The 71,123-nt window shown below is 42.2% G+C and overlaps 5 protein-coding genes and 1 non-coding gene across 8 annotated transcripts; 3 read left to right on the top strand and 3 right to left on the bottom strand.

The window, feature by feature from the left end:
* The first annotated feature begins 14,110 nt into the window (after positions 1-14,110).
* LOC130139446 (uncharacterized) lies at positions 14,111-28,645 on the top strand. The gene is made up of 7 exons (XM_056316402.1): positions 14,111-14,540; positions 14,628-14,697; positions 14,784-15,082; positions 15,548-15,571; positions 27,941-27,945; positions 28,024-28,156; positions 28,271-28,645. The coding sequence occupies exons 1-7, from the start codon at positions 14,298-14,300 to the stop codon at positions 28,643-28,645; spliced, it is 1,149 nt and encodes a 382-aa protein (XP_056172377.1). The 5' UTR covers positions 14,111-14,297.
* Positions 28,646-29,418: 773 nt separating this feature from the next.
* Positions 29,419-30,050, top strand: LOC130139445 (uncharacterized). Its single transcript, XM_056316401.1, has 2 exons — positions 29,419-29,608; positions 29,650-30,050. The coding sequence occupies exons 1-2, from the start codon at positions 29,419-29,421 to the stop codon at positions 30,048-30,050; spliced, it is 591 nt and encodes a 196-aa protein (XP_056172376.1).
* A 4,258-nt stretch (positions 30,051-34,308) lies between these two features.
* Positions 34,309-38,886, top strand: LOC115662292 (transcription factor TFIIIB component B''-like). Of its 3 annotated transcripts, none has more exons than XM_056316293.1 (7): positions 34,309-34,669; positions 34,754-34,854; positions 34,961-35,004; positions 35,710-35,902; positions 36,261-36,405; positions 37,666-37,796; positions 38,547-38,886. In XM_056316293.1, the coding sequence occupies exons 1-7, from the start codon at positions 34,309-34,311 to the stop codon at positions 38,694-38,696; spliced, it is 1,125 nt and encodes a 374-aa protein (XP_056172268.1). In that variant the 3' UTR covers positions 38,697-38,886. The 3 variants fall into 3 exon arrangements, with proteins under 3 accessions (XP_056172268.1, XP_056172267.1, XP_056172269.1); XM_056316292.1 differs by having other exon boundaries at positions 34,309-34,672; XM_056316294.1 differs by lacking the exons at positions 37,666-37,796; positions 38,547-38,886 and adding an exon at positions 37,522-37,656 and having other exon boundaries at positions 34,309-34,672.
* Positions 38,887-50,233: 11,347 nt separating this feature from the next.
* Positions 50,234-50,337, bottom strand: LOC115666132 (small nucleolar RNA R71). Its single transcript, XR_004003848.1, has one exon. It is a non-coding gene; the product is annotated as a small nucleolar RNA R71 (small nucleolar RNA).
* An 8,650-nt stretch (positions 50,338-58,987) lies between these two features.
* LOC115667351 (uncharacterized) lies at positions 58,988-59,770 on the bottom strand. The gene is made up of 2 exons (XM_056316400.1): positions 59,542-59,770; positions 58,988-59,361 (listed from the first exon to the last, which is right to left on the bottom strand). The coding sequence occupies exons 1-2, from the start codon at positions 59,768-59,770 to the stop codon at positions 58,988-58,990; spliced, it is 603 nt and encodes a 200-aa protein (XP_056172375.1).
* A 4,421-nt stretch (positions 59,771-64,191) lies between these two features.
* Positions 64,192-67,030, bottom strand: LOC115666401 (alpha carbonic anhydrase 7-like). The gene is made up of 5 exons (XM_056316399.1): positions 66,916-67,030; positions 66,236-66,453; positions 65,177-65,286; positions 64,844-64,958; positions 64,192-64,263 (listed from the first exon to the last, which is right to left on the bottom strand). The coding sequence occupies exons 1-5, from the start codon at positions 67,013-67,015 to the stop codon at positions 64,192-64,194; spliced, it is 615 nt and encodes a 204-aa protein (XP_056172374.1). The 5' UTR covers positions 67,016-67,030.
* Between the last annotated feature and the right edge of the window lie 4,093 nt (positions 67,031-71,123).

Below are 71,123 nucleotides of genomic sequence, written 5' to 3'. Positions count from 1 at the left end.
CATGGAGACACACTAAGACGAACGAAACCTTTATCCAACAATTCCTGCATCTGGTGTTCAGTTCTTTCAATTCTGACAATGATATCCGATATGGTGCTTTTGAAATCGGTTCTGTGCCCGGTGCCAATTCTATTACAAACTCCACTTCTCGCTCTGGTGGCAAACCAGGCAATTCCTGAGGAAAGACCTTGGGAAAATTGCATACTACCAGAATCTCTCCCAACTTAGGTTCTGCCACAGTCGGATCAATCACATTTACAAAATATCCTTCACAACCTTCGTCCAACAACTTCGTTGTCTCAAGCGAGGAGATCCAAGGGATCGAGGTTCCTCCTCGGTTTCCCTGAAATTCAAATCTAGGATGACCAATCGGATTAAACTGGATCACCCTATTGCTGCAATCCACTACAGCTTTATGCTTAACCAGCCAATCCATCCCGACGATCACATCAAAATCGAACGTGACCAACACTGCCAAGTCGATGCTTTCTTCTCTACCCCCAATCACTACTTTACAGCAAGGGCACCCCAATGTCACTAACACTTTATCATTCAATGGGGTTGTCACACAAAGCATGATCTCAAGCAAAACAGGTTCAATTCCTATCAATCTAACAAACTGCTCTGAAATAAATGAATGGGTCGCCCCCAGATCAAACAACACATATGCAGCATGATCACATAGAGAAATCGTACCTGTGACCACGCCCAGCGTATCCTCCACCTCTCTACGCGCCATTGCATAAACTCGTCCTTGTGCTGGCGGCCTACCCTGATTAACCGGAGGGGGATTCCCGGCTTGATTCCCTATTCGGGGTTGCTGCGGTTGCCCTGGGGGTCCTGAAGGGCGCTGCTGGGGACAGCTTTTAATTTGATGCTCAAAACTCCCACATCTAAAACATGCCCCAACTCGATTCGGTGGAGGGTTTGGCTTTCCATTATTCCTTCTGGCGGGTAGGACGAAGCGCCTATTTCCTATCATCGGTCTCTTTCCAAAGCGGCGATTGTCCCTATTCTGAGTAAACCGCGATCCAGATACGGCTGCCTTGTCGACCTGGTCCTGCTCAAGAGCCTGAGCTCTATCATAAATGTCCTCATAGGTTCTCAAATTTGCCGGTATCAACTGGGTACGAAAGTCAGCCTTCAACCCTTCCAGGAACCTTCGTGCCTTATCCTCGGGATGTTCTACCATCCTTGGCGCAAACTTGGACAATCTAGCGAATTCCACCTCATACTTATCTACAGTCATTTGACCTTGGCGGAGTCGCATAAATTCTGCTATCTTCCTTTCCCTAGCACTTTCCGAGAAGTATTTCTCATAAAAATTCTCAGGGAACCCTGCCCAAGTCTGGGCGACACCTTCCGAAAACACTCTCTGGTGGCCTTCCACCATTCATTCGCATTTTCCTGCAACTGGTACATTGTCAGAGTTACCTTCTCCTGCTCGGTACACCCCAACACCTCAAACGCCTTTTCTAGTTCCTCTATCCACCTCGGTGCAGCTTCGGGGTCACCTTTCTCGGTAAACTTAGGCGGCTTTAACTTTAAAAACTGCTCTACTAGCTGATGCATCTGTCTGTTTACCGCCATTTGAGCCTGTCCCTGATTGGCATTATTCTCATTTACAGCAGCGGCGGCTGTAGCCTCAGCAGCCTGAGCCATGGCGGCGGCTCTTTCCTGAGCTTGCCTACCCATAATGTTCCCTATCTCGTGCAAAGTTTGAATCACATCCTCCATTCTAGGATCTCTGGCCTCTTGGGCTCCTGCACTAGATTGCCCCCGGGGTTCCTTTCCTCGACGCCTCATGGTACCGAACTCACTACCCGCCTACCTGCTATAATTTCACTTGGAATCAGAGACCTAAACCAACTAAACCGGTCTAAGGTCCTAGGTAGGTAGCTAGCACAACAATAATTAATCACTCAGCATGCGGCTAAGCACAAACAACACAGGACCACAAATAAGGAGGTATACATACTCACCTCAGGTCCTGCCGCACCTGCATTTCATGCGTCAATTCCCACAACCAATCAAAACACAGACAGTCAGGAGGTACACTTAGCACACAAGGTCACCCTACTGGCTACCCAAGGTCATCGCTCCTTATCACTTCAGGTTTCGACCTGATTGGACCGAGCTGACCTTGCTCTGATATCAATTCGGACGGGGATGTCACGCCCCGTACCGCACTAAGCGCTACATCCCACACAAAGGTCAAATTGATGCGACGTCCCAGGACACGTTGCCGACCTAACGCCCAACGCGCACAGAGAATCATTACACAAGCGGAAGCAACGTATATAAATAGATATATACACCCGAACAATTCGCAAGATAACCAAGGATAGCACGACCACGGGAATTCATATTACTACAAACATACTTTTGCATTACCAAGGGAATATACACAACATCCATCTACAAGGAGTACAACAAGAAACTAAAAACAAGTCAGCGGCCACTATGATAAATAAGGGACAGTGGCCTGCGAGGTTAGGGATACTAGACTAAGGCAGGGCTTTAATAAAAAAGGTGCGGCCCGACCTAACTCAGTTGAGGCTAACTTAGGGGACCCAGTCCGGGTCAGAACTAGAAGACTCTGAGGATGAAGAACTATCAGGCAACTCCTCCTCTGAATCTAATGAGTCCAACTTGGACTCAGCCTCCTCGTCCTTCTCATCCTCGTCCATAGGCTCTACTACGCCCTCCAGCTCCATGGGATCAGGTTCCTCCTCTGCTTCTATCGGCTCCACGTCATCGACCTCCCAAGCGTAAGGTTCGGCTCCCGAATTCGAACTCCCATCAGACGAGGCATCAGGGCTAACCACTTCTCCATCGGGACACTGCGGGTCTACTCCACCCTGCCCGTTAACTGGAACATCGAAGATGCGAAGAGGTCCATGATCCCCAAATTGATCTCTAAGAATCCAAGCTACGTACTCATGGTGCTGGGGGTAAGGCTCTCCCACGTCTACCAGTAACATAGAATGATACCTAATATACACACTTCCATCCTCTAAAGGGTACTGAGTAGCTGTCCGCCCTAACTGGCGCGGAATCCCAAAATGCACTGGAGCATCCGGCTTCATCAGGTCCGGGGGTCTGAAAAGTTTGGGTTTATACAACAATGAGACGAATCTCAGCGAGTAAAAATCCCTAAACCTAAACTAGGCTAACATGCACCTCCTAACAGGCGACCAACCACAATCAACCAGTACACAACCAGTAATAATAACATTTGACCTAGGCCCTCGGGCCCAGATCACCTACCTCATTGACCCTGCAGATTAGGCATTTTATATAAATCACGGCGCATACGCCACACTCTGGTCACACGTACGCCATACGCATGCTCATGCTCAATAGTGCCTGTCTCATACATAGATCACCGGTACGCACAATGGCCACATACTCTGGCACACATTTGCTATGCTCATGATTTAGCTTAAACGATGCACTCTGGCACACGACTCATTTTACAATTGATAAATCGACCCGAAGGCCAACAGTTATAAACCGACCCGAAGGCCACGACCCGAAGGCCAACAACACTTCACGGCCCGCGCCGAAGCACATGTGGCCCGGTGTCTCTAGCCTGCGTAAACGCATCAGGCGCAACACCGATCTCCTTAATCCTTTGGACAAATCGGTCATCGTCCCGCGTAAACGCAACGGACGGAATCGACCCGAAGGCCACGACCCGAAGGCCCTTAAGTGATCACACGGCACATTGCCAATTTTATCTGAACCCCGCGTAAGCGCATCAGGGCATTTAGGGTGATCACACATTGCCATTTCAGGCACGCAAAACCGCACAATTTCGTTTCATGCCCATTCTCAGCATATGGAATGCGTGGCCATGCAATATGAGCATTCAATTACAATCACGAGCATACGATTCAAATAAGCCACAACATGCTCTATAGGTGCCATAATATGCTCACTAGCCATGACATGCCACAATTATGCCATAATACATTCAATTCGCACCTCATCAGCATATCCAATAATTCAATTGATATACAACTCGGCACGGCACCAAATTCACATAATTAATGCGACATAAAACCACATATTCGAGGCCCGACTTTCAATCTCATTTTTGGCCATTAAACAAATACACGTGGCATCACACAATTGAACTCAATCAAGTATCAATTTGCCATTGAATTGCTTAATTCGGACAATCACGGCATTAATCCAATTAATCTCAATTTAGTCAATTTTAATCAAATTCGGATCCAATGGGGACAGCCACAAAACAGCCAACATTAGGAAACTAATCCTCTTCTTAATTAACTTATTATCTCTCAAATATTCCATATAATCAGCCGATGGTCATCAGCCCATAAATAAGCCTAATACCCATATAATTAACCCCTAAAATCCACATAATCCTATCTAGAAATGCATTATAGTCCTAGTTAAGATTTAGGAGTTAATTACTCACACTAACTAAGCTCAAAGCTCAACTAAACGACGGGGGAACGAGCGACCAATCGCCGACGTGCGGCGAAATCGGCGGCGTCATCCCGGTGGCGTCTACGGCGGTGGCGCTTAGGCGGCGGTCCGGCGGACCTTGGCCGAATCGAACGGCAGCGAAACAGGGGAGGTGAGGCTAGTGGTCGCAAGGGAGGAGAGAGAATTCAGGTTGGGTGGTGACGGGTAGTGGCGAACGGCGGCGGCTGGACGGCGTGCGGCGGTGCGGCGTGCTCTGGCGGTCGGCGTCGCTCCCGGCAAGAGGGAGAGAAAGAGAGAGATTTTCGGGAGAGGGGGAAAGGAAAGAGAATTGGCCGGATGAGTGAGGGAGTAATGGGGGAAAAACAAATTTATTAATGGGTCAAAGGGATTTGACCAACATTTCCAAAAATTCCAAAAATGCCCTTGAATGCTTGGCCCACATTAAACCTTATCCAAATAATGGAGGGGCACTTTGGTAATTCTTTAGCTGAATTATTGGGTTGATACAAGGCCTAATTAACCCGTAAATTAATCCCCAAATATCTCCAAAAATTCGGAATACCCAAATTAAGCCTAGGGGCAAAATGGTCATTTTTCGGTTTCGGCCCGAATTTCCATTTTTCGACCGTACCAACCCCAAATACATGTGGCCACACTAAAATGACGTCGTCCTCGCGAAATAGTCGTTCACAATCCCGAAATCCGATGTCCAAGTACGGATCCAATTCCGTGATCAAAATTGCTCAATTTAAAATTTTAGGGTCTCTTACTAACGGGCTGCTGTTTAGGGGTTACGCGTATTGACCTAGGGTTATTCGAGTCATGATGGTCTCGATTACTGGGAGAACGTGAGGAATTATCGCTTGTTCCAGAGGTCGTGAACGTTCAGTTTAAGTTCGGGATTTGTTCGCCACGCGTACTCTCGGTCGTGCGGAATCACCCGCAATCCGATCTACGTCATTGGCTAAATTAAATCCGTCACCCTCCTGGGATCGGCCCACGTTGGACCAAAATATTTCCTCTTCGTTTCTCTGAATCGGTGCCCGATTCGCGATCGGGTCCCTGGTCTACATACCGTTTCCTAATTAGCCATTCCTTATCGGTTAGTATCCCGAGAGAGCTCTATTTCGGGCGAGACTTACTAAAATTAAATAAGGAATAATATCAATATTATTGATCCTGAAAATGAATCGAAATTCAGGATGTTACAACTCTTCCCCCCTTAGAAAAATTTCGTCCTCGAAATTTGGAATTTACATTAAACTATCCAAACAAATGGGGGTACTGACGTCGCATGGCCTCTTCACTTTCCCAAGTGGCACCTTCGGTTCCGTGGTACTCCCATACGACCTTGACCATCGGAATTGTCTTATTCCTCAGCACACGATCTTTCCTGTTTTCGATCCTTACTAGTCTCTCCACCTACGACACCCTGTCGTCCACGTCTATCTCCTCGTACCTTAGAACGTGGGTCGAATCTAGTTCATACTTTCTCAACATTGTCATGTGGAATACATTGTGCACTTGAGACAAATTGGGCAGCAGTGCAAGTCGATAAGCCATATCGCCAATCTTTTCTAGAATTTCAAACGGTCCGACAAACCTTGGACTTAACTTTCATTTCTTGCCGAATCTGGATAATCCCTTCATTGGTGATACCTTGAGAAAAACATGATCTCCCACTTGGAACTCCAAGGGTCGTCGTCTCCGATCGGCATAACTTTTCTGGCGGCTCTGCGCGGTCTTTAATCTATCCCGAATAATCTCAGCTACTTCGATCGACTACTGAACCAATTCTGGGCCTGTGATACTCCTTTCGCCAACTTCATCCCAGCATACTGGCGTCCTGCACGCCCTGCCATACAAAGCTTCGAATGGTGCCATCTGAATACTTTGCTGATAGCTATTATTATATGCGAACTCTACCAGGTGTAGCTGTTCTTCCCATTTGCCCTGGAAGTCCAAAACACAAGCACGCAACATATCTTCCAAAGTTTGAATCGTCCTTTCAGATTGGCCATCCTTCTGCGGATGATAGGTCGTACTGAACTGTAACTTCGTTCCCAAGGCCGATTGTAAACTTTTCCAAAAATTGGCCGTGAACCTCGGATCTCGGTCCCACGTGATCGATACTGGTACTCCGTGCAATCTGACGATCTGCCGAACATACAATTCCGCGTACCTTTCCAATTCAAAATCCTTTCGCACTGCCAGGAAGTGCGCTGACTTTGTTAGTCGATCCACTATTACCCAAATAGAATCGTGCCCTCGCTGGCTTCTTGGCAATCCCGTTACAAAATCCATTGTGATATGTTCCCATTTCCATTCAGGGATCTCTAACGGTCTCAACAATCCTCCAGGCTTATAGTGCTGTGCCTTCACCTGCTGGCACGTCAAGCACTTGGCCACATGCTTGGCTACATCTTTCTTCCGTCCATTCCACCAATAATGTTGCCGCAAATTCTGGTACATCTTTGTACTGCCAGGGTGGATACTGTAATTACTGTGATGTGCCTCACTTAAAATTTCCTCTTTGAGCTCTAAATCATCAGGCACACACAATCGTCCTCGGAACTTCAAAATTCCGTCCTCATTCATTTGGAATTCCGATTTCCTTGTAGCGGTATCCAATCTAACAATCTTTTGTATTTCTTGATTCGTAGTCTGGAGTGCCTTAATCCTTGCCTGGATCTCCGGTTCAATTCTCAATGCATCCATCAGGCTAGACATCTGGCTCACCTCAAATTTAAACTCTGAGTCTCTGAGTATTTCCAACAAATTCCACTCTTTGACTATCACAAGCGCCGTACTTGACTTGCGACTTAGCGCATCCACTACTCTATTCACCTTTCCTGGGTGATACATGATATCGCAGTCGTAGTCTTTCAGAAGTTCCATCCATCGGCGTTGCCTCATATTTAATTCCTTCTGAGAAAACAGATACTTAAGGCTTTGATGATCCGTATAAATCTGGAACCGTTCTCCGCATAAATAATGTCTCCAGATCTTAAGAGCAGAAACAATTGCTGCCAGCTCTAGATCATGCGTCGGATAGTTCATTTCATGCGATCTCAACTGACGTGACGCATACGCAACTACCTTTCCGTGCTGCATCAGGACACAACCAAGTCCCCTTAACGAAGCATCACTAGAAACCTCGAATCCTCCCGGCCCAGACGGAATAGTCAACACTGGGGCCGTTGTAAGCCTATGCTTCAACTCCTGAAAACTTTCCTCGCACTTATCGTCCCATTCGAACTTAGATTCCTTCTTAAGCAGTCGCGTCAATGGCATGGCTATCGACGAGAATCCTTCTACAAAACGTCGATAATAGCCAGCCAATCCCATGAAACTTCGGATCTCCGTTACTGAGGCGGTCTTGGCCACTTCATTACTGCCTCAATCTTCGTCGGATCCACGGAGATTCCATCTCCAGAAACTATATGTCCAAGAAACGCCACTCTACTTAACCTAAACTCACACTTACTGAACTTAGCAAAGAGTGCGTGTTCTCTCAAAGTTTGTAGCACCTCCGTCAAATGTTCCTCATGCTCTTCCGGGCTTTTCGAATACACCAATATGTCGTCGATGAACACTATGACGAATCTGTCCAAGAACTCCTTGAACACTCTGTTCATTAGGTCCATGAAAGCTGCAGCGGCATCGGTCAATCCGAAGGGCATCACTGTAAACTCGTAGTGCCCGTACCGCGTCCTGAAAGCGGTCTTAGGAATATCCTCCTTCCGGATTCTCAGCTAATGGTATCCCGTCCGCAAATCAATCTTAGAAAACACAGACGCCCCTTGCAACTGGTCAAATAGGTCATCAATCCTCGGCAGTGGATACTTATTCTTAATCGTTACTTGATTCAACTGCCGGTAATCAATGCACAACCTCAATGTCCCGTCCTTCTTCCTTACAAACAGGACCGGTGCTCCCCATGGAGACACACTAGGACGAATGAAACCTTTATCCAGCAATTCCTACATCTGGACTTTCAGTTCTTTCAATTCTGACAAGGACATCCGTTATGGTGCTTTTGAAATCGGTTCTGTGCCCGGTGCCAATTCTATTACAAACTCTACTTCTCGCTCTGGTGGCAAACCAGGCAATTCCTTAGGAAAGACCTCGGGAAAATTACATACTATCATAATCTCTCCCAACTTAGGTTCTTCCACGGTCGGATCAATCACATTTACCGAATATCCTTCACAACCTTCGTCCAACAACTTCGTTGTCTCAATCGAGGAGATCCAAGGGATCGAGGTTCCTCCTCGGTTTCCCTGAAATTCAAATCTAGGATGACCAATCGGATTAAACTGGATCACCCTATTGCTGCAATCCACTACAGCTTTCTGCTTAACTAGCCAATCCATCCCGACGATCACATCAAAATCGAACATGGCCAACACTGCCAAATCGATGCTTTCTTCTCTACCCCCAATCACTACTTTACAGCTAGGACACCCCAATGTCACTAACACTTTATCATTCAATAGGGTTGTCACACAAAGCATGATCTCAAGCAAAACAGGTTCAATTCCAATCAATCTAACAAACTGCTCTGAAATAAATGAATGGATAGCCCCCGGATCAAACAACGCATATGCAGCATGATCACATAGAGAAATCGTACCTGTGACCACGCCCGGCGTATCCTCCGCCTTTCTACGCGCCATTGCATAAACTCGTCCTTGTGCTGGCGGCCTGCCCTGATTAGCCGATGGGGGATTCCCGGCTTGATTCCATATTCGGGGTTGCTGCGGTTGCTCTGGGGTCCTGAAGGGCGCTGCTGGGGACAACTTTTAATTTGACGCTCCAAACTCCCACGTCTAAAACATGCCCCAACTCGATTCGGTGGAGGGTTTGGCTTTCCAATATTCCTTCTGGCGGGTGGGATGAAGCGCCTATTTCCTATCATCGGTCTCTTTCCAAAGCGGCGGTTGTCCCTAATCTGAGTAAACCGCGATCCAGATACGACTGCCCTGTCAACCTGGTCCCGCTCAAGAGCCTGAGCTCTATCATAAATGTCCTCATAGGTTCTCAAATTTGCAGGTATCAACTGGGTACGAAAGTCAGCCTTCAACCCTTCCCGGAACCTTCGTGCCTTATCCTCGGGATATTCTACCATCCTTGGCGCAAACTTGGACAATCTAGCGAATTCTGCCTCATACTGATCTACAGTCATTTGACCTTAGCGGAGTCGTATAAATTCTGCTATCTTCCTTTCCCTAGCACTTTCCAAGAAGTATTTCCAATAAAAATTCTTAGTGAACCCTGCCCAAGTCTGGGCGACAACTTCCGGAAACACTCGACCTCTGGTAGCCTTCCACCAATCATTCGCATTTTCCTACAACCGGTACACTGCCAGAGTTACCTTCTCCTGCTTGGTACACCCCAACACCTCAAACGCCTTTTCTAGTTCCTCTATCCACCTCGGTGCAGCTTCGGGGTCACCTTTCCCGGTAAACTTAGGCGGCCTTAACTTTAAAAACTGCTCTACTAGCTGATGCATCTATCTGTTTACCGCCATTTGAGCCTGTCCCGGATTGGCATTATTCTCATTCACAGCAGCGGCGGCTGCAGCCTCAGCAGCCTGGGCTATGACGGCGGCTCTTTCCTGAGCTTGCATACCCATAATGTTCCCTATCTCGTGCAAAGTCTGAATCACATCCTCCATTCTAGGATTCGGGGCCTCTTAGGCTCCTGCACTAGATTGCCCCTAGGGTTCCTTTCCTCGACGCCTCATGGTACCGATCTCATTACCCGCCTACTTGCTATAATTCCACTAGGAATCAGAGACCTAAACCAACTAAACCGGTCTAAGGTCCTAGACAGGTAGCTAGCACAACAACAATTAATCACTCAGCATGCGGCTAAGGACAAACAACACAGGACCACAAACAAGGAGGTACACATACTCACCTCAGGTCCTGCCGCACCTGCACTTCGTGAGTCAATTCCCACAACCAATCAAAACACAGACAGTCAGGAGGTACACTCAGTACACAAGGTCACCCTACTGGCTACCCAAGGTCATCGCTCTATATCACTCCAAGTTTCGACCTGATTGGACCGAGCTGACCTTATTCTGATACCAATTCGGACGGGGATGTCACGCCCCATACCGCACGAAGCGCTACATCCCACACAAAGGTCGAATTGATGCGACGTCCCAGGACGCGTCGCCGACCCAACGCCCAACGCGCACAGAGAATCATTACACAAGTGGAAGCAACGTATATAAATAGATATATACACCCGAACAATTCGTAAGATAACCAAGGATAGCGCGACAACGGGAATTCATATTATTACAAACATACTTTTGCATTACCAAGGGAATATACACAACATCCATCTACAAGGAGTACAACAAGAAACCAAAAACAAGTCAGCGGCCACTATGATAAAAAAGGGACAGTGGCCTGGGAGGTTAGGGATACTAGACTAAGGCGGGGCTCTAATCAAAAAGGTGCGGCCCGACCTAGCTCAGCTGAGGCTAACTTAAGGGACCTAGTCCGGGTCAGAACCAAAAGACTCTGAAGATGAAGAACTATCAGGCAACTTCTCCTCTGAATCTAATGAGTCCAACACGGACTCAGCCTCCTCGTCCTCCTCATCCTCGTTCATAGGCTCTGCCACACCCTCCAGCTCCATGGGTTCAGGTCCTTCTCTGCTTCCATCGGCTCCACGTCATCGACCTCCCAAGCGTAAGGTTCGGCTCCCGAATTTGAACTCCCATTAGACGAGGCATCAGGGCTAACCACTTCTCCATCGGGACACTGCGGGTCTACTCCACCCTGCCCGTTAACTAGAACATCGAAGATGCGAAGAGGTTCATGATCCTCAAATTGATCTCTAAGAATCCAAGCTACGTACTCATGGTGCTGGGGATAAGGCTCTCCCACGTCTACCAGTAACATAGAATGATACCTAATATACACACTTCCATCCTCTAAAGGGTACCGAGTAGCAGTCGCCCTAACTGGCGCGGAATCCCAAAACGCACCGGGAGCATCCGGCTTCATCAGTCCGGGGTTCTGAAAAGTTTGGATTTATACAACAATGAGACGAATCTCAGCGAGTAAAAACCCCTAAACCTAAACTAGGCTAACATGCACCTCCTGACAGGCGACCAACCACAATCAACCAGTACACAACCAGTAATAATAACAATAGACCTAGGCCCTCGGGCCCAGATCACCTACCTCGTTGACCCTGCAGATTAGGCATTTTATATAAATCACGGCACATACGCGACACACTGGTCACACGTACGCCATACGCATGCTCATGCTCAATAGTGCCTGTCTCATACATAGATCACTGGTACGCACAATGGCCACATACTCTGGCACACATTTGCCATGCTCATGATTTAGCTTAAACGATGCACACTGGCACACGACTCATTTTACAATTTATAAACCGACCCGAAGGCCAACAACACTTCACGGCCCGCGCCAAAGCACATGTGGCCCGGTGTCTCTAGCCCGCGTAAACGCATCAGGCGCAACACCGATCTCCTTAATCTTCCGGACAAACCGGGCATCATCCCGCGTAAACGCAACGGACGGAATCGACCCGAAGGCCACGACCCGAAAGCCCTTAAGTGATCACACGGCACATTGTCAATTTTATCTGAACCCCGCGTAAGCTCATCAAGGCATTTAGGGTGATCACACATGCTCATGTCAGGCACGCAAAACCGCACAATTTCGTCTCATGCCCATTCTCAGCATACGGAATGCGTGGCCATGCAATATGAGCATTCAATTACAATCACGAGCATACGATTCAAATAAGCCACAACATGCTCTATAGGTGCCATAATATGCTCACTAGCCATGACATGCCACAATTATGTCATAATACATTCAATTCGCACCTCATCAGCATATCCAATAATTCAATTGATATACAACTCGACACGGCACCAAATTCACATAATTAATGCGACATAAAACCACATATTCGAGGTCCAATTTTCAATCTCATTTTCGGCCATTAAACAAATACACGTGGCATCACACAATTGAACTCAATCAAGTATCAATTAGCCATTGAATTGCTTAATTCGGACAATCACGGCATTAATCCAATTAATCTCAATTTAGTCAATTTAATCAAATTCGGATCCAATGGGGACAGCCACAAAACAGCCAACATTAGGGCACTAATCCTCCTCTTAATTAACTTATTAACTCTCAAATATTCCATATAATCAGCCGATGGTCATCAGCCCATAAATAAGCCTAATACCCATCTAATTGACCCCTAAAATCCACATAATCCTATCTAGAAATGCATTATAGTCCTAGTTAAGATTTAGGAGTTAATTACTCACACTAACTAATCTCCAAGCTCAACTAAACGACGGGGGAACGAGCGGCCAATCGCCGACATGCGGCGGAATCGGCGGCGGCGTCTTGGTGGCGTCTACGGCGGCGGAGCTTAGGCGGCGGTCCGGCGGACCTTGGCCGAACCGAACGACGGCGAAACAGGGGAGGTGAGGCTGGTGGTCGCAAGGGAGGAGAGAGAAGTCAAGTTGGGTGGTGACGGGTGGTGGCAAACGGCGTGCGGCGGCGCGGCGTGCTCCGGCGGTCGGCGTTGCTCATGGCAAGAGGGAGAGAAAGAGAGAGATTTTCGGGAGAGGGGGAGAGGAAAGAGAATTGGCCGGATGAGTGAGGGAGTAATGGGGGAAAAACAAATTTATTAATGGGTCAAAGGGATTTGACTAACATTTCCAAAAATTCCAAAAAAGCCATTGAAAGCTTGGCCCACATTAAACCTTATCCAAATAATGGAGGGGCACTTTGGTAATTCTTTGGCTTAATTATTGGGCTGATACAAGGCCTAATTAACCCTTAAATTAATCCCCAAATATCTCCAAAAATTCGGAATACCCAAATTAAGCCTAGGGGCAAAATGGTCATTTTCCGGTTTCGGGCCGAATTTCCATTTTTCGATCGTACCAACCCCAAATACATGTGGCCACACTAAAATGACGTCGTCCTCGCGAAATAGTCGTTCACGATCCCAAAATCCGACGTACAAGTCCGGATCCAATTCCGTGATCAAAATTGCTCAATTTAAAATTTTAGGGTCTCTCACTAACGGGCGGCTGTTTAGGGGTTACACGTATCGACCTAGGGTTATTCGAGTTATGATGGTCTCGATTACCGGGAGAACGTGAGGAATTATCGCTAATTTCAGAGGTCGCGATCGTTCGATTTAAGTTCGGGATTTGTTCGCCACGCGTACTCTCGGTCGTGCAGAATCACCCGCGATCCGATCATACGTCATTGGCTAAATTAAATCCGTCACCCTCCTAGGATCGGCCCACGTTGGACCAAAAAATTTCCTCGTCGTTTTTCGGAATCGGTGCCCGATTCGCGATCGGGTCACTGGTCCATGTACCGTTTCCTAATTAGCCATTCCCTATCGGTTAGTATCCTGAGAGAGCTCAATTTCGGGCGAGACTTACTAAAATTAAATGAGGAATAATATCAATATTATTGATCCTGGAAATGACTTAATGTTTTACAAATGTTCATGTCTTAGCTAAGTTTTGGGTTTGTTTTTATGAGGCCGTATTTTCTTGACTAGTACTACTAATATCTGCAGATAGAAACTTGTTGTCATGATGAGCATCACCATGAACTCTATTGTAGGACACATTTGCCCTGTGGTTTGCTGAATATTGGTGATCATATCACTTGTTTTCATTCACTGACCGCAAGGCTATTGAGTCCCACAATAAAGTTGATACTGATGCTCATCATGGAAACTAGTTTCTGTCTGCAGATACTGGTGATACTAGTCAGGAGGATATGACCATGTTGTCAGAAAACACATCCATTCTTCCTTCAAGGGACATAAACGGAACAAGAGATTCAGATCTTCCAGCTTCTAATTACCTTGAATCAATCGAAGCTAGCATAAGTGATGTTGCACAACCTCACATTCATTCTAGTTTCTGTGAAAAGGAGACCCAAGACATGGCAATGGATGGGCGAGATGCTGCCTCTGTTTATGGGGATTGTTGTATTGACAAGGACAGGTCAGAAACAGAGGTGACTACCTGTACATGTTTGCAGATTTCTCTCTTTAACTTGGAATAATTGACCTTAATTTAGTGAATAAATGTTGGTTCTATGCAGGAAGCGGAGACTTTTCCTGATGTGCAAACTACAGACGGTTCACGTGAGAGAATCACTGCATCAGGCGTCGGTATTGACTTTGCTTATTGAGTGCAGTTCACTTGCCACTTATTTGCTGCATCTGCTGTCTAATTTTTTCAAAATTGGTAATTCTAGGAAGGCCCAAGAGAAAAGATCTATTGGAGACCGAATTACAAAGTGGAGTAGGGAAACCTACTTTTTCCATCACTAATTCAGAAGTTGAGCCTAGTGATATGCCCCGAGATCTGGTTCTGTGTGAAACCCATCTTGATCAAGGCTCAGCTCCTACCTCCATACCTAAAGATATATTTGATTACTCACCCATAAGGCTCGAAGATAGTACTTTCGAAAATCTAGCCTTTCATGAACCATCACACTCAGATACACTGATCTCGGCAAATACGATGGATGTTTCTGATGTGCCTGGTGATTTGGTAATCATTTGACTGAAGTGCTGGCTTTCAATTGTATTAAGGCAGCAATGAAGCACATTGGCATGTAGACATTTAGTGATGCTATACAGGAGTCTTGTTCTTTTTAAACTATTTGTCTGAGTTTGACATGAGCATACGTCTCTAGAAAGCGTGAGTGCACAATGTTTATAAGCTGGCTTATAAAGGCGTGGCTTGATAGTTACATGCTGTTAAACTTCCCTTCACGTGTAAGCCGGAATTTGGTCAAGATTAAGCCATTGAAATTGATTATAAATTGGAGGCAATTCAGTTTTGAAGTGAACACAACCTCCTGATCTGGTACAATGTAAAAATTGATATAATACGTGCAATTTAGGAGAAAGTTTAAGCTATTTGATGAAAATGTAGTTTAATGTTAAAATGCTTTAACATGCATATCTGATTTTATCTTCTGAGCCTATTTAATGTTTTAATTGGCTTGTGTAGAATCACCATCATAAAGAAACTTGGGTTGCATCGGATGTTCATTTTGTTGAGAAAAATCCCTAATTAGTTTCGAAGAATAACAAAACAATCTTTTACTGACCATAATTACACTTAAGTTATTTGATGCAAGTAAATGCTGAATCATCAGACTTAGTCAATGAAAGGACTTTGTTATCAGACTCAAAATTACTCGTCAGATTCAATAAGTGTTATTTTTGGCAAGTTTATGCAGGACAATCAAATTAATATTTTGATATATTCTAATTGGCAATCACAAGATCGTTCCTTAAACACGAAGAACTACACTTATGGAAACCTTGATTTGATTGTATGAGTGATCAAATCTTCCAGAGATAATGGTTCTTCTTCTAACAGCTATGCATTTTCTTTTTGGGAAGTTTCTCCAACGGGTTGATTTGGAGATCAATTCTCTGAAGACTGTCCAACGGATAGATTGGAAGTAGAGGAGTATAAAAGGAGTGTAAACATCATACAAGAAGAAAAACCAGAATCGAGAATTCCAAAGTCTGAATAGAGCTTCAATCTTGCACACTTGTGATTACTGTATTCCACGTTGTGATTTTAGAAAGAAAATTACTTGAGTGAAGAGTGTATGTGATAGTACAGTCTATCATCTGAGAGGCACTGCTCTTGTAATCTCTTTGTGATTCAATAGTGAAACACAGCCAACATGCTGCCAGCGTGGAGAGTGGACGTAGGCTTGATAAGCCGAACCACTATAAAGATTTGTGTGCAGTATGTTCTATCCCTAAACTTTCATTTATTATTACTAACATTATACTGTATACATATCTATCAAATAAGCTCGTTAAAACATCATCTTAGTCATCAGACGCAATCATCTGACGACAATTTACATTTAAGTTTATCATACGCATCCATCTGATATTGATCATACGAGTTGTTGACCTAGACTATATTCATTCCGCACGTGTAAATCATTCAATTTGATAAAATCACCTATTCACCCCCTCTAGGTGATAGCACTAGCCGTAACAATTGGTTTCAGAGCCTAGTGCTCATTTTTTGAAGTGTTATTTTACTTCTGAGCTAACGATTCTTGATGGCTAGTAATGCTGAGTCAGGTCACAACAACAGACTACCTTATTTCAATGGAACTAAGTACAGTGTCTGGGAAAACAAGATGAAGACATTCATCTTGGGAATAGATCAAGATATATGGGACATCGTTGAACACGAAATCATTCCAAATGTTTCAACCGAAACAAAATCCCCAGAAACTTCAAAAGGGCAAAATGAGACTCCTTCTTCCGAAGGAATAAGAGAGCAAATCAGACCTCAAGCTCTACCTCTCTCGGCCAAGGAAATTTCCAAAAGGATCCATCTGGATGCAAAGATCAGAACGGTCATATACAATGATCTAGCGAGTGTTGAATATAAATGAATTGTAAATCTCAAAACTACAAAAGAAATTTGGGATCGTCTCAAGCTTGTTCATGAAGGAACAGAGAGAGTCAAGGAGACAAACCTCAACATTCGCCTTGGGCAGTACGAGTCCTTCACTCAAAAACCAAACGAAACAATTTCCGAGATGCAGAGCAGATTCACTGAGATTGTAAATGGGCTTGAATTTCAAAATAATCCCATCTCAAAACCTATGAAGGTGAACAAATTGCTGAGAGCTCTTTCAAAAGAGTGGAACAACATCAAAGTCTCTATTCGAGAAACTCAGGGGATCATACCACTCACGGTGGACGAACTTATAGGAACTCTTCAATCCTATGAAATAGAAAATTTCTTAGAAACTGAAGAATCCAAAGGTAAAAAGTCCATTGCTTTAAAAACTAACATTGATTCTAATGACACAGATATAGATTCAGATGAAGACGAAGATGAAGAGTTGGCTCTAATGGTAAAAAAACTGAGAAAGATGGCAAATAAAGTGAAAATGAATAAGTCAAAGAAGCAATTCAAGAATTCTGAGTCATCAAAGGCCAAGAAGCTAAACTTTCAGAAGAAATCAAGTGCCGAAGATGAGGAAAACAAGGACATGATATGTTTCCACTGCAAAAAGAACAGACACATAAAGCCCAAATGTCCTCTTCTCAAAAAGAACAAAGGAAAGTATGAACGATATAAGAAGGCTTTCAAAGCTTAAACATGGAGTGATTCAGAAGATGATGAAAGCGAACAAGAGTTTGCCAATATATGTTTGATATCAAATTCAGACTCAGAATCAAGTTCTGATGAAGAAGACGAGGTAAGTAATTTCAATATTCCTGAAGTAATTGCAAATTATATTGATGAGTTAGTCTCTGTTAATAAAAATGCCTTTAAAAGATTTATGTATTGAAGAATGAGATTTTAACTTTAAAAAGTGTGACTTAAAATAAGGAAATTAATGAGTCAATTGCATATGAAAATGATTTTAAAAAAAAGGAAAACAATCTTTTAAAATAGCAAGATATTTCGCAAAAGGATAAGATTTATTTTTTGCAAAAAGAGTTTAATCTTATCAAGAAGAATAAAGATTTTCTTGAAAAGGAAAATGATTTACTGAAAATGGAAATTTCTGATCTGAAAAATATTTCTACGGAAAGTTTTGATCGCATCTCTAATGAAAAAGAACTTCTGAAAAATGAAATTTCTAATATAACCAAAAAATTTTCAATGGGTTCGAAAAATCTTAAACATATTTTATCAATTCAAATTCCTTATTATAATAAATCAGGTTTGGATTTTGAGAAAAATATTGAATTAAAAAATACTTTTTCCAATGTCAAAGATAGACTAAAGAAAAGACCTTCCAAATTTATGTATCAAAATCACTTTCAAAAACAGTTTGTGAAATTCAATGGTCAAACTTCCTATAAGTGTTCAAATTGTGGTGATTCAAATCACTTTAAGAGTGATTGTCCTAAGGTTTGGAGACCTCTTTAGAGAGATATTCTAAGAATGATTGATCCTAACCAAAATGGACCCAAGAAAATATGGGTACCAAAGAAAAAGTGAGTTACTTATCTTTTGTAGATACTAAAGAAAAGAAAGAACAAGTGGTATACTGACAGTGGTTGCTCAAGACACATGATCGGAGATCCTCTGAAATTTATCCAGTTAGAAAGAATTAAAGGAGGAAGTGTATCCTTTGGAAGCAACAACAAAGGAAAAATAATTGGCAAAGGAACTGTCAGAATCGAAAATCTCATCATCAACGAAGTCTCACTAGTTGAAGGTTTGAACTTCAATTTAATTAGCATTAGTCAATTATGTGATATTTGTTACAGAATTATTTTTCAAGAAGACAAATGTTCTGGGATAAGTAAAGACAATAAGCAATTATTTACGGGTCGAAGACATGGAAATATTTATCTACTAGACACGAAGTCTAACGACTTGCAATGTCTAGTTTCCATAAAAGAAGAATCTAATCAGTGGCACAGGAAGCTTGGACACATAAGTGTCAAGTTAATTTCCAAAATAGCCTCAAAGAAACTCGTCAAAGGACTGCCAGAACGAAAATTCAAGAACACTGAATTATGTTCAACTTGCTCTAAAGGTAAACAAGTAAGAAGTTCATTTAAATCAATAAACTATATCAGTACTAACCGAGCTTTGCAGTTGCTTCATATGGATATTTTTGGACCTACTCAAACTCTAAGTCTTGGAGGTAAGAAATACTGTTTAGGTATTGTAGATGATTATTCAAGATTTACTTGGGTATTCTTTTTGGCTCATAAAAGTGAAACATTTGAATATTTCTCAAAATTTACCAAAAAGGTACAAAATGGAAAAGGTTATACTATTTCGAGCATTAGATCAGATTATGGAAAAGAATTTGAAAATCAAAATTTTTCTAATTTATGTGATGAAAATGGTATTCAACATACTTTTTCCTCACCCTATACTCTTGAACAAAATGGAGTAGTTGAAAGAAAGAATATAACTTTGCAAGAAATGGCTAGAACTCTTATATTTGAAAACAAAACTCCAGCAAATTTTTGGGCTGAAGCTGTATCAACAGCCTGTTATATTTCAAATAGAATTTTTCCAAGACAAATTCTTGAAAAGACTCCTTATGAATTGTTCAAAGGTAAAATTCCTAATGTCTCGTACTTTCGAATATTTGGATGTAAATGTTTTATTCTTAAAAATCCTAATGATCGTGTTGGTAAGTTTGATGAAAAGTCAGATGAAGGAATCTTTCTTGGATACTCAACAACAAGCAAGGCTTACAGAGTATACAATAAAAATACTTAAAAAGTAGAAGAATCATTAAATGTCAAGTTTGAAGATTCAATTCAGACTCAACAAGATGATTCTGACACTGAAAATCTAGCATCTGAAGAATCTGACATAGCATATGATGAATTGACGGCAAGTGAAAATGATCAGAATCAAAGATCTGATGAAGCTCAGGAATCATCAAACCAATAAGACAATGAAGAATCATCAAATCTTAATGATGAAAACGATGAAAGATTCAACAGAAACTGGAAGCCAAAATCCAGTCATCCCAAAGACCTCATCATTGAAAATTTAAATGAAGGGATCAAAACCAAAGCAAAGGCAAAATAAGTCATAAATACGCTGGCTCTCATTTCTGAAGTTGAACCAAAGAATGTCAAAGATGCCTTGAAAGATTAAAGCTGGATTGAAGCTATGCAAGAGGAACTTTTACAATTTAAGATCAATCAAGTATGGGAACTCATTCCTAGACCCAAAAATCACTTAGTTATTGGAACAAAATGGGTATTTCGAAATAAACTGGATGATCAAGGAAAATTCATCAGAAATAAAGCAAGACTTGTGGCCAAATGATATTTATAAGAGGAAGGAATAGATTACGATGAAACGTATGCTCCGGTGGCCAGGTTAGAAGCAATAAGAATTTTACTAGCTTATGCTTGTTTCTGTGATTTTAAACTATTTCAGATGGACGTCAAAAGCGCATTCTTGAATGGCTACATCAAAGAAGAAGTACATGTAGAACAACCATCCAGGTTTTGAAGATCCTCACAAGCCTGATCAGGTATATAAACTCAAGAAAGCACTATACGGTCTCAAACAAGCACCACGTGCTTGGTACGAAAGACTGAGTAACTTTCTGGAACAAAATGAATTCACAAAAGGTAATGTAGACACTACCCTATTCATCAAAAGAAAAGGTAAAGATATTTTAATTGTTCAAATCTATGTAGATGATATTATTTTTGGTTCTACAGATGAAAAACTGTGTAATAATTTTTCTAAATGATGCAAAGTGAATTCGAAATGAGCATGATGGGTGAATTAACTTTCTTTCTTGGATTACAGGTTAAACAAACCAAAAATGGCATCTTTCTTTGTCAAGAAAAGTATGCCAGGGAAATTACGAAAAAGTTTGGTATGATGAATTGTAAAAAGACAGAAACTCCAATGTCATATTCCATTAAACTAGACAAGGATGAAAAAGGAAAACTAGTAGACAAAAAATTATATAGAAGTATGATTGACTCACTTTTATATTTAACTGCTTCAAGACCAGATATTCTGTTTAGTGTTTGTTTGTGTACAAGATTTCAGTCAGAACCAAAAGAATCTCATCTTACTACAGTCAAACGAATTATCAAATATGTTGGCACCAATCCTACACTTGGGTTGTGGTATCCTAAGGGATCAAATTTACTCTCATTGGATATTCTGATGCTGATTATGCTAGTTGCAAGATGTTGACACCTAATTTTTAGCCGACGCGTCATTAAAAACAGAAAATTCGAGATTATGGTTTCCGATCGCGACGGAACCCGTTTCTTGAACAAAAAGTGTCGTTTTTTAATTCTATTTGTTGGTCAAGCTTCTATAAATAATTTTCTATTCATTTCATGCAAAAACTCGAAAAGTCAAACGGTTGACTTTTGCTTTGACTTTTTGGTCAACCCTTTGACCAAAAGTCAACCCCAGGTCAAATTGGGGCTTTTCACATAAAAAGATTCCTTTCAAGTCCAATTTCACTTTAGAAGTGGAAATTCTAGAGAAATTCAAAGATTTGATCATAAAATCAAGCTCCTAGTGAAAAGTCAACTAGGGTTTGACTTTTGGTAAACCTTTGACCAAAAAAATTGAAAGATACAAAAATCCAAAAATCATCTTATTTTACATTCAATTTGCTTTTGGCATTTGAAATTTTACAAAAATCAATTTAGAATCAACTTTTTCCCAATTTGCGGAATTTGGTTCAAATTGGCCAAAAATGAAATTACTTCATTTCTAGTCATTTTTTAGGTTAGTTTCCTTCATGACATTTGATCTAGAGGTCATCTTATATTCAATTTTGGAACAAATTTTGTAATTCCAAGCCAAACACAAAAACCCCCAATTTTGGCCATAATCAGTGATTTGGATCGATTCTTCATGATTTGCACAATTGAGGCACGAATGAGCCTAATTTCTTATATGAAATCCAAATTCAAAATCAATTTTGGAAGATTCAAATGAATTTGAGTCAATTTGATCAATTTAGTGATCCAATGATTAAGAAGTCTAAGGGTAATTGGTCTAATCAGTGCAATTCAACTTGACCCACTCTAGACTAATATTCAATTTGATGAATTGAGACTCAATTTGGTTAATTGGATTTTCAATTAAATTTGTTAGTCTAGCTTGGCCATGCAATTACCCAAATTCAAGAGCAATTGAGACAAACAAGTTAAATTGGATCAATTTGTGCATCGGTTCAATCCAATTTGATTGAATTTGATATTGATGGGGTCAATTAATCATGATAGAGATCAAATTGTACCAAATTGGAACAAATGGAATCAAGAATTGAACTAGTTCAATCAGGCCAAATTCGGGGCTAACCGGCTCAACCCGGTTTGATTCAAATTGAATCGGTCCGATCAGACTGGCCATTTTCCGGTCGAAAATCCGGCGATCGACGGTCCATTCCGACTAGCCAAGGCCGGCCACATCCTTTTGAGCCAAAAAATGACAAAAATGCCCTTAATTGAAAATTACGAAAATGCCCCTAAGCAAATTAATTAGGGGATAAGCAAATCAATCATGGCCATTCATTTAGAATTGATCATGTCCATCCATGATGCCATGTCACCAATCCTTAGCCCTTAAAGAATATTCTTAATCATTAAGGATGCATTTTAGGCCATTGGATCAATCTAAGGGCTAAAATTCAAAGTTGAGGGGAGTATATAGTGTTTTTTCCCTCCAAAATTTGGGGGGGACACTCATTTTCAGATCTGGATTCTCTCTCCTCTCTCTCTCTCTAAACTCACGTTCTCTCTCTCTTTCTCAAACTCACGTTCTCTCTCTCTCTCTCTCTCTCTCTCTCTCTCTCTCTCTCTCTCTCTCTCTCTCTCTCTCTCTCTCTCTCGTTCTCTCCCGGTCACCGGCCATCCCTCCTCATCGCCGGTCATTTTCCGGCGGATCACCGCCTCACCGTCGTCCCCCACGGTGTCACGAGGTTGGCCGAGCTTTCCGAGACTTCTCCGTGCTGTTCTTGATCTGAATACGGAGGCCGGATTGCTCGATTGTGCGTCGGGGCATCGTTAAACGAGGTAAGTTCACTTGAATGTGGTTCTGTGAATTCGTATCCAGGAAGACCTGCATGTTTGAGATGCTGATTTGAGCTCGTTAATGTCGAAATCTGGCAAAGTGACAAACTAAAGAATCGTAAAACACGTCTCAAGCTTCGATTTGATATATCGCATGCCTCAATCGGACATAATTTTCTATGTCAAAACACTTTCGGAAGTTAGGATCAGAATCTGGTTTGTGATGTTCAAGTCTGTTCTGATGATTTCCTGATTGACGTTGTGCTGTTTGATGATTTTTTCTGATTTTCTACGATCATTTTTTGAAAAAACCTTCTTCATGAAAGTTGTAAAACACATCTTAATCTGTTCATCATAAAATTTTCGTAAAATTCCAAGTATGTTAGCCTGGTACGATCTGCAACGTCATTTATGCATGATTCGGGTGACAGACTGGTTTCTGATTGACCTTCGTGTGTTCTTCGATTTTTATAAATTCGTGTGTTCAAAATATGGAAAAGTTTTCTTCACAAAAGTTCACACTGAGATCGAGATATTTCTATTGATACTATTTTCATCAAAATCGGAATTCATTCAAATTTTCAAAAGGAATTTTCATTATCTAATCAGTATCTGTGTTCAGATCTGATTTTCATTCCTTTGGAATCCAAAAGATGTTTTTCCGAATTTGATAAAGTTAGAGTCCTCTTTTGCAAAAAATCAAAATTACAAAGTCGTTCATTGGGGTCTCATTATGTTGACTGAAAATTTTGAGGGCCTAATAGCCATTTTTAGAGGGTCAATTTGTTTAAAATTTCATAAAAGGTCTTCTCGGGTTAAAATTTGATTTGCAATTGAGTCCTTTGTAAAAACCGAATTTTATAAAAATTTGGAGGACTTTTTAGCAAAAACTCAAAATTTTCACATGGTTTTGATAAGGTTTGTTATTTTTCCCGCCATTATTTTGAAATCCATAACAGAATCGGGTCCAGCCTGTCACCGAGAGTGAATTTGTCATTTTCGTGAAAATCGATGAGGATTTAGAAAAAAATGGTTTTCTTGACTTTTGATCCTCATGTCATAAGCTTTCTAATGACACCTTAATCGCTTCATTTGAACGTCATTAGGGTAGTTAATCACATCTGAACAGAAGCAATCCGAATTAGATAATAACTGAATAAGTGGTCTCTTTATGAAGCCCACTTCTCATTGTTTGATTGGCTTCGAAATAAGGCCCATGGGCCTGAATGCATGCTTATTTCATTGCTATGCATGTGTTTGTTAGATGAATGTTAGGCCCGGTGCATGTTTGGCGGGTAGCCCATTGTGATCATTTAGAACCCGACTTTAGGGGTTAATTTATATGAGTCGCCGTTTTGTGAATGCAAATGGTAGCCCATTATCGTTAACTATTAATCAAATAATGTTAGATGATTAGGTGGGTGGTGAATGGAAACGCATGAAAAACAATGGCCGACCCCGAGGCCCGTGCTTGATTAGTGAATTGTTTGCACCATTGTTTTTCTTTGGTTATTCTTTTGGACATTGTTTGTCGTGAATATATGTTGTGAATGTAAACGCCGACACCCGAGAGACGGTCCATGGGAAGATAATCCAAAATTGAAAAAGACCAAGGCGATTGACCGATGTCCAATCCGGTCTCAATTTGTGTTCATTTGATGGTGGCGATAAACCGATGTCCGATCCGGTTTCAATTCATATTCAATTCATTCCCGATCATGTCTCGGGTTTTCAATTTGTGTTGTAATAAACACCCGACGAGTTGCGGGTTTGTACTTTTTTCGCACTTAGAACTAGCTTGTCTTTTCAATACTTCGAGTGTTTACTTTACGTAATGCCTTTCAATACAATCGCTTCTTTCTTTCTTTTCTAGACTAAGATAGGATTAGTTTAGAATCTTAAATGAAAACAAAAAAACAAGATGCATGATCACATTGTGGACTAAAACTTTGACATGAAAATGGTAAAGAACAAATGCATGACAACTTAGATAACAACCATGTTAAGTTTAGCGGTACCGAAAGGGCGTTAATAGAAATATTAACGTAAGCTAGTCCCCGAACCTTTGATCTCTGGTTTCCGTAGAAACCAATACGAAATTCCCACGTATTGCTTAGGTATTCTAGCCGACCTCCGACCTAGGCTAGTGGCGACTCCTTAAAAGATAAAATTGATCCTCTGTCACGCGAGGTATGAATTAGGGAAGATTCACGTTCATGAATAATGGACTGTATGGATGAACCATCTTTTATGATGTACCGTATAGACCGTTTCATGAACACTTACCTCTAAACCCGCCTCATCGAGATCGGCCCTCGAGAGGTAGGTCGCGACACAAGATAGACAGGAAGAGCACTTCTGGAACATGTCAATTGCTAGGACACATGCTGTAACAGCCTGAATTTCGACGTAATTCCGGGATCAATAAAATTTTACATTATTTCGCATTTCATTTTAGTAAGTCTCGCGTAGAGCTGATCACTCTTGGGATACTAACCAATGGGGTATGGCTAACTAGGAGAACGGTACGTGGATCAGGGACCCGATAGCAAATCGGACCCCGATCTCGAGAAATGATGAGGGAATATTTTAGGCTGACACGGGCCGATCTTAGGAAAAGTGACGGATTTGGTTTGGCCAAGGCCAACGATGTACAATCAGATCGCAGGTGATTCTGCACGACCGAAAGTGCACGTGGCCAACCAGTCCCGAACTTAACCCGAACGATCATGACCTCTGGAACTGGTGATAATTCTTCTCCCTCTCTATGATTGGAACCGTCATGACCCGGATAACCCTAGGTCGATACGCGTAACCCCTAATCAGCCGCCCGTTAGTGAGAGACCTTGAAATTTGAAATTGAACGAGTTTTGGTCACGAAATTGGACCCGGACTTCGGTGTCGATTTTCGAAGACTGAAGAGACTATTTTTGAGAATCCGACGTCATATTATGTTGACCACACACATTTGGGGTTGGTACAGTCGAAAAATGGAATTTCGACCCGGGGCCGGAAAAATGACCGTTTTGCCCCTAAGCCTAATTTTGGGTTCCGAATTTTGGGAAATTATTGGATTAATTAAAATAGAATTTCAGCTCAATTATTGGGGCTGAAGACCATCTTGCCCCTCAATTATTGGATAAGATGTGATTAGGGCCATTAGATTAGGGGTATTTTGGTCAACGGGCTTGGATTTGTGACACTTGGCATCCACTAAACCCCCATATTTGACCCCCTTTGACCCATTCTCTCTCCTCATTTTCCCTCTCCCTCCATTCGGCCGACCCTCCCTCTCTCTCTCCCGCTAAGCTCTCCTTCTCGGCCGTGAGACCGCCGTAGACGCCGGAGCCGCTCGCCGCCGGAACACTGCCATGCCGTTGCTCCGCCGTGCCGTCGCCGTCCACGCCTCATCATCACCATCCCGTCCGTTTCCCCTCTCTCTCGTTCTCTCTCCCTCCCTGTCAAGGACCGCCGGAGCCGCTGGCCGCCAAGAGCCGATCACCGCCGAGGCCACCGCCGTTGGAACGCCGCCGCCGATTCAGCCGTTCATCGGCAATTGGCCGCCCGTTCTCGTCGTCCTAGTTTGGATTTGAGTGAGTATATTTCCCTAAACCCGGACTAGATTGATGTACGTCTTTAGACGGGCCCGGTTTAGTAATATTGCTCGACTTAAGGAGATTTTGGTACCGTTGGCTCGAGGTTGTTGTCGTGATAAATTTGGTGGATCATTGGGTTGATTTGAATGAGGAATTGAGACCGGGAATAGGCCGAGTAATGGCTGTCCATATAGTGGATTGTTGGGTTAAAATGGACCATTTGAGTATTATATGTCTGAATTGCCGGGTATGCCCGGGTTGACTGATTTATTGATTGTTGTGCTCAATTATGGTAAATCGAGTAATGCCCTGTCGTGTGTTTGTGTGGCCAAATGGTGCGGAGTATAATTGGTTCTTTGATGGCCTAAATTGAGTGCCAATTGGTGAATTGTGTTAGGCCGCACGGTATTAATTGGCCAAGTGAACACGTTGCGTGTGAATTGGGCACAGTGTGGTGATGTTGGCTTGATTGGATGCCTGTGTTACAGTGATGCTCATGATGCATTGTACTGCATTGCATGGCCACGCATTACGTATGCCAAGAATAAGGCGTGTGATGAAATTGTGCGAGAATGCGTGCCTGCCATGAGCATGTGATCACCTAATCGCCCTAATGCGTGTTACGCGGGGTTCAGATAATAACTGGCTGTGTGTATGTGTGCTCACATTTCGCCCTGATGCGTGTTACGCGGGGTGTGCCGTCCTCATGCACTTTGTAGCAGGACGATGCTCGGTTTGTCCGGAAGACGACCAACCTGATGCGTTTTACGCGGGCTCTGATTCGTGAGGAGATCGGTGTTGCGCCTCATGCATTTTGTAGCAGGCTAGAGACACTGAGCCAGGGGCGTTTTTACACTGGCCACGGAGTGTTGTGATGAGATCAGTGTTGCGCCTCATGCACTTTGTAGCAGGCTATAGACACTGGACCTGATGCGTTTGACGCGGGTCGTAATAAATTAATAATTGAGCATTGAGCCAGTGTGCAGTGTGAGCCAGAATGAAGCATGGCGTGATGATGACATTTGCATGCATAAGAATGCATGAACCAGTGTGCGAGCGTGTGAGACTCGGTGAATGGCATGCGAAATGAACACTATTAAGCATGAGCATGCGTATGGCGTACGTATGGATAGTGTGTTCGCGTACGTGACTTGATTATTATATTGAAATGCCTAACCTGCAGGGTTAGCGAGGTGAGTGATCTGGGCCTGAGGGCCTAGGTCGATTGTTGTGATTCGACTCTTGAGTGTTTTACTGCTTGTCAGGAGATGTATGTTAGCCTAGCCTAGGTTTAGGGGTTGTTACTCGCTGAGCTTGTCTCATTGTTGTATAAACTCACTCTTTTCAGAACCCCAGACTTGAAGATGCCTGATGCTCCAGTACATTTTGGTGTCCCGCGCCAGCTAGGGCGGACGACGACCGATCATCCCATAGGGAATGGGGATGTGTATGTTAGATTTCAGACCTTGATTTTGGTGGATGTGGGAGAAGCGTACCCCGAACACCATGAGTATATAGCTTGGTATCTTAGGAGTCCAATTGGTTTGCTCGGACCTCTTCGTACTTTTGATCTCCCGATTAATGGGCAAGGATAGGTCGAACCACAATGTCCTGATGGAGAAGTGGTTAGTCCCGAGGCGTCGTCTAATGGGAGTTCGAGTGCTGGAGCTGAACCAGTTGTCTGGGAGATGGATGATATGGAAGCCGGCAATGAACCTGAGTTTATGGAGCAGGACGTCAACCAGATGGGTGAAGCTGAACCGAAGGCCATGGTCCTGGATAGAGAGGAGGATGGGGAAGTTGCAGAGTTAGGCTCGGATGAGGAGATAGGTCTATACCTTGACCTGGAGTTAGAACCGGACTCAGAGGATGAGAGGACTGCAGCAGAAGACATGGATTCTGAGGAATCTGAGTCTCAGGAGAGTTCTTCAGAGGAGTCCTCAGAGTCTGATCCGGATTGGGAGCCCTAGTATAGGTCCTAGCCCTTAGTCGGGAAGCTCGTACCTTTTTGACTGTGACCTTCCCTGTAGATGGCCTAACCTTCTCCCAGCCATTTGTCCCTTTTTGATCTGATGGCTGCTGTATGTTGGTTTTGTTCTTATCTTTTGTGTTGTATAAAAAGTACTTTGTAAAAAAAAAGGTTTCCTAGTGTAATGAAAATGTATATTTTTCCAGTCTTATGGATTTTAACTGTAGTGCTATCCTTGGTTATCCGATTTATTGTACGGGTGTATATATATTTATATACGTCGCTTCCGCATGTGCAATGATCTGTGTGTTTTGGGCATTGGGTCGGCGACGCGTCCTGGGAGCGTTGTATCAAATTCGACCAGTGGCGGGATGCTCGCGCTTCGTGGGGTACGGGGCGTGACATCCTCATTTGATTTGGTATGAGAGCAAGGTTAGCTCGGTCCATTTCGGTCGAAATTTGGAGTGATAAGGAGCGATGAGACCATGGGTAGCCCATAGGGTGACCTCGTATGCTAAGTACATCTCCTGACAGTTTGTGCTTTGAGTGATTGCTTGATTGCGTGACCCGTAACAATGCAGGTGCGGCAGGACCCGAGGTAAAGTATGCTAATCTCCTTGGGTGAAGTTTTGTGTTCGTTGTGTTGGAACGCATGCTGAGTGCTAGCTTATGGTGCTAGATACCTGCCTAGGACTTAGACTGGGTTAGATTGGTTTAAGTCTTTAATTCCTTAGTGGAATTATAGCAGGTAGTTGAGTAGCCGAGTTCGTAAGGATGAGTAGGAGAAAAGAAAAAGAGCCGCAAGGTCAGTCAAGCGAGGGAGTTCGTGAGGCTAGAGATCCAAGGTTCGACGATGTGATGGATACCCTGTGGGAAATAGGACATATAATGGGAATGCAAGCGCAGGAAAAGGCCGCAGCTTATGCGCAGGCTGCTGAGGCCGCCCCAATTGCTGGTAACAAAGGTAATCAGGCCTAGCAAGGGTTAGGCAGATGCCCCAATTAGTGGAAGAATTTATAAAGTTGAAGCCGCCTAAGTTTCACGGTCGTGGTGACCCCGAGACTGCCTCGAGATGGGTGGAAGAACTGGAGAAAACTTTTAAGGTTTTGGGGTGCACCGATGAAGAGAAGGTAACGTTGGCGATTTATCAGTTGCAGGATAGTGCCAATGATTGGTGGAATGCCACAGAAGGTAGAGTATTTCCAGAAGGAACGGCCTCGACTTGGGCGGTATTTGTTGAGAATTTCTATGAAAAGTATTTCTCGGAGAACGCCCAGGAAAAGAAGTTAATGGAATTTATGCGATTGCGCCAAGGTCAGATGACCGTTGACCAGTATGAAGCGGAATTTGCAAGGTTGGCGAAGTTTGGCCCGACAATGGTAGAGAATCCAAGAGATAGGGCTTGAAGATTCCGGGACGGATTGAAGCCGGATCTTCGGAGCCAAATTTTGTCGCATGACATCAAGGACTATGGGGAGATGTATAAACGAGCTCAGATTATTGAGCGAGATCAGTAGGAAAGGGCAGCCGCTTCGGGATCGCGGTTTGCCCAGAGTAGAGACAATCGCCGTCTGGGGAAGAGACCTATGGCAGGAAATAGACGGTTTGTCCCACCCGTTAGACGGTATATAGGGAAACCGAGCCCCCAGCCGAGTAGATTTGGGGCATGTTTCAAGTGTGGGAGTTTGGAGCACCAGATTCGGAGTTGCCCGCAGCAGCAACCCTTAGGACCGCCCAAGTTGCCGCCTCCGCGAGTTGGAAATCAAGCCGGACCTCCCCCACTGGCCAATCAAGGACGACCACCGGCACAAGGAAGAGTTTATGTCATGGCGCGCAGAGAAGCTGAGGACGCGCCGGGCGTGGTCACAGGTACCATTTCTCCTTGCGATCATGCTGCTTATGCGTTGTTTGATCCGGGGGCGACCCACTCTTTTGTTTCGGAGCAATTTGTTAAGTTAGTTGGTTTGGAACCGGTGTTGCTTGAGACTATGCTTAGTGTGTCGACGCCTATGAATGATAAAATGTTAGTCTCTTTTGGATGTCCCAGCTGTAAGATTGTGATTGGGGGTAGAGAAGAAAGTATCGACTTAGCAATGTTGGCCATGTTCGATTTCGATGTGATAGTTGGGATGGACTGGCTAGTGAGCCAGAAGGCCGTCATGGATTGCGGTAATAGGATGATTCAATTTAATCCAATTGGACGTCCTAGGTTTGAATTTCAGGGAAATCGAGGAGGAACCTCGATCCCTTGGATTTCTTCGCTCGAAGTGACGAAATTGTTGGATGATGGATGTAAAAGATATTTGGTGAATGTTGTGGATCCAACAATGGCGGAATCTAAGTTGGAAGAGATACCCGTAGTATGCAATTTCCCCGAGGTCTTTCCTGAGGAATTGCCGGGTTTACCGCCCGAGCGAGAAGTGGAATTCGTCATAGAGTTGGCACCAGGAACTGAGCCGATTTCAAAGGCACCATATCGGATGTCCTTGTCAGAATTGAAAGAGTTGAAAGTCCAGATACAGGAATTATTGGACAAAGGTTTCATTCGTCCTAGTGTGTCTCCATGGGGAGCACTAGTCCTGTTTGTGAGGAAGAAAGACGGGACATTGAGGTTGTGTATTGATTACCGGCAGTTGAATCAGGTGACGATTAAGAACAAGTATCCACTGCCGAGGATTGATGATCTATTTGATCAGTTGCAAGGAGCATCCGTATTTTCTAAGATTGATTTGCGGACCGGATACCATCAGCTGAGAATCCGAAAGGAGGACATACCTAAGACCGCTTTTAGGACGCGGTATAGGCACTATGAGTTTACAGTGATGCCCTTCGGATTGACCAATGCCCCTGCTGCTTTTATGGATCTGATGAACAGGGTGTTCAAGGAATTTCTGGATAGATTCGTCATAGTGTTCATCGACGACATTTTGGTGTATTCGAAAAGCCCGAAAGAGCATGAGATGCATTTGACTGAGGTTCTACGGACTCTGAGAGAACATGCGCTCTTCGCCAAGTTTAGTATGTGTGAGTTTTGGTTAAGTAGAGTAGCGTTTCTTGGTCATATAGTCTCAGGGGATGGAATCTCTGTAGACCCGACTAAGATTGAGGCAGTAATGAAGTGGCCTAGACCGACCTCAGTAACAGAAATCCGAAGTTTCTTAGGATTAGCTGGCTATTATCGATGCTTTGTAGAAGGGTTCTCGTCGATAGCCATGCCGTTGATGCGATTGTTGAAAAAGGAATCTAAGTTTGAATGGAATGATAAGTGCGAGAAAAGTTTCCAGGAGTTGAAACATAGGCTTACCATTGCCCCAGTGTTGACCATTCCGTCTGGGCCAAGTGGATTCAAGGTTTATAGTGATGCTTCGTTAAGAGGACTTGGTTATGTCCTGATGCAGCATGGAAAGGTAGTTGCGTATGCGTCGCGTCAGTTGAGGTCACATGAAATGAACTATCCGACGCACGATTTGGAGTTGGCAGCAATAGTCTTTGCCCTTAAGATCTGGAGGCACTATTTGTGCGAAGAAAAGTTTCAGATTTATACGGATCATTAGAGCCTCAAGTACTTGTTTTCACAGAAGGAGTTGACTATGAGGCAGCGCAGATGGATGGAACTTCTGAAAGACTATGATTGCGACATCATGTACCACCCAGGGAAAGCAAATCGAGTAGCGGATGCGCTAAGTCGTAAATCAAGTATGGCGCATATGATGGTCAGAGAGTGGACCTTGCTGGAAAGACTCAGGGATTCGGAATTTAAATTTGAGGTGAGTCAGATGTCGAGCCTGATGGCTGCATTGAGAATTGAACCGGAAATCCAGGCAAGGATTAAGGCACTCCAATCTACGAACCAAGAAATACGAAAGATTGTCGGATTGGATGCCGCTGCAAGGAAACCGGAATTTCAAGTGAATGAGGACGGAATTTTGAAGTTCCAAGGACGATTGTGTGTGCCTGATGATTTGGAGCTTAAGGAGGAAATTCTAAGTGAGGCACATCGCAGTAAGTACAGTATCCACCCAGGTAATACAAAGATGTATCAGAATTTGCGGCAGCATTATTGGTGGAATGGACTAAAGAAAGACGTGGCCAAGCATGTGGCCAAGTGCCTGACGTGCCAACAAGTTAAGGCACAACACTGTAAGCCTGGAGGGCTGTTAAGACCGTTAGAGATCCCTGAATGGAAATGAGAGCATATCACTATGGATTTTGTCTCAGGACTACCGAGAAGCCAGAGAGGGCATGATTCCATTTGGGTGATAGTGGATAGATTGACAAAGTCAGCGCACTTCCTGGCAGTGCGAAAAGATTTCGAATTGGAAAGGTACACAGAATTGTATGTTCGACAGATTGTTAGATTGCATGGAGTACCAGTATCGATCACGTCGGACCGTGATCCGAGGTTTACGGCCAATTTTTGGAAAAGTTTGCAATCGGCCTTAGGAACGAAGTTGCAGCTTAGTACTGCCTATCATCCGCAGACGAATGGCCAGTCTGAGAGAACGATTCAGACTTTGGAGGATATGTTGCGTGCCTGTGTTTTGGACTTCCAGGGTAAATGGGAAGAACAGCTGCACTTGGTAGAGTTCGCATATAATAATAGCTATCAGCAAAGCATTCAGATGGCACCGTTTGAGGCCTTGTATGGCAGGGCGTGCAGGACACCAGTATGCTGGGATGAAGTCGGGGAAAGGAATATCACAGAGCCCGAATTGGTTCAGCAGTCAGTCGAAGCAGTTGAGGTTGTTATTAAGGAAAGATTAAGGACTACGCAAAGTCGCCAGAAAAATTACGCCGATCGGAGAGGCGACCTTTGGAGTTCCAAGTGGGAGATCATGTGTTTCTCAAGGTGTCGCCTATGAAAGGATTGTCCCGATTTGGTAAGAAAGGAAAGCTCAGTCCAAGGTACGTCGGTCCATTTGAGATTTTAGAGAAGATTGATGATATGGCTTACCGACTTGCCTTGCCGCCCAATTTATCCCAAGTGCACAATGTTTTCCACATGTCAATGCTGAGAAAGTATGAACCAGATCCGACCCACGTTCTAAGGTATGAGGAGATAGACGTGGACGACAGGGTGTCGTACGTGGAGAGACCAGTAAGGATAGATGACAGAAAAGATCGTGTATTGAGGAATAAGACGATCCCGATGGTCAAGGTTGTATGGGAGCACCACGGAACTGAAGGTGCCACGTGGGAAAGTGAAGAGGCCATGAGACGTCAGCACCCCCATTTATTTGAGTGATTAAGTGAGTTTGCAAATTTCGAGGACGAAATTTTTGTAAAGGGGAAGGATTGTAACAGCTTGAATTTCGATGTAATTTCGGGATCAATAAAATTTACATTATTTCGCATTTCATTTTAGTAAGTCTCGCCCAGAGCTGATCACTCTTGGGATACTAACCAATGGGGTATAGCTAACTAGGAGAACGGTACGTGGACCAGGGACCCGATAGCGAATCGGACCCCGATCTCGAGAAACGATGAGTGAAGTTTATCATCTGATGACAATTTACATTTAAGTTTATCATACGCATCCATCTGATATTGATCATACAAGTTGTTGACTTAGACTATATTCATTCCACACGTGTAAATCATTCAATTTGATAAAATCACCTATTCACCCCCTTCTAGGTGATAGCACTAGCCGTAAGACATTTGATGCAAGACAAATCCTGTATGTCTAATACCATGAGTGAAGTTAACAAATCATCAAGGCAGTTGAGAAAGTGTCCTACTCCACGCCAACTTGTTGACGGGTCTGATGGGGAGGCTAACTCTGATGGCAACAACTCAGCTGAAGTTCATACTCATAGTCCCTCCAATGGAGATGAACTATATGATGGTGATGAATATAGGACACGGAATTCCTCACAGAAGAGAAGTACTCCAAGAAAGTCAGAAAGACCATTGGCTAAGAAACATAAAGAAGAAAGGAAGAAAGAAGCCAATAAAGCCTCTGAAAAAAGTACTGGAGAACCTTGCAAGAAGTTCTCTCACTCTACTCAGCATGGCAAAAGATGTGATAATAACATCTATGGGTGTTTGAGAATTCCCTATTTGATCTCTCTCTCTCACCATAGGCATATTGTTTCCTCTTATGTAGTGGATAAGGTTCTGCTTCAAACCCCAGAGGATGAAATTGACTATCGAAAGTTGCGCATTAAGGATCTAATTCTTCTTGCAGAATATAAGGAGCGTTTAACGGTACACAATACGATTCTTTAGTTTTTTCATGGTTTTTTGGAATTCTGATCCAGAAACTTGTTGCTATTCTTCATTATGGTGCTTATACGTGTGTGTTGTTTTGCAGGTCAAAAAGGCAAAACCATCAAAAGCTAATTCAAATAATTACAGGTATCTGAATCCACTGTGATATTTGCCTCTGCTATTTTATTTGACAATGCAAATAGTTATTGCCAAAGTTTGTTCATAATTGGTTTAGCTGATTGTTTTAATAAATAGTTTCTTGGAAGCTCTTATTGGATGAACTCCGGCCTTTTCTTTTCCCAATAACAGATTTTGAGAGACAAAATTTGTGGTGGCTTGTGTTACATTACCCTATGGCACTGGGTTGTCTGCTTCGAACATGATACATCATGCCCTCATGATGCATAATATCATTGCGGGCCTTCTGAGATCTTGGGAGAAGTCAAAAGCTGCTTATACTTTTTCTAATTTCTAATGTAGGCAATGGTCTGTTGATGCATTTTCCGAGCAGGATATTGTCTAATAATGATAACATCTGGTTTGGGTTTTAACCAATTTGTCTGACAAAATGCCAAGTAAATGGAAGAAAAATCAAAAGTTGATTAACCTGGCCATTTCTTTGTTGAAAGTAGAAATTTTGGAGTCTGTTTAGATTCTGCAGTAGTTTAATTGTGTTTTGTGCCTGGACTGACAGTCAGAAAAACTAAAGCTGCGACTTGATTGTATTGCATATGCTAGACGGCCGAAATAGAGATAATAGAAACCTAGTACATGGCTTTTGCATTGATTATGCGCTTAGTGAAATTATGCTGAGTACATTGCTGTTAGGAGTTTAATTGCATATCAATGCAGTGCTGACAAATCAACTCAAGGAGATGCTTCTCATAAGGAAGGTGACAGTTTTCCTTCTGACCAAGGAAAAGACTCCACTAACGAAGCCAGCAGTAGTGCTCAACCAGCTCCTCTTTTGTTCAATTGCCAGTCTTTCATGGAGAAAACACCTCGCACTAGGTGGTCAAAGCAAGACACTGAACTATTTTATGAGGTGCGTGGAATCAGATTTTAACTCAAATCTATTTGCTTTGTATATCTTAATCTTCTGTAGAGAATTAGTTGCAGATGAACTGCCTGGTAATTTTTTTTTTCTGATTCCCCTCTTTGCTTGAGCATTTGAGTATCGGCCTACCAAGGAAGACTATTCTATCTTTATTGAAATTATTTCTGGTTTTTTTTTTCTTTCTTGCTTTTGGCTTGAGATTGAGAATTGGTACATTATTTTCTTCAGAAAAATGGTCAGTTTTGATTAGGGGTTTAGAGTTCCTTTCTATCTGAGACATAAATGCAGCACATTACTGGACCACCAGTTCAATACTTAGTTCGGCATGCCTCGCAACATGTTCCAGGGTATAAGGCAATTTGGAACGGATCTCTCAATGATTAAAGAACTCTTCCCCAAATTGACACGCCAGCAAATAAAGTTGAAATTTAAGAAAGAAGAACGTCAAAATCGGTTAAGGTTTTCTGAAGCTTTGGACAGCCGTGCAAAAGGTGAGACAACTCCAACTTCTTTATCTATTTTCTTTTCCTTTTCCCTGTTGATAGCTATAAGAGAAAAATTATAGAACTGACGTGGGATTAATGAAGACAAGATAATGGATGGTCGCAAACTATTTTTTATCTTTACACCTTCGTCTTTGTGTCGAAAATGATATCTCTGTCTTTATCAGAAAAACCAAAAAACCCGATATTACCAGGAAACTTTATTTTGTCAAAAACCAAATGGAATATATGAAGTAAATTCGTTAGATCATCAATAGAGAGATCCTTAGAACTTTAAATTATAAAATCACTGACCTATATAGGAAGTAACCCTTTAATCAAATCTAAACAAACTTAACTATGTGTACTATTTATACCTTGTGAACGAACTGTACCTGACACATATAATTTTCCAATTTCCAGTAGTTAAGGTACCTAAAAATGGACAAACCACAAAAACTATGCACGCTCCGTAGTATATTATTCAACTAAAATCCTCACAGTGATGATTATGGCAATGCATGCATGACAACTTCTATCTTGTTTGCATATAAGCCACGTCAGTTCTATCATTTTTACATCTTCATTTTCGGACATAATATTCTTCTATAACAGAGCCATTATCAATGGTTGCTCATTTTTTCAAGTAATTCCTTTGACCTCCCTGTTTTGGAGCAGAATCTCTTGTTATTTTCACACCACACCACTCCACTTGTATTTATTTAGTTTTAGCGTGGATTTTGTTGGGTTTGGGAGGTTGATGTGGATAGTTGGGGGGATTATTTGTTTAACATTACTGTCAGTAGTTGTACTTGGAACTGCAATTATAGATCTTTGCTCACGAATCTTTATGTATGATCTTATTCATGCATAAGGTCATTACTGGAGCAATTTCTTTGTGCATTAGCATTGCTCCACATTGAAATGGTTTCACACTGCTCTTTTCCCCTGGTTTTAGTCATTCTTTCATGGGCTGCAACGGATATACCAGATTCAGAACTTTTCATCGACAGTCATTACTGAAAAATAGTTGTCTGTCTCTATCGTATTTGAATTGTGCTTATCTAAAAACGTCATGGGTTCCCTGGCATAAGCAATGTTGTAGAGTCTTCTTTGGCATGTCAGGTGTTGACTTGTCAATATGCGATATTCCCCTACGGACACCGCAGTCAAATTGTTCAGTTAGATCTTTGGTATACTTTTTCTTATCCTAGCGGGAAATCGGATGTTATGTAAGTGAATGTCCATTATATTGTGTTATTTCTGCAGATCATTCTCATTTTGAATTGGTGATTGAGCGTCTCCAAGCTGCTGCTCAGGCAGGGAAAGAATCAAGTAAAGATGTTTCAGCAAGCATGACGGCTGAGGAAGAGGATGGGGAGTCATCACCTGAAACCAATGTAGGTATAAAGGAAACAAGTTATAAACTAAAGTGTGCATGACTGTCTAACTGGATCTGTGGACTATTTGGTCTAGTGATTGTTTGAATTGACAGTTCAACCAGTCCTAGTGGTTTATCCACCATTTGAGCAGTTGTTGATGTCTTGATGAAAACAGTTATGATAAATGGTATACCTGTATGAAATGTTGCCACAAAATCACGTTGGTCAGATGCCGAGTGTGCACATTTAAAAGTTGAGGGCTAAGGTTCGTGCTTCGCGCTGTAGAAGTATTGTATTTTAGGTAACAATCTTGTTGATACAGTAAATGATGAATCAATCTTTCGTACAAATAGAATGGTGGGTGAGTGGCATAGTGTTATTGTTGCATTGTATTGAGGGATTGATTCCCCTGGCTCATCGCTGACTCGTACATTTTCCATGATCAAGGATCAGAGAATCAGTTTAATAAGGATGACCATTTACTTTCACTGGATGAACAGGTGGACACCGAGTCAGTCTGCTTTTTGACCTGCGACATGTCATTTAATCAATCTGAATAAACTACTGCACAATCCTAGTTGGGTTGTAATTCTAGGAAAATCGTTGAATGTCAACATTAAAAGTAAAGTAACATACATCTTAATTGGTAGCACCCGTAACAATTGGTTGTTGAACGCACAGAGCTGGAGTTCAAATATTGATGTCATAAAGGCTGCGGTTTTATCTTGGTAAATCTGGCTGTTTATTGATGTGTTTCTTGGGTTGCAGGAGGAAGCAGAAAAGCCTGCAGAAAAGCCTGAGAAAGATGAGGAAGTAGGAGATGAAGATGGTAAAGGTGATGCTGAAGTTCGTGATAAGTCTGATGAAAGTGATGATGACCTTTTCAATTGCTTGGGTTCGTACAAAAGGGAATTCTAAATATTTTGGTTGTTTCTAACCATAATTGTTGGCGAACTTTGCTCGATACACGGAGCGGCTCATTTTTGTCCGTAACTTGTCATAGTTTCAAAAATTATTTTGATTTGATAAGAGGGAATCTTATAATTGCCGTTATTTAGAGTATGTGATCTAACCTTGCTAATGTAGAATTGATACTTTGGTCTAGCAATCTTCTCACGGTCCTGAAGGGCATGGCTACCTAATTTCATCTCTGATGGTATTTCATTTCATGGTTTTGGCTAATGACAGCTTTATGTAACCGTGTCGAATGCAATGAGAGTTTCCTAGTCGCTTGAGTTGTGCCTGTCCTGGATACAGCTCACATTCCTATTGTGTTTCGACTAGGTTTGCGAATCCATGTTGTCTATTATGGTTACCAAGAGAAGCCGTAACCTGTCATTGTTCAAGTGTGTTGACAGTGAGATACTGGTTTCTGTCAACAGCTTCGATCAAATCAGAGGGCGTTAGCATTTTCATCGATTCTCTTTGATTAACTCATCGGCTCATACCTGGTCGAGAAGCTCGGATTGTTGCGATATTTTTGTTAGACTCGCATTTCGTATTTTTCATTCGACTTGCTAAAACCATTTTGATTGCATTGACGAGATTCTGAAGCCGTGTTCCAGTAGTCAGCTGGCAGAGTCGTTCATCTGAAATTTCTATAAGAATATGTAGCACATGTGGGATTATTTTTTTTGGTTCAAAAGAAATGAATGTTTATGATTTTGGGTCGAAAGAAAATTTTATTCATTGCATCATCCTACACTTTAAGATAAACTAACTGAGAATAAACACTGAAAAGAGAAGCAAAATCTCACGTTTTCCTTCTTTTAGTGTTTACGCTCTATAAATAAATAATGCATAAATGAGGGAGGTCATTTGTGAGGCCCTTACTCTATCAAAGGAATGGATTTGAAGTTGCGTCTCAGCCGGACAGGTTGTATGGTTAAAAGTATATACACCTTAGCTCATGCAATATAAAATTGGATCAGCTTGCAATTGAAGTGGCCAGATAAAGTTTGCATTATGGTAATTAGGCTTTGTTGGTTCCGGGGAAAATTTATTATCATAAGATATTTTCTCATTTTCTAGCATTTAGATCGCTTAGAAAAATAACCCATCGTAAGATCTTTCATAATGGAATTAAATTTAGAAAATTACTTTTTCTTTTAAAAATCGGGAATCATTTTTCAAAATATGATTGGATATTGATGCCCAAACTTGATCCCCAACAGCCGAGCTAGGTACGTAGCTCCCGATACGCTCATGCTTGGGTCCTAGATGGTCGTGCCTAAGTCCTTAGTGGCGGTGCTTGGGTCCCAGCTCCCGCTTTGGGGACCCTTGCGTTTAGGCTCGGCCTTGACGCCAAATCAGGTCCCCCACTTTTAAAAAGTTCATGACCCAATTTTTTGATAATGTGGCTTGATTTTCAAGAAAAAATTTGGGATCAGTACATTCCAAGTATCGGGTCAAGCGAACAACCATGGTAAATAGCTATGATAAGTTTTTTGTTAAAAATCCTAGTCACCATAATTATTACAGCATCAATAAGTTTATGAGTTGATCAACAAGGTGGAATTAATTGATTGGATTAAATCATACAATTCCTGACACCTCATGATTGGATGGTCGTGGTTAAAAGATGTGGTATTTTAAGATTCGGTCGTCCGATGTGGGCAAATAGGGTATTGTTGCAAAACTCTTGATGGGCAAGCCCCCGTGGTACCCTTCAATAGAACTTTTAACTAAGTAATATTTTCGGTCAACTTGGGTCAAATCTCATGTCAAAATTTAGGTGCCTATACACAGTACATAGCACTACGAGTTTATGTCAATATTTGTAAAGGAATCACTTATCTATTTAGAATGTACACATCTTTAAAAAAATGGTATAGGATAACCGGTATCTTTTTGTTGGATACCTTATACCGGGTAGATAGAGCGTAAATATGGATATCAAAGAAACAAAGTGACATTCGACAATAGCGTAGAGACAAGGATCCTCTGTCCCATGTCCTCTTTCATCTCTATGTTCCACCACTAAATGAACAGCACATGTGAGCATTCTAATACATGTTTCACCAAATTTAATGAGAAAACTCACCGTCACCTCCAAATAAGATGCAGATGTGTCTGAATGTAACAAAATACTACCTAATATCAATTATCTGACTCTTACAAAACAGATCCGGTTCTCGGGTAGAACTAGAAACTAGCCTTTGGTTACGGTTCGATTCTAATGCAATCAATTCAGTTCCTCGATCTAATTTTGGGAATCGAGATTTATAGGTTACGTTCCATGTTCCGGTTTTGGAAGTTTCCCACCCTGAAACCAATCACTCTTGATTTCACACACCTTTGTACTTCACCCATTATTTAAAAACCTATTTTGTGTGGAAGTTTGATCACTATATGGTCAAGTTTGAATCAAAGTACAACCTTTTTGTTTTCACAATCGCTATTTGTCAAATTTGCCTTAGATCGATTTAGATCCAACAATACCATAACCGGTATCCTCCATCTTAGTAACCAGTTAAGTCTCATCCTTGACATTTCTTGTATGAATATCATCAATCATTTAATTTTCTTTAATATACCGAATGTTTTTGTAAATAGTTTCCAAAAAAAGATGTAATTTCTTAGGATTCTGGTTGAACCTACTTACAATTGTATTTTATAAGTGTAATTAGACCATTTCCTTTCTTCGATATACTTCCTTAGGCTCCGTTTGTTTTACGGAAAATGAATGATTTGAAAAATATTTTCCTGAAAATGATCGTTTGTATCATTTAAAATAATTAGCCAAAGAAAATGTTTTTCATTATCGACAACAATTTATATCTAAATATTTTCGTGGACGATGAAAATATTTTCCTTTTGTTTATTTTTATAAGCCATACAAGCGATCATTTTTAGGAAATTATTTTCAAATTATTCATTTTTCGCGAAATAAACGGAGTATGAGAAATGCTTGACTTCTCAACTTTTTCACTAAACATCGAACAAAAAAGATTTTTTCACTAAACTTGGTAATTCGCCATATCATACTCTAGGCAAGATAGACACATCCTAAGGTAAATACTCAACATAAATAGAAAATTACTCTATATATAATCGTGTCAAAGTGACATTATTTTTTGAGGGGTACAAGCCCATTATACAAGATTCATACATTAATTATGAGGCAGGGTGAATTTAAGAAACCCTAATGCCAATAAAGAACATAGATGATTTCGAAAAATGGTTAATTTGGTGTTGCTCCTTCTTTTGGTTTGTAGAGGTTGATCTCTCTTTGATTGAGCAGTTGCACAGGCCTTGCATTCTCTTCCGCATACTGCAATTTGAATTCTTCATCAGATGTCGATACATTTTTGCATAGGACAATATCTTCCTCCAATCACGTCTCTGACTAGTGAGTTCCAAGCTATGGATATCATCTATGGGTAAACTTAATTAGAATTAAATGTGGGCGATCTCCACTTTTTGGGCATTGGTTGGAGGACAACATGACCCTTTCACACAAATCATGTCACGCCCCGAACCCCAACGAGATCGCGACATTCCTCTTTGGTCGAATGATGCGATATCCCAGGGTATCGCCGACCCCACTTATAATCATCAGAGATTTAATTCAACAGCGGAAACAACAATTCACCCTGACAATCATCTCTGGGGAGAGTAGGGAGAATACACATATTCTTTTCTCATTCAAACTTATACCATAATATTCACAATTTTACAAACCATCATATACATGTGCACACCGTACTATGAAACATCGATATCAAAAAGAACCGATGACCTGGTCATTCTATTCTAAAAAATGGAACACCCCCAAAAGTATAAAATCCACCCCTAAGCTAGCCCTTACGCCCTTTACTCAGCGTCCATTCTGAATCCGACTCATCGTCCTCTGAATCTGGGTCTCCTTGAACAGTCTCATCTTCTGAGGATTCCGGCTCAGCCTCAATCTCGATTGGGTTATTGATGTCACCAGATTCTGCTGGAATCTCATTTTGCCCTTCCGAGTCGGACTCCCTGTTGATCCTATACTCTGGTACGAATTCGGGGTCAGCCCACTGCTCAAACGGGAGAATATAATCAGGTTCTCCTTCTGACTCGTCCTCAGGTTCGACAGGCTCGTCCTCGGGTTCGGCTTCAGGCTCTACATCCTCTGGTTCTTCCTCGAGAACTGGCTCAAGATCTACGTCCATTGGGTCAAATTCTGCTTGCGATCCTTCGGGCTCAGGTTCGTGATCAGCCCCTGAAGGTCCTTGTGCTGCCGGCGCTGGATGCAATCCAGACTAAGCCATACTGGTCTCCGCATTAGTCAATTCGCCGTTAGGAGGGGGTACAGCAGTCGGGTCCCAGTCCCCAACTAAATCAAAAAGGACGTCAAAATCACGGACGGGTCCAAATTCGTCTACCCCGTCCCTGAAGAACCAGGCGGTATATTTATGCTCTTCCCATAGGGGTACACCTACGTATACAAAAACTGTAGTGGTATACTTAATCCAGGTCATATTGTCAGCCATGGGAAACTCTAAAACTTCCAGTTCGGTGTGCACTGGTACTCCAAAACGCTCAGGTGGCGGCGGGGGATTCATTAATTCTGCAGGGGTTCTGAAATGTTGGGTTGAAATAATCGTGAGACTACATCTCAGTAAGAACACCCCTAAACCCCACCTAGACTATCACATACCTCCAGATAATCACCAAACACAATCACACACACATTCATCATATAACAGGCACATCAATTATTTTTACCTGGGCCTATCCTGCTTGTACCCTGCACGTTAGTCGCAACTAAATATATGCAATCACATGCATGCTTAATTCTTATTCTTGCTCATTCGTCCCGGTCTAATCACATCTTTTCCACACTCTCGCCAGTGGCCCGCGTTACAGTACACGCCTCAGGCCATGTTTCTTGCCCACGTTGAAGTACACGCCTCAGGCTCAACATCTACCACCTACTGCACAACCCACGTTGAAGTACACGCCTCAGGCTGGCAGTCTTCCGGTAATACCGGGCATCGTCCCGCGTTGAAGTACACGCCTCAGGACGGCACAATTTTCACAGTCGCACATGCCACCCCACATTCGTTTTCTTGCTGATGTGCATACTCAACAGTTACTTGCCACTCAATCGGCCAGTCACACTCGACCCGTGCACGCATCAATTCACACACAATTCATGCTCACTAAGTATTCGGCATGGCCAATTTAACAATTAATTCAGTCTGGCCGAAGCGTGCACCCAATATGCATATTTCTACCAATTAATTACACAACCACGCACCCAATTTTATCACCACAATTCAGCCATAGTACAAACACACCATTAACATACAAATTAGCATTTTTCCAAGTCCAAACTACGCCAAATCAGTTCCGGCTCTTCACGACATTTTCACACCATTAATCGCCGGTTCTAATTACCCAATTTGCATACCGAACCAAACATCACAGCCCACAAATCCGCAAATTCCAGCCAACAATCGACCTCTAAAAATCCACTGAACTCTTCCAATTTTAATCCTAAGGCCCGCCAAATATTTCCGCTCCTAAATCGTATAATTCTACGCCTAATTAAACCCGATTTCACCCGAAAAGTTTTCCGTCGATACCCGACATCCTAGTTAAGGTTTAGGATATGACTTACCGAGCCCTAGACTATCTCGGCTCGAGCAAAAAGCGGCGGCGATGGACGAGGGCGGCAGCGAACGGCGGCGCGACTTGGCGGCTTGGGCGAACGGCGAGCGGCGGCGGCCTTCTTTGGCCGACCAGCTCACGGCCAAGAGAGAGAAAATCGGGAGAGAGAGAGGATGGCGTGAGGGTCGGGGGCGGCTCGGTGACGCAGCGGCCGGCGTACGGCGACGGTGACCGGCGGGCGCACGGACGGCGGTGATGATGCGGCAGCGATCGGCGAGGGGAGGGGCGGTCGGCGAGAGGGAGAGAGGGAGGTGGAGCCGAGAGTCAGAGATAGAGAGAGAGTGAGGAGAGAGAACGGGTCATTTGGACCTAAATAGTGAATTTTGACCCAATTTGGCTAATTACCATCTTGCCCCTCTCTCACAAACGAAATCGACGGCCCAGATTCGATCTTATCTTGAAACCGACGGCCGAGATCGAATCTTACCCAAAATATCCAAGGGCAATTTGGGAATTTCATAAAAATCCAAGGGCAAAAATGTCCAATCGAAAATTTAAGGCAAAATGACCAAAATGCCCTTGCCCTTTATAACTAACCCTTTATAAATCTTTAGGGGTAAAATGGTCACTTTCTTCATTTCTTCTCGAAAATAAATTTTTCTGAAGGATTCGGGACATTCCAAATTTGCACGTTCCAGCTGCAACGTCGTCCTAACGCCCCGTTGTGACTTCCTAATTTTCCGGTGTCCGATTTGGGCTCAATTAAATAATTAAATTTTGTTAAACACAACTTGAGCGTTTCTCAAACTAACGGGTGGCTCGTTGGAGAAATTCGCATATTCGATGCGCGACTGATAATAAATCGAGTCACGTGAAATTTTATTCGGTTCGCGACGACTTCGGTTGTCATTTAAATCGCGAGGATCAATCACTAGATCCGAGGGGTATGATCGTTCGGTATAGGTTCAGGATCATTCGTCAATTCATTTCATGGTCTGGCGATATCACCCGCGATCCACTACTCTGACAGTGGCGAACTGACCCCTGACTATCCTTGGATCGGCCAACAGTGGCTCAAAATATCACCTCGGCGATTTTTTGGTCGAAAGTCAATTCACTATCGAATTTTCTTTTAGTCGTACGAATTTAAATCCCTAATTAGCCTTTCCCTAATTGTTAGTATCCCAGGAATGATAAGTTCCAGGTGAGAACTAACTACGAGTACATTCATAAAACTCAGTATTTTATAAATCCCAAATGGACCAATTTTCAGGATGTCACAACTCTTCCCCCCTTACAAAAATTTCGTCCTCGAAATTTACAAATCTCACCACTACCCAAAATTTACAAATCTTACTACTGCTCAAACAACTAAGGGTATTGACGTTGCATCATCTCTTCACTTTCCCAAGTTGCGCCTTTAGTCCCGTGGTGCTCCCAAATAACTTTGACCATCGGGATTGTCTTGCTCCTCAAAACTCGTTCCTTACGATCTTCGATTCTTATCGGTCTCTCAACATAAGACACATTTTCATCTACTTCTATCTCCTCATAATTCAACACATGCGTCGGGTCCAGTTCATATTTCCTCAACATCGATACATGGAACACATTATGCACTTGCGATAAATTATGCGGAAGTGCAAGACGATATGCTAATTCCCCGATTCTTTCTAAAACCTCAAAAGGTCCTACGTACCTCGGACACAACTTGCCCTTCTTACCGAATGTGGAAAGTCCTCTCACGGGCGACACCTTCAAAAACACGTGATCCCCCACTTGAAACTCTAAAGGCCTTCGCCTTCTGTCTGCATAACTCTTCTGATGGCTTTGAGCTGTTTTCAGCCTTTCACGAATCACCTTAACTGCCTCAATCGATTGCTCGACTAACTCTGGCCCTGTTATAGTTCTTTCTCCTACTTCATCCCAGCACACGAGCGTCCTACAAGACCTGCCATATAGCGCTTCAAAGGGCGCCATTCCTATGCTCTGCTGAAAACTATTATTATAAGCGAATTCTACTAAAGGCAGTTGCTCTTCCCACTTACCCTAAAAATCCATTACACACGCCCTGAGCATATCCTCTAGAGTCTGAATCGTCCTCTCAGACTGTCCATCTGTCTGAGGATGGTAAGCCGTACTAAACTGTAACTTGGATCCTAACGCCGTCTGCAGACTTTTCCAAAAACTGGCGGTAAATCTAGGATCACGATCTGAGGTTATTGACACTGGTACCCCATGAAGACGAACTATCTGCTGTACGTACAACTCAGCATACCGATCTAATGCGAAATCCTTTCGCACGGCCAAAAAGTATGCCGACTTGGTCAGTCTGTCGACTATCACCCATATAGTATCATGGCCCCTTTGGCTCCTTGGTAACCCCGTCACAAAATCCATAGTTATATGCTCCCATTTCCACTCTGGAATTTCCAAGGGTCGCAATAATCCTCTAGGCTTACAATGCTGTGCCTTTACCTGCTGACACGTCAGGCACTTAGCTATGTGTTTAGTGATATCTGCCTTCATACCATTCCACCAGTAATGTTGCCTCAAATTCTGATACATTTTCGTGCTCCCCGGATGAATACTATAATTACTACGATGCGCCTCCGATAAAATTTCCTCCTTAAGCTCCGCATCGTCGGGTACACATAAGCGTCCACGAAACTTTAATATCCCATCTTCCGATACCTGGAAATCTGGCTTTCTTTTGGCTTCCTCCATCTCTAAAATTCTTTGAATCTCTGGATCCGCAAACTGCAACACTCTAATCTTAGCCTGAATTTCCGGTTCAATTCTAAGCGTAGCCAGCAAACTCGAGACTTGACTTACTTCAAATCTAAACTCCGAGTCTCGCACCTTTTCTAACAAAGTCCACTCCTTGACCATCAAATGCGCTATGCTTGACTTCCGACTCAACGCATCGGCTACCCGGTTAGCTTTCCCGGGGTGATATAAAATATCGCAGTCATAATCCTTCAACAATTCCATCCACCGACGTTGCCTCATATTAAGTTCCTTTTGAGAAAATAAATATTTAAGGCTCTGATGATCGGTATAGATCTAAAATTTCTCTCCGCATAAATAATGTCGCCAAATCTTCAAGGCGAATACTGTTGCGGCTAATTCCAAGTCATACGTCGGATAATTCAACTCATACGGTCTTAACTGCCTTGACGCATAAGCCACTACTCGACCATTTTGCATGAGTACACACCCTAATCCTTTCAACGACGCGTCACTATATATCTCATACCCTCCGGGTCCTGATGGAATCGTCAACACCGGTGCCGTTGTTAATCTATGCTTCAACTTCTGAAAACTCCTTTCACATTTATCAGTCCATTCAAATTTCGTCTCCTTTTTCAATAAATGCGTTAACGGTGTTGCTATCGCCGAAAATCCTTCCACGAACCCACGGTAATATCCAGCCAAACCCAGAAAACTTCGAACTTCTGTTACCGTCGTCGGTCTAGGCCATTTCATTACTGCCTCAATTTTCGATGGGTCCACTGAGATTCCTTCTCCAGAGATCACATGACCGAGAAATGCTACTCGACTGAGCCAGAATTCGCACTTGCTAAACTTAGCATACAGCGCGTTCTCCCTTAAAGTCTGCAACACTCGATTCAAATGAAATTCATGTTCCTCTAGGCTCTTCGAGTATACTAATATATCATCTATAAACACTATCACAAATTGATCTAAGAATTCCTTAAACACCCGATTCATCATATCCATAAAGGCAGCAGGGGCGTTCGTCAATCCAAACGGCATTACAGTAAATTCATAATGTCCATATCTTGTCCTAAATGCCGTCTTCGGTATATCCTCCTTCTTAATCCTCAACTGATGATATCCCGTCCTCAAATCAATCTTAGAGAACACCGATGCCTCTTGTAACTGATCAAACAAATCATCAATCCTCGACAAGGGATATTTATTTTTAATCGTCACCTGATTCAACTGCCTGTAATCTATACACAACTGATAACTCTATAAAAATAGAGTTATTTTATCTACTCTAGGCAATAAATAATGCAATATTTGTTAGAATATATTTGGATTTCCTTTTATTTACTTAATTTTTCCTTGTTTATGCAGAATATTGAGATATGGAGAAAATATGGCAAAAAAAAGGAAAGGAATATGCAACCCAGAGAAGAGTTAGAAGGTGGATATCACATTGGGAATTTTGCGATTTATTCCCTAATTTTATACGAAAAAGAAGCCATTGCCTTGTGAGAGGAGTCTTGGATGTTATCATATAAATATGATAACTTGGGGGAACATGGAGTTTTTTTAGATCGTTTTTGTTTTTAGTGTTCTGAGAGTTTTTCAAGTATTTTGAAGAGAAGACAAAAGTGGTGACAGAATTCTTGTTCTTTGATTCAAGATGTTTGGTTTAATTTATATTTTCATTTTTTCTTCTATTATGTTCTAATTTTCTTTGTTAGAGCTACGATGTAGCCTAACCATGATGATATGAATTTCATGCTTTTTATGCTTTGCAAGTAATTTCATTCATGTGAGTTATATATTATTGTGCTTAATGCGTTTAGGTGATTGGCCACTACTTGAATGATCCGATGTGCATGTTTGAGACTGAGAAGTAATAATATGCAATTACTCCTTATAATATATAACCATGCATTAAATGTGGATAGAAATATACCATGTTATTTGTGTAGCTTTCGGTGATAAGGTGGTCCAAAAGATTCATTGTAAACCGGGAATATTCACAGATTTTAATGCGCTTATGTTTATTTAAATTCACATAGAAATATAGTGAATTGATAAACTGAGTAGGTTTGCTATACCTAGAGATAGGATAGTAAATAGACTAGGAAATTCCGCTATCACATGTTTGATATTGTTCTTGTATGCATAATGATCCGAAATTCATATCTAGTGGTTATGGTGAAATTGGATGCTCTAACATATTTTACCTGATTGATTATCTGCCTTTAGTTTAAAAAATTTCGTTTTTAAAAATTGTCAATTTTTATCTGTTCTCAATTATATTTTGATCAGTTAGATAAATTTTAGAATTAGTCCATTTTTAATATTTAATTGGTTTATTATCATCAATCTATGTGGGACGATACTCTTCTCATCATTATATTACTTGTTCAACACGTTCGTTGACACGTGCAGAATTTTACGAACAAGTTTTTGGCGCCGTTGCCGGGGATTGATTTGATAATTATCAATTACTATTAATACCGAGCAATTCTTGGTTTAGTCTAACATTATTTTTTTATTTTTTTTATTTTAATTTATTAGTTTGATTTTACAAAAAAAAAAAAAGAAGAAAGAGGAATTCGACTCTGTACAAGAATTGGGTGGAATATTGCATGACTCGAAGCCAATAGGGAGAACTTGAGAAGTTTGATCCTGAAATTGAGCGCACTTTTCTAAGGCGACGACGAGAGCAAAACAACAACACCATGGCTGAAAACCAACAGGGAGAAGAAAATCCAAGAAGGACTTTGAAGGATTATGCTGCACCTACGGTCCAAGGATCAACATCAAGCATTAGGAGGCCAACCATACAAGCTAACAATTTCGAAATTAAGCCTTCCCTAATTCAGATGCTTCAAAACGCAGTCCAATTCAATGGATTGCCGAATGATGATCCTAAGATCCATTTAGATGCTTTTCTTGAAATTTGTGACACTATAAAATATAATGGCGTTACTGATGATGCCATTAGATTGAGATTATTCCCTTTTTCCTTGCGTGATAAAGCTAAGACGTGGTTAACTTCTCTTCCTGCAGGATCTATCACGACTTGGAATGACATGGCTCAAAAATTCCTAAGTAAGTACTTTCCTCCTGCTAAGTCTGCCAATATGCGTAACGATATTACTTCTTTTGTACAGATAGATGGTGAATCTCTGTACGAAGCTTGGGAGAGGTTTAAAGAACTACTAAGGCGTTGTCCGCATCATGGCCTACCAGTTTGGATGCAAGTGCATACATTCTATAATGGAGTGATGCCAAATTTGAGGTCTACCATTGATGCCGCAGCTGGAGGGACGTTGAACAATAAATCGCCTAAGGAAGCCTTTGATCTTTTGGAGGAGATGGCGGCTAATAGCTACCAATGGCCGATTGAGAGGCTATCTGCTAGAAAGTCGAGTGGAATTCATGAAGTCGGTGTCAATACTACCATTGCCACAGAGTTTGCTGCTTTAAACAAAAAGATCGACTCAGTGTTGAAGATTCAAGGCCCGACTTGTGAATTTTGCAATGGAAGCCATGCTAGCACCGAATGTCAGGTAGGTAATCCTTTCACACATCCTCCTGAAAATACTAACTTTGTTGGAAATTTTAGCAGGCCTCCCCAGAACAATCCATATTCAAACACCTATAATCCTGGAAGGCGAAACCACCCGAATTTTTCCTGGAGCAACCAAAATCAGTAAGGGCCGAGACCACCACCACCATCATTTAAGCCGCCTGAGGAGAAACAACACAATCACCTTGAGGAGATAGTTACTAAGCTAGCTCAAACAACTCAAGACTTCATTAAAAGTGCTGATGTGAGGTTCCAAAATCAGGAGGCATCCATTCGAAATCTGGAGAAGCAGGTTGGCCAGTTAGCTAACCATTTGTCTGAAAGACCGTATGGTACCCTTCCGAGCAACACTGAGAAGAATCCAGTTGAGAATGCAAAAGCAATCACCTTGAGGAGTGGAAAAGAAGTTAGCAGAAATTTGTCTAATGAAGCAGCAAGAAAGAAGAAAGAAATCGAACCACCCGGAGCCGACACACCCGAAATTGAACCCTCCAAAGCTGATCCACCTCGAAGCAAGTTATTTCCGGACAATCCAAAGCCATATGTGCCGTCAGTTCCATACCCGGAAAGACTTCAGCAACACAAAAAAGATAAGCAGTTCTCTAAATTCCTTGATGTTTTTAAGAAATTACACATTAATATTCCTTTTGCAGATGCCTAGTTATGCGAAATTTTTGAAGGAAATTTTGGCAAACAAACGGAAATTGGAAGATTATGAGACTGTGAAGCTTAATGAGGAATGTTCAGCTATTTTGCAGAATAAGTTACCACCAAAGTTGAAAGATCCAGGGAGTTTTACTATTCCTTGTACTATTGGTAATTCTTATTTTGATAAGGCATTATGTGATTTAGGTGCAAGTATTAATCTAATGCCTTATTCTGTTTTTAGGAAATTAGGTTTGGGGGAAGCAAAAGCTACCACCGTATCTCTTCAGTTAGCCAATCGATCGATCAAATACCCAAGAGGCATAGTGGAGGATGTTCTAGTTAAGGTTGACAAGTTTATTTTTCCTACAGATTTCATTGTCTTAGAGATGGAGGAGGATTTCGAGGTCCCGATCATCCTAGGCCGACCTTTTCTAGCAACAGGGAGAGCTCTAATTGATGTGCAACAAGGAAAATTAATTCTTAGAGTTCAAGATGACCGAGTCACCTTTGATGTGTTCAAAGCCATGAAATATCCTGCTGAGCCGAATGAATGTTTGAGAGTCGATGCAGTTGATAGGCTTGTGGAATCAATTTTTAGTAAAGCCACAATTGAAGACTCGTTGGAGGTATGCTTGGTTTGGCCAAGCAAAGAAGAAGCCAAAGCTATAGAGGTCAAGTAGTACACGAAATTTTTGGAAGCAAATCCACCTCTTCCGCGATTTAGACCACCGAAATTCGAAGAATTGGGATCAAATTTGAAGAAACCGAAACCCTTTATTGAAGAACCACCAATTCTAGAACTCAAATCTTTACCATCTCATCTTAAATATGCTTTTCTTGATGGAGTGTCCTCTCTTCCAGTAATTATTTCTTCTTCTTTGACAGGTGTGATGGAGGAAAAGTTATTCCGAGTCCTGAGAGATCATAAAGGAGCAATAGGATGGACCATTGCAGATATTAAAGGAATAAGCCCCTCGATATGCATGCATAAAATATTGATGGAAGAGCAATTCAAACCGATCATCCAACCCCAAAGGAGGCTCAATCCAAAAATGCAGGAGGTGGTGAAGGCTGAGGTAATTAAGCTACTTGATGCAGGGATCATCTATCCTATTTCTGACAGTGCTTGGGTAAGTCCTGTGCAAGTTGTTCCAAAAAAAGGAGGTATGACTATTCAACCTAATGATGATAATGAATTGATTCCTACTAGAACAGTTACTGGATGGCGTGTTTGCATGGATTATAGAAAATTGAATGATGCCACCCGTAAAGATCACTTTCCTTTGCCTTTTATTGATCAATTATTGGAGAGACTTGCAAGGCATGAGTTTTACTGCTTTTTAGATGGATATTCTGGTTATAATCAAATCCCTATTGCACCTGAGGATCAAGAAAAAACTACTTTTACTTGTCCCTATGGCACTTTTGCCTATAGGAGGATGCCTTTTGGTCTTTGTAATGCGCCTGCTACTTTTCAAAGATGCATGATGGCTATTTTTTCTGACATGATGGAAAAATATAATGAGATATTTATGGATGATTTTTCTGTTTTTGGCTCATCTTTTGATTCATGCTTGAATAATTTAGCTTTGGTGTTACAAGGATGTGAGGAGACTAACCTTGTCTTGAATTGGGAGAAGTGTCACTTTATGGTGCAGGAATGGATTGTGCTAGGCCATAAGATCTCTATAAGAGGAATTGAGGTGGACCGAGCTAAGATTGAAGTTATTTCAAAACTGCCGCCTCCTACCTCTGTGAAGCTTGTTCGAGGATTTTTAGGACATGCAGGATTTTATAGGCGTTTCATTAAAGATTTTTCTAAGATTGCTAGACCCCTTTCTAAATTGTTGGAAAAAGATTCTAAATTTGACTTCTCTAATGATTGTTTGCAGGCATTCAACACATTGAAGGAGAAGTTAATTTCGGCCCTTATCATGACTGCGCCTACTTGGGATTTGCCTTTCGAGTTGATGTATGACGCTAGTGACTCGGCTGTTGGGGCCGTACTTGGACAAAGAAAGGATGGAATTTTTCGAACCATATACTATGCAAGCCGCACCATGTCTGGAGCTCAATTGAATTATGCCACAACTGAAAAGGAGGTTTTGGCGGTAGTGTTTGCTTTTGATAAATTTCGCTCTTATTTGATTGGTTCCAAAGTCATTGTTTACACTGACCACTCTGCTCTTAAGTATTTTCTTGAAAAGAAAGATTCAAAACCTAGGTTGATTAGGTGGATCTTACTGCTGCAAGAGTTTGACTTGAAAGGGAAAGAAAACTTAGTGGCCGACCATCTCTCTAGATTGCCGAATGCCCCTGTGGAAGAAAGACCAATCCTAGATGAATTTCCTGATGAGGCACTTTTCTCTGTCAAAACCGAAACCCCTTGGTATGCTGATTATGTTAATTTCTTGATAAGTAAGGTTCTCCCTTCTGAATTGACTTATCAACAAAGGAAGAAATTCTTTTCTGATGTTAAACACTATTTTTGGGAGGATCCTTTCTTGTTTAAGGTATGTGCTGATCAAGTTATTAGGCGATGTGTTCCCAATGAAGAAATACCTAACATTCTTTTTCATTGCCATGATGGACAAGCAGGTGGTCACTTCGGTGCCTCCAAGACTGCAGCTAAGGTTTTACAATCTGGATTTTATTGGCCCACACTTTTTAAAGATGCTTACTCCTTTGTAGCTTCATGTGACCGGTGTCAGAGAACTGGAAATATTTCTAGAAAAAATGAGATGCCTTTAAACAACATTATTATGTGTGAATTATTTGATGTTTGGGGTATTGATTTCATGGGACCCTTTACATCTTCTTATCGTAATTTATACATTTTAGTGGCTGTGGAGTATGTGTCTAAGTGGGTAGAAGCTGTAGCATTGCCAAAAAATGATGCTAAGGCTGTTGTCAAATTCTTGAAGAAAAATATTTTTACGCGATTTGGCACTCCTAGGGCAATCATAAGTGATAAGGGGACACACTTTTGCAACAAACAGTTTGAAGCACTTTTGAGTAAGTATGGAGTCACACATAAGGTTGCAACCCCTTATCATCCTCAGACTAGTGGTCAAGTAGAGGTTTCAAATAGGGAAATCAAGAGAATTTTAGAAAAAACAGTGAATGCCTCTAGGAAAGATTGGTCAATGAAACTTGATGATGCACTTTGGGCCTATAGGACAGCATTCAAAACCCCAATTGGGATGTCTCCTTTTAGGCTAGTGTTTGGGAAGGCTTGTCATCTACCGGTGGAATTAGAGCACAAAGGATATTAGGCATTGAAATTTCTGAATTTTGACATGCAGTCTGCAGGTGAAAGAAGATTGTTGCAACTAAATGAATTGGAGGAATTTCGCAATGAGGCCTATGAAAATGCTAAGATGTACAAGGAGCGTACCAAAAGATGGCATGATAAACACATATTCAGAAGAGAGTTCGAAATTGGCCAAAAGTTTTACTTTATAACTCTCGTCTTAAACTTTTTCCAGGAAAGTTACGTTCTCGATGGTCTGGTCCTTATACAGTCACACAGGTATTTCCATACGGAGCAGTTGAAGTTGCACATGACACCGAAGGCACATTTAAGGTGAACGGTCAATGTTTGAAGCCCTACTTCAAAGGTGGGTACAACAAGCAGAAGACCACTATTGAACTTCATCCTCCAGAATAACGACATCTGAGATAGTTTGGCTGAAAACTATAAAGCAAGCGCTTCTTGGGAGGCAACCCAAGCATTTTTATTATGTTTCTTCATTAATTTTTACGTTCATTTTTTTTCAAAAAAAAAAAACATGTTTAATTTTTTTTTATCCAGGTTAATTTTCTTTTTTGAAGGATCACCTTTTTGGAGTTTAGTCATCAAGACCATCCATAGACACATCCGACAGCAAGGGGAGTTTTCTTGTTCCTATTTTTCTTTTGTTTCTTTTGTATTTCACATTGAGGACAATGCTTCATTCAAGTTTGGGGGGAGACAAAATTTTTGCTCAAAATTTTTTTTGCTAAATCTGAATTTGTTTTTTTTTTTTTTGCATTCCTTGTTGTGAATTTTTGCGATTCTTAGGAAAATTTAAATTTTGTTCAAACTTGCGAATGATATGTGAGTTAATTTTGATTCTGATGATGTCGATCCACTTACTGAGCACTAGAAGTCCTTAATTTTTGAGTAGTGTGTACATCTAGAGAACATTCACGTGAAGTATGTGCTTTTCTTAGATCTCACCCAAATCTTAGAATTTGTTTGATTTTCTCTTGAGGCGAAATCCTAGGCTACATCTAACTGAGAAAATGATTTAGGCAATTTTTGGATCGATTGAGCCTTTCAAGCCAACCCTGTTTATTTATCCATAGTCACCCCCGTTGAGCCTTAATTATTATCCAATCTTTTATTGGCACCCGCATTTTTTTAGCTTACCTTTTGCCAAATTATATCATTGTCCCACGCCCCATGAACATGTTAATTTTTTAGGATAAAAGTTTATTTGGGAGGAAGGGTGGAGCATGGAAATAATTTGATTGCTATGGTTGTTTGAAAAAAAATTGCTTTTATGGTTCCCTATCCAACTTTCAATTGAGTGAGCCTTTCGGATACTCAATGGGTTGGGAATGTTCACGTTATATTAGGAGGGACTTAGGGAGGAACTCCACCATAAAGCAATGAAAAAAAAAGAGAGAAAAAAAAAACAAAAAAAAAAGGAGAAAGCATGATGGTACGTGGTGGCAGAAAGATTATTTTGAAGATGTGAAATTGGGGATAGTGGCATATGCTCCAATTAGATCCTAGAAATCAATGTGTTCATGGGTGATTTGAGCTTAAATTTACCATTATCTCACCGTTAGCCCAGCCTTACATTACAACCTGAGGAAAGTCCTATTGATTTTTGGTTGGATGATTAGCTTGCATTAGTGGAGAGAGGAATGAAAAGCAAACCTATGAGATTTGGTTATAATTATAAAGAGTTTTTGAGAGGTTGCATACCAATGTGAACTTATCTGGATTGCATATAATTCGAAAAGATGAGGACTCACATACACACTTGGATCACATAGTTAGAATTGGTTTTAACTTATGAATCTATTTCAATGTTTGGATGAAATTTTTGTTTGTCTTTGAATTGTGATTTCGAGCAATTATGGAAGGAAGTCATGGAGGGGGTTGTTAGCTTAAGTATGTCTTATATCTTGCTTTTGCTCGAGGACTAGCAAAATGTTAAGTTTGGGGGTTTGATAACTCTATAAAAATAGAGTTATTTTATCTATTCTAGGCAATAAATAATGCAATATTTGTTAGAATATATTTGGATTTCCTTTTATTTACTTAATTTTTCCTTGTTTATGCAGAATATTGAGATATGGAGAAAATAAGGAAAATATGGCAAAAAGAAGGAAAGGAATATGCAACCCAGAGAAGAGTTAGAAGGTGGATATCACATTGGGAATTCTGCGATTTATTCCCTAATTTTATACGAAAAAGAAGCCATTGCCTTGTGAGAGGAGTCTTGGATGTTATCATATAAATATGATAACTTGGGGGAACATGGAGTTTTTTTAGATCGTTTTTGTTTTTAGTGTTCTGAGAGTTTTTCAAGTATTTTGAAGAGAAGACAAAAGTGGTGACAGAATTCTTGTTCTTTGATTCAAGATGTTTGGTTTAATTTATATTTTCGTTTTTTCTTCTATTATGTTCTAATTTTCTTTGTTAGAGCTACGATGTAGCCTAACCATGATGATATGAATTTCATGCTTTTTATGCTTTGCAAGTAATTTCATTCATGTGAGTTATATATTATTGTGCTTAATGCGTTTAGGTGATTGGCCACTACTTGAATGATCCGATGTGCATGTTTGAGACTGAGAAGTAATAATATGCAATTGCTCCTTATAATATATAACCATGCATTAAATGTGGATAGAAATATACCATGTTATTTGTGTAGCTTTCGGTGATAAGGTGGTCCAAAAGATTCATTGTAAACCGGGAATATTCACAGATTTTAATGCGCTTATGTTTATTTAAATTCACATAGAAATATAGTGAATTGATAAACTGAGTAGGTTTGCTATACCTAGAGATAGGATAGTAAATAGACTAGGAAATTCCGCTATCACATGTTTGATATTGTTCTTGTATGCATAATGATCCGAAATTCATATCTAGTGGTTATGGTGAAATTGGATGCTCTAACATATTTTACCTGATTGATTATCTGCCTTTAGTTTAAAAAATTTCGTTTTTAAAAATTGTCAATTTTTATTTGTTCTCAATTATATTTTGATCAGTTAGATAAATTTTAGAATTAGTCCATTTTTAATATTTAATTTGTTTATTATCATCAATCTCTGTGGGACGATACTCTTCTCATCATTATATTACTTGTTCAACACGTTCGTTGACACGTGCAGAATTTTACGAGCAACAACCTCAACGAGCCATCTTTCTTTCTTACGAATAAAACTGGCGCTCCCCACGGAGACGCATTGGGACGAATAAATCCCTTGTCTAACAACTCTTGCATTTGCACCTTTAGCCCTTTCAATTCCGACAATGACATTCTATAAGGTGCTTTAGAGATCGATTCGGTTTCAGGTGCCAACTCGATTACAAATTCTACCTCTCTTACTGGTGGCAGTCCCGGCAATTCCTGAGGGAACACATTGGGATACTCACACACCACAGCTATATCCTCAAGCCTCGGCTCCTTAGCCGTTGAATCAACTACTGCCGCTAGGAATCCTTGACAACCTTCACTCAGCAACTTCGTCATTTCTAGTGACGAAATCCACGGAATCGAGGGTCCTCCTCAACTTCCCACAAATTTAAATTCTGGATGTCCAACGGGATTAAATTGGATCACCCTGCTATTGCCATCCATTACGGCCCTCTGCTTAGACAGCCAGTCCATACCCACTATCACATCAAAATCGTACATGTCTAGAACCGCTAAATCAATCTTCTCCTCCCTATCCCCAATCACGATCTTACAATTTGTACACCCCAATGAGACCAGCATTTTATCATTTAAGGGAGTTGTCACACATAACATCACATCAAGCAATTGCGGTTCCAATCCAATTAACTCAACAAACTGATTCGATATGAAAGAATGTGACGCCCCATGGTCAAATAAAGCATACGCAGCATGGTTGCACAGAGAAATCGTACCTGTGACAACCCCTAGTGCGTTCTCAGCCTCTCTTCTGGCCATAGCATATACTCATCCTTGCGCTTGAGGCCTATTCTGGTTTGCTGTCTGAGCCGCTCCAGTCTGATTCCCGATTCGAGGTGGCGGCAACGCAGGCGGCCTGTTCTGTCTGGGATTGGGGCAAGTCCTTATGTGGTGACCAAATCCTCCACATCCAAAACACGCTCCGCCCCGGGTTGGACAAGGTCCATTTCCGTGCCTACCTCCACATATTCTACAGGGACCATTCTGATTCCGGGCTGGCTTCCCAATATTTCTTCTAACGGAAGGAGTAAAACGCCTATTATCCAACATTGGTCTCTTCCCAGGATTACGATTATCCCTACCCTGGACAAACCTTGATCCAGAAGTAGCAGCCCTTTCCACCTGATCTCGCTTTAGAACTTGAGCTCTATCAAATATTTCCTCGTACGTCCTCAGATTTACCAGTAACAACTGGCTGCGAATATCAGCCTTCAATCCGTCCCGAAATCTTCGCGCCTATCATCGGGATGTTCTACCATTCTCGGCGCAAACTTAGACAATCTCGCAAATTTTGCCTCGTATTGATCTACCGTCATCAGGCCTTGGCGGAGTTTCATAAATTCGGCTAACTTCCTTTCCCTGGCGCTAGCCGAGTAATACTTCTCATAAAAACTTTTAGTAAAAGCAGTCCAAGTCCGGGCAGTACCTTCCGAAAATATTCTATCTCTGGTGGCCTTCCACCAATCATTCGCGTTATCCTGCAACTGGTATACTGCTAGGGTTACTTTCTCATTATCAGTGCACTCTAATACTTCAAAAGCTTTCTCAAATTCCTCTACCCATCGAGGTGCAGCCTCAGGGTCACCTTTCCCAGAAAATTTAAGCGGTTTTAACTTCATAAATTGCTCTACCAATTGGTGCATTGGCCTATTCACAACCCCTTGCCCCTGCCCTTGATTCTCATTATTATTAACGGCAGCAGCGGCCTCGGCAGCTTGGGCAATTGTAGCAGCTCTTTCCTGAGTCTGCTGTCCTATTATATTACCAATCTGCTCTAGGGTCCTCATGACCGCTTCCATTCTAGGATTCTCTGCAGGCCTAACATCAACTCTGGGGTCCACTGCAGCTCCAGCATTAATTCCAGGGTTTTCTATCGCTACAGCACCCACTCCGAGGTCCTCTACAGCTCTAGCTCGAGCACGACCTCTACCTCTCGATCCTCTTCCTACGCCCCTTCTTGGGACTCTTCCTACACCTCTTTCTTCGTTGCTCATTGTATCAGTTCTACCACTCTCCTACCTGCTATAATTCCACTCAGGAATTAGTAATCTAGGCCAACTAGATCAGTCTAGTCCTAGACAGTGAATTAACACAAGAATTCACCCAGCAGGCAATCCATTACTACAAACACAAGGTCACAATCAATAGGGTCTGAACACTTACCTCAGGTCCAGACGCACCTGCATTCAGTCATCGCAACAAACAACTAACTCAATCAATCACAACAAACAATATGGAGGCACGTATAGCTTATTCCACCCTATAGCTCACTAAAGTCTCCCAAATTTTCTACCCCAAAATCTCTATTCCTTATTACTCCAAACTTCGACCAGTCTAGATCGAGCTGTCCTCGCTCTGATACCAATTCAACTAGGATGTCACGTCCCGAACCCCAACGAGATCGCGACATTCCTCTTTGGTCGAATAATGCGATATCCCAGTGTATCGCCGACCCCACTTATAAACATCAGAGATTTAATTCAACAGTGGAAACCACAATTCACCCTGACAATCATCTCTGGGGAGAGTAGGGAGAATACACATATTCTTTTCTCATTCAAACTTATACCATAATATTCACAATTTTACAAACCATCATATACATGTGCACACCGTACTATGAAACATCGATATCAAAAAGAACCGATGACCTAGTCATTCTATTCTAAAAAATGGAACACCCCCAAAAGTATAAAATCCACCCCTAAGCTAGCCATTACGCCCTTTACTCGGCATCCATTCTGAATCCGACTCATCGTCCTTTGAATCTGGGTCTCCTTGAACAGTCTCATCTTCTGAGGATTCCGACTCAGCCTCAATCTCGATTGGGTTATTGATGTCACCAGATTCTGCTGGAATCTCATTTTGCCCTTCTGAGTCGGACTCCCTATTGATCTTATACTCTGGTACGAATTCGGGGTCAGCCCACTGCTCAAACGGGAGAATAAAATCAGGTTCTCCTTCTGACTCGTCTTCAGGTTCGACAGGCTCGTCCTCGGGTTCGGCTTCAGGCTTTACATCCTCTGGTTCTTCCTTGGGAATTGGCTCAAGATCTACGTCCATTGGGTCAAATTCTGCTTGCGATCCTTGGGCTCAGGTTCGTGATCAGCCCCTGAAGATCCTTGTGCTGCCGGCGTTGGATGCAATCCAGACTGAGCCATACTGGTCTCCGCACTAGTCAATTCGCCGTCAGGAGGGGGTACGGCAGTCGGGTCCTAGTCCCCAACTAAATCAAAAGGGACATCAAAACCACGGATGGGTCCAAACTAGTCTACCCCGTCCCTAAAGAACCAGGCGGTATATTTATACTCTTCCCATAGGGGTACACCTACGTCTAAAAAAACTGTAGTGGTATGCTTAATCCAGGTCATATTGTCAGCCATGGGAAACTCTAAAACTTCCAGTTCGGTGTGCACTGGTACTCCAAAACGCTCAGGTGGCGGCGGGGGATTCATTGATTCTGCCGGGGTTCTGAAATGTTGGGTTGAAACAACCGTGAGACTACATCTCAGTAAGTACACCCCTAAACCCCACATAGGCTATCACGTACCTCCAGATAATCACCAAACACAATCACACACACATTCATCATATAACAGGCACATCAATTATTTTTACCTGGGCCTATCCTGCTTGTACCCTGCACGTTAGTCGCAACTAAATATATGCAATCACATGCATGCTTAATTCTTATTCTTGCTCATTCGTCCCGGTCTAATCACATCTTTTCCACACTCTCGCCAGTGGCCCGCGTTACAGTACATGCCTCAGGTCCACTGCGACAAACTTATCACAACACTTCACGGCCCGCGTTACAGTACATGCCTCAGGCCATGTTTCTTGCCCGCGTTGAAGTACACGCCTCAGGCTCAACATCTACCACCTACTGCACAACCCGCGTTGAAGTACATGCCTCAGGGTGGCAGTCTTCCGGTAATACCGGGCATCGTCCCGCATTGAAGTACACTCCTCAGGACGGCACAATTTTCACAGTCGCACATGCCACCCCACATTCGTTTTCTTGCTCATGCGCATACTCAACAGTTACTTGCCACTCAATCGGCCAGTCACACTCGACCCGTGCACGCATAAATTCACACACAATTCATGCTCACTAAGCATTCGGCATGGCCAATTTAATAATTAATTCAGTCTGGCCCAAGCGTGCACCCAATATACATATTTCAACCAATTAATTACACAACCACGCACCCAATTTTATCACCACAATTCAGCCATAGTACAAACACACCATTAACATACAAATTAGCATTTTTCCAGGTCCAAACTACGCCAAATCAGTTCCGACTCTTCACGATATTTTCACACCATTAATCGCCGGTTCTAATTACCCAATTTGCATACCGAACCAAACATCACAGCCCTCAAATCCGCAAATTCCAGCCAACAATCGACCTCTAAAAATCCACCGAACTCTTCCAATTTTAATCCTAAGGCCCGCCAAATATTTCCGCTCCTAAATCCCATAATTCTACGCGTAATTAAACCCGATTTCACCCGAAAAGTTTTCCGTCGATACCCGACATCCTAGTTAAGGTTTAGGATATGACTTACCGAGCCCTAGACTATCTCGGCTAGAGCAAAAAGCGGCGGCGATGGACGAGGGCGGCGGCGAACGGCGGCGCGACTTGGCGGCTTGGGCGAACGGCGAGCGGCGGCGGCCTTCCTTGGCCGACCAGCTCACGGCCAAGAGAGAGAAAATCGGGAGAGAGAGAGGACGGTGTGAGGGTCGGGGGCGGCTCGGTGACGCGGCGGCCGGCGTACGGCGACGGTGACTGGCGGGCGCACGGACGGCGGTGATGATGCGGCGGCGATCGGCGAGGGGAGGGGCGGTCGGCGAGAGGGAGAGAAGGAGGTGGATCCGAGAGTCAGAGATAGAGAGAGAGTGAGGAGAGAGAAAGGGTCAATTGGACCTAAATAGTGAATTTTGACCCAATTTAGCTAATTACCATCTTGCCCCTCTCTCACAAACGAAATCGACGGCCCAGATTCGATCTTATCTTGAAACCGACGGCCGAGATCGAATCTTACCCAAAATATCCAAGGGCAATTTGGGAATTTCATAAAAATCCAAGGGCAAAAATGTCCAATCGAAAATTTAGGGCAAAATGACCAAAATGCCCTTGCCCTTTATAACTAACCCTTTATAAATCCTTAGGGGTAAAATGGTCACTTTCTTCATTTCTTCTCGAAAATAAATTTTTCTGAAGGATTCGGGACATTCCAAATTTGCACGTTCCAGCTGCAACGTCGTCCTAACGCCCCGTTATGACTTCCTAATTTTCCGGTGTTTGATTTGGGCTCAATTAAATAATTAAATTTTATTAAACGCAACTCGAGCGTTTCTCAAACTAACGGGTGGCTCGTTGAGGAAATTCGCATATTTGACTCGCGACTGATAATAAATCGAGTCACATGAAATTTTATTCGGTTCGCGACGACTTCGGTTGTCATTTAAATCGTGAGGATTGATCACTAGATCCGAGGGGTACGATTGTTCGGTATAGGTTCAGGATCATTCGTCAATTCATTTCGTGGTCTGGCGGTATCACCCGCGATCCACTACTCTGACAGTGGCGAACTGACCCCTTTCTATCCTTGGATCGGCCAACAGTGGCTCAAAATGTCACCTCGGCGATTTTATGGTCGAAAGTCAATTCACGATCGAATTTTCTTTTAGTCGTACGAATTTAAATCCCTAATTAGCCTTTCCCTAATGGTTAGTATCCCAGGAATGATCAGTTCCGAGTGAGAACTAATTACGAGTACATTCATAAAACTCAGTATTTTATAAATCCCACATTGACCAATTTTCAGGATGTCACAAATCATGAGTTGACGCTCAATTCTAACGAAGTCATACTATTTTTACTATCTCCATTGCCTAACCAAAAAGGCTTCATCGCCATGTCCGGCCTGGCCTGATTAACTAGGCAAGTTACCATTTATTTTATTGATTATTTCTAAATAACTTATGATTACTAATTACTCACTTGATTCCGTGACTTGCGATTTCTATGACAGCCGCAAGTTACAGTTAGGCGAGCATCATGGATCACTAGATTCATGTAACCAAGTAATTAGTGTGCTTACATCATGAACAGCCTCTCTGAGCAACTTGATTTGGTCCTTTGATACAGTGCCTATCTGTTGGATTATCAAATTGAAGGGTTACTTAAGCTTAAACACTTGGTTATATAGACCAAGCAAGAACATATAAATTTACGGGTAAAAAGTGTGTTATTGGGCCTGTATTACCTGCTTGTTGATAATCCATATGACACCTTCTGTGCAAGGAGGGACAGTGAGAGAGCCCATATATCTCAAGTACTTCTTGCCACCCATCTTGATCTCTGTTGGATCAATCATGCCCATCTGTCTCTCCCCCTCTTGGTCAACCATGGACCGTAGATTCTCCGTTAACTGAAACACCAATTGGACACACATCCCTCACAATTGGGGGCATCTGATTTTGCACCAAGACATTAAGAAATAGGCGATTCTAGGTATACTAAATTGATCCTCAAATTGATTTACTAGTGTTAGTGCCAAATTGCGAGCGCACAATTATTGCTATTGATTACCTCGAACTGCACACCGCTTTTGTTAATCGACTTTGCGAACTAGCTATAATAAATTAAGTATCTCTATGGGATAATTAGTCGCAAATTAATGAAAGCAGTAACTTATGATACGAAATATGCGGAAAAAATGACATCGTAAGTGACATATGGAAGCTTGAGCTAAATCCAACAGTGGGCAGTAGCTCGGCCATTACTCGAGATTCAAGATTAATTGTACTCACTTTGGTGCCCTGACTTTTCAATGGATCACCCGCGTGTCATAAAATTCAAGTAATTGAATTTTCTTATGACATATATAGCCAGTGCGTGGAAAATCTAATTTTTATTCTTAAAGAAGTTAACCAAATATGCTTAAGATCCTCATTAACATGAACAGCATAATGTGAAACAAAATAATGAAGAGCATAGATATATGAGAGCATAAAGAGGCGATGACACACAAGATGCACATGAAGAAGTTACCTTGGAAAGGAAAGCATCTGGCTGGCCAGTCCCGTAGAAGAGCCCAACGACAGCAATCTTGTTCTCAACGTCTGAGTCTGTGCTTACATGAACCATGTGTAGCTCCAATTCATACCTAAAGTATGTACCACACATAACCAAAAACAATTGTTAAATATACAACACCATATGGCGAATGCCGATGATGCTCGATGGAGATCTGCAGTGAATCTAGTACACGTATTAAAATGAACTTAGACTGTTGCTCCGGTGAGATTTTTGTAGATTCATATTACTACATGTACAATGTTAATTGAATAATAGTTTGATGTTTAGAGAGAGAGAGAGAGAGACCTTGTGCCGTTAATGGTATGCTCGGAAGGGGAATGCCAGTGACATTGTTGGAGAAAATATTCAGTGCCATTAATTTTAATTGATCCAACACTTCCCACGTCCCATTGAAGCTGCAATCACACAGGCAATCCATCATTTGTTGTCTAATCTTCAATGGGTGTTTACTTTGGCATTGGACTTTTGGATTTTGCTGTGAACTTTTAAAGATGGTACTCTTTCTTTTCCCACCTCTTTTTTTTTTGCGTCAATCATCTAAGCCTCGAAGACGAATAAACAATTGCTTTTAAGGTAGTCCAAAACTTTTGAAAATTAAAATATTATTTCTTGTTGTCTTAGCACGAAACACGGATGTGCCTAATTGGGAGGCTTAAAGCCATTAAAAAGCCATTCCAAACGGCACAATGTGACCTTATAAGTTCGATAATTTCTACAGAGTTGTTTAAACAAACTTTACATCATGATTTAAACGAAGTTAGGCGGTCAAAGTGATGTCACGGATCAAAATAACATATAGAAAAAAACAATAATATGTAGGGACATTTAACAAAGTTTCTTCACTAAATACACACGACAATGCCTCATTGGGTTTTTTAACAAGCACTACTTCCAATTACAAACACCCATTTACAATTTGCAAGATCCGCACACTACTTACTAAATCCTACTTATCAAATCGAACTTTTATTCGAGGAGTTCGGCATAACCTTACTTTAACATTTAAATTTGAAATCAAACTTTGGTTTTAATTGATTATCCAATTTTTTTTATAAAGAAAGATGCTTATAAATAATAATATCTAAAAGCAATTTCAATTTGTTTTATATATAAAAGAAAGGCTATTTTGGTTGGGTTAGAGCCAAGCAGAACGCGCTTTGAACAAAAGAAACTCCCCATAAACCAATGTAAACAGAGAGAGAGAGAGAGAGAGAGAGAGAGAGAGGCCGTTAGCCACATTAAAGGTCTTGCTTTTCCTGATAAATCATCTTTCTGTATTGTCCCCAAACCCTAATAAATATATTGGACATAGGAGGAGTATGAAGTGATGTAACTAAAACTTACAGAAATGTCGTGGCCTCTGTTCTTGAGGGTCGCATTGGAAGACTTGTAGCTCCTCTCTATCTCCCCCAGCTTGGGAATCACCTTCACTCTCCAGCTTGACAGGTCGATTGGCGACTGCATTTCGCCGTTGTTGCACGCTTCCCACTCTTTCCTCAGCTTCCCCCAGTGCATCGGTCCCTTCTCGCTCCCGGCTGTGTAATCGAACTCTCTCTCATCCTCTTCACGCACCACAGTTGATACACATCACCGCACAAATTATTACAATCATCGACTTTCATTTGGTACTGTATAAAGAAAGATCTTGCTCTCCAGGCCTCTGATTACTAGGCTACAAATAAGGACATTACCCACGTGCGAGCTTTACTAATTAATATAAATGAGGGTAATATGTATATTTTTAACTCCCATTATAAGAAGCCCGCTTTTCCTGCGACCAAAAATTGAGGGAAATACAAGAAAACAATGCTCTACACAGTAGTATAGATTTCACAATGTGTGTCGTCTGCAACATCTTTTTGTATTTGACTGACAGATGTCATGCATCTAATAAGTCTATGTAAACTTTCTTTTTCCTTTTCTTCTACTGGTATTACATGGCTGTGTAGCAAATATAAATCCATACTGGATAACATTGTATGGTCTAGCAAAAAATGAAATGAAACGAGAAGGCGGGGCGTTACCAACTTCTACGGTCATGGATGATGTTGCTGTGCTCCACAGCGCAAGAAGAAAGAAGAGGGAAAAAGCAGAAAAGAGGATGGGTTTGCTTTGGTTCTTCATGTCGATCTTCGCTGCAATGCAACGGATGATTCAATGACAGAACAAATGGCTTAGGTACAAATTAAGGGAAGAGAGAAGGGTGGTTCTTGAGCTATATAAGCATGCATTGAGGTTTGGTTTGTAGGAGGGAGTTTAGGTGAGAAAAAGTCAAAACACTGTCTCTTGTAAGTGTGAAGAAGACAATCTGATAATCTCTTGCGTAGCTAATCAAATTTGTTAATGTGGAGCAAGAAATATCCTCACACCTTCGATGCAAACAACGTTGTGAATAATGTGAACAGGGTGGGCAGGAGTAAATTCGGGTAAAAAAAATTCGTTAATATCATTTTTCAATTCGATCCGAGATATGGTTTTATACGTATATACTAAACTCATATAACAAATTTTCACCACGGTGCATAGAGTCTCATAGTATGTGTTCTTTACTCTTTCCTTTTGTTTCTTATGATTTTTAAAAAAAATTATATTGTTAAAACATTTATATGCAATACAAATCTAGTGGATAATTTTTATAAAAAAAAATTGACGTTTTGTTTGTTTCACGAAAAATGTGACATTTCTAAAAAATTTTCAAGAAAATAACAGTATTTTCCGATATTTGATTGAAACCTGAAAATGAATTAAAAAATAATTTCTATCATTTTGATATGGAAAATCTGAGTTGATTTTCTTCCGTGCACTCATTTTAATAATTTTTTTTCGTTTATTTGTTTAAAAAATCGAATTTTTTATTTTTTTTCTTTTTTTTCTTTTCTCTTTTCTTTTTTTTTTCCCTTCTTCTTCGGCCGTCACTGTGGCCGGCGATTGGCGAAGCTCGAACCTCGCCGATCTGGTGAGGCTCGAGCTCGCCAAGCTGGAGCCTCGTCTGAGGCCGGCGAGCTTGAGGGCTTGCCTGTGGCCGGCAACCGGCCGAAGAAGAAGGGAAAGGAAAAAAAGAAGAAAAAAGAAAAAATATGTAATTTCGTTTAAAAAATATATATATGATTATAAGGCTAAATAGGGAAATTGGTTGGAAATGAGTTATAAGCCCAACCCATTTAGACTCATTTGTTTTAGTCTTTACATTTTAAATCCCATTTAGATAGGCCCTTCAAAGTTATAGTCATATATGGGTTTAAGACCCATTTTGAGAGGCTTATGTATGAAAAAAAACTGTATATGCTAATGTGATGTGATAAACCTTGAATTTCTTAATATGTCGAAATTATGCAAAGAATTTATTAAGACCCATTTTGCAATGTATGAGAAGGATGTATAATCTACCTAATATGTCGAAAATATGCAAAGATGTGTATGGCCATAAATGAAATATGCATGAAAGACTTCTTAAAGTATACACAGATAATTATTTTTTATTACAAAATCTAGCGCCCCTCTAAACCTACTGAGGATCCGGGTTCCCGGAGGGCAGAAGTACAGTTATGATGGAAAAGGGCTTTGAAAATTTTTATTGGAAAAGCTCTGCATTTTCGAAAGTAAGATATGGGGGAAAATTTTCCAAAAAGTCATAAACCTATTGCACTTTTACTAATTTTATCATTGTGACATTCCGAATTTTGGCCCATTTTTGGGATTTATAAAACGGGTATTTCGTCAGTGCGCTTATAGTAAAAATCTCGCCCGGGAACTGATCACTCCCGGTTATTATTTTTAAATCTTGAGATTTCGCTAGAATCGCATTCGATCGAATTTGGCCGTTATTTAGACCCGAACTTGACGGTCGATTTTCGGGAGTTTCGGGACGAAATAAATTGGACGGTGTCAATATTATCGTAGCCGGCGTTGAGATTGTCGGGAATAATGGAAAAAGGGGAGTTTTTGACCGGGTGCGAATTTGGACTAGTAGACCTCCCTCGATATAGTTTGATTTAATTAATTCGGCCTTTGTCCCTTTTTATATGCGAGGCTTATCTTGGACCGGTAGATCGCTTTCGGTTTTGAATTTGGGTCATCGGATCGCATTTAATATTTGAATCGCGACCGTTAAATCGATTTTTAGTTTAAACCGTGTCCGTTGGATCGCGCTCGAAGATAAAAATTATCTTTTTCTTTCTCTCTCTCTCTCCTCTCTCCTCTGCGCCGCGCCACCCACCCCCGTGCAACGTCCCTTCGCGCACGTCTCTCTCTCTCTCTCTCTCTCTCTCTCTCTCTCTCTCTCTCTCTCTTTCTCCTCTGGCCGCGCACGTCTCCCCTCAGCCACGCCCATGCAGACCTACCCTGACACACTCTCTCTCTTACTTTCTCCTTTTCTTCTCTTTCTTCTTCTTCCTTTCTCTTCTTCTTCTTCCTCGCCGCTTCTGTTCCAGCCTCTGCGTCCGCTTCTGTTCCTTTTCCCTGTTGCCCGACGCCGATCGCCTGAGCTCGCCTGGCCGTCGCGCGCCGCCGTAGCTAGCTCGACCGCCGCGCCGCGCCGCCTGACCAGCCGCTTGCAGTTCCCTCGGCCGCCCCGTCACCTGGTCAATCTCCCCTCCCCCGACTCCCGTCCACCGCAGCTCCTCCCCGCCTCCGCAGCCGCCACTCGGTCGCCCTCCGCCCGACCCCGCTCCACCAGCCGCCGACGCCGCCGTCTCCCTCGCGCCTTCGCCATGCCGCCGCGTCGCTCGGCAGCTTCGTCCCGATGCTACCTTCCTCCTCTCCCGAACGCGCGAGCTCGGCTTGCCGCCGCGTCCGGTGAGTCCCAGCCGTCGTCCGGCCAGCTCCCCAGCACCGTCCCGACGCCTGAGCGTCGCTGTCGTCCCGCCGAGCACCCCTCTAGCCGCACCAACCGCCTCACCCGACTTCCTCTTCTCTCCTTTGTCTTCCCGCCGTTCGCCGCCGCGTCGCCGCCGCTCGCCGTCGCTCCAGCCGGCCAGCCCGACGCCACCCGACCCCGCCAGCAGCCGCGCCGTGCCACTCCGTCGCCGCCGGTTCGCCCCTCTCCCTCAGCCCCGATCTCTCTCTCTCTCTCTCCCCTCACCCTCACCCCCCAGCTGATCTCTTTCTCAGTTCGCCGCCGCGTCGCTGCTGCCGGCGTCACCGCCTCGGTCGGCCGGCCCGGCCCGGCCAGCCAGCCCGGCCCGGCCAGTGCCGGGCTTGCCCAAGCCGTGGCCGGCTCGTCGCCCACGCGACCAAGCCGCGCGCCCGTCGCCGTGCTCGCGCCCGTGCCCGTTGCCCGCGCTCGTGCCCATGCGTGTGCCGTGGCACGGCCCGTGGCCGGGCCTTGTGCCCGTGGCCGAGGGCTGTGCCCATGGCCGAGCACCGTGGCCGAGCCCCGCGCCCGTCGCGCCCTTGCCCGCGCCGAGTGAGACACTGTTCACTCGGGCCATTTTAGGCCCGAGCCGACTTTTACCGAGCCAAACTTAGGTAAGTGACTTCCTAAACCCTACCTAGTACTTTGGGTATTTTTAGACTTGTTTAGGATGTGATTAGTATCGGGTTAGGAATCAATTTAGGCGTGGGCTAATTAGATTGAGGGTGCCCAATTTGTGAATTATTGTGGCGGTAATTGTGTGACTAATTTAGTGATTTACTGAGATAAATATGCCTGACTGAATTGTTGTGGCGCTTGTGGGTGAATTGAATTAATTGAATGTGCCGACATGAATGTCGGGTCGGTGGGCCGATGTCGGGAGCATGAATTGAGTTGACTGATGTGGCGTGCTAGATTGACATTGGTGAATGGGTGGTGATTGAAATTGATTTATATGACTAAGAGCATGGTGAATTTTGTATTGTGGTGCATGTGCATGAGAAAAGCCCGGATTGATCGGAGGGCTGACCTGTGGGGTGTTGACCCGGGTCGTGTGAAAGTTTGTTTGTGAAAGGTCCTGTGGGGTGTTGACCCGGGACAGAGCCCGGATTGATCGGAGGGCTGACCTGTGGGGTGTTGACCCGGGTCGTGTGAAAGTTTGTTAGTGAAAGGTCCTGTGGGGTGTTGACCCGGGACAGAGCCCGGATTGATCGGAGGGCTGACCTGTGGGGTGTTGACCCGGGTCGTGTGAAAGTTTGTTTGTGAAAGGTCCTGTGGGGTGTTGACCCGGGACAGAGCCCGGATTGATCGGAGGGCTGACCTGTGGGGTGTTGACCCGGGTCGTGTGAAAGTTTGTTTTTGAAAGGTCCTGTGGGGTGT

Source organism: Syzygium oleosum, unplaced genomic scaffold, assembly GCF_021117445.2.
Source record: "Syzygium oleosum isolate NSW1041296 unplaced genomic scaffold, Sole_v2.1 Sole_v2.12, whole genome shotgun sequence".
Lineage (NCBI taxonomy): Eukaryota > Viridiplantae > Streptophyta > Magnoliopsida > Myrtales > Myrtaceae > Syzygium > Syzygium oleosum.
Note: the sequence above shows the minus strand (reverse complement) of the source record. Positions and strands in the feature narration are given on the sequence as shown.

What these genes read in the sequence shown, in the direction of transcription:
- LOC130139446 (XM_056316402.1), top strand. Translation starts at nt 14,298, where the DNA reads ATGACCATGTTGTCAGAAAACACATCCATTCTTCCTTCAAGGGACATA. An exon ending in CTGATGTGCCTGGTGATTTG is followed by an intron (nt 15,083 to 15,547) that starts GTAATCATTTGA and finishes TGGCTTGTGTAG; the next exon opens with AATCACCATCATAAAGAAAC. An exon ending in AGACCTTGATTTTGGTGGAT is followed by an intron (nt 28,157 to 28,270) that starts GTGGGAGAAGCG and finishes GGGCAAGGATAG; the next exon opens with GTCGAACCACAATGTCCTGA.
- LOC130139445 (XM_056316401.1), top strand. Translation starts at nt 29,419, where the DNA reads ATGAGTAGGAGAAAAGAAAAAGAGCCGCAAGGTCAGTCAAGCGAGGGA. An exon ending in CCCAATTGCTGGTAACAAAG is followed by an intron (nt 29,609 to 29,649) that starts GTAATCAGGCCT and finishes TGCCCCAATTAG; the next exon opens with TGGAAGAATTTATAAAGTTG.
- LOC115662292 (XM_056316292.1), top strand. Translation starts at nt 34,309, where the DNA reads ATGCAAGACAAATCCTGTATGTCTAATACCATGAGTGAAGTTAACAAA. An exon ending in AATATAAGGAGCGTTTAACG is followed by an intron (nt 34,855 to 34,960) that starts GTACACAATACG and finishes GTTGTTTTGCAG; the next exon opens with GTCAAAAAGGCAAAACCATC. An exon ending in TTTGGACAGCCGTGCAAAAG is followed by an intron (nt 36,406 to 37,665) that starts GTGAGACAACTC and finishes TTATTTCTGCAG; the next exon opens with ATCATTCTCATTTTGAATTG.
- LOC115667351 (XM_056316400.1), bottom strand. Translation starts at nt 59,770, where the DNA reads ATGAGCAACGAAGAAAGAGGTGTAGGAAGAGTCCCAAGAAGGGGCGTA. An exon ending in GAGGACCCTAGAGCAGATTG is followed by an intron (nt 59,362 to 59,541) that starts GTAATATAATAG and finishes TTTCTGGGAAAG; the next exon opens with GTGACCCTGAGGCTGCACCT.
- LOC115666401 (XM_056316399.1), bottom strand. Translation starts at nt 67,015, where the DNA reads ATGAAGAACCAAAGCAAACCCATCCTCTTTTCTGCTTTTTCCCTCTTC. An exon ending in ACAGAGGCCACGACATTTCT is followed by an intron (nt 65,287 to 66,235) that starts GTAAGTTTTAGT and finishes GTGTGATTGCAG; the next exon opens with CTTCAATGGGACGTGGGAAG. An exon ending in CAGATGCTTTCCTTTCCAAG is followed by an intron (nt 64,264 to 64,843) that starts GTAACTTCTTCA and finishes GTGCAAAATCAG; the next exon opens with ATGCCCCCAATTGTGAGGGA.